At 42.2% G+C, this 52005-nt stretch overlaps 1 protein-coding gene and 1 non-coding gene across 3 annotated transcripts; both read right to left on the bottom strand.

Moving 5' to 3' along the window:
• Window positions 1-5442: 5442 nt before the first annotated feature.
• CD101 (CD101 molecule) lies at window positions 5443-44791 on the bottom strand. Of its 2 annotated transcripts, none has more exons than XM_065927145.1 (9): window positions 44710-44791; window positions 36910-37290; window positions 35164-35394; window positions 31015-31401; window positions 26422-26805; window positions 25295-25699; window positions 21789-22199; window positions 14911-15303; window positions 5443-6057 (listed from the first exon to the last, which is right to left on the bottom strand). In XM_065927145.1, exons 1-9 carry the CDS (start codon window positions 44750-44752, stop codon window positions 5822-5824), a joined length of 2871 nt encoding a protein of 956 aa, XP_065783217.1. In that variant the 5' UTR covers window positions 44753-44791; the 3' UTR covers window positions 5443-5821. The 2 variants fall into 2 exon arrangements, with proteins under 2 accessions (XP_065783217.1, XP_065783211.1); XM_065927139.1 differs by having other exon boundaries at window positions 35164-35580.
• TRNAC-ACA (transfer RNA cysteine (anticodon ACA)) lies at window positions 6686-6757 on the bottom strand. The gene has a single exon. It is a non-coding gene; the product is annotated as a tRNA-Cys (tRNA).
• Window positions 44792-52005: the final 7214 nt, after the last annotated feature.

Below are 52005 nucleotides of genomic sequence, written 5' to 3' on the forward strand. Positions count from 1 at the left end.
CTGCCAATATTGGAGCCATGGGTTCAGTCCCTGGGTCAGGAAGATCCCCTGGAGGAGGAAGTGGCAACCCACTCCAGTATTCTTGCCTAGAGAAATCCCATGGACAGAGGAGCCTGCTGGGCGAAAGTCCATGAAGTTGCAAAGAGCTGGACCAGACTGAGTGACTAAGCACACATATTAGCTACCCCTATGAGCCTGACAGAATACTTGAAACTTTCTGAGAATTTTGTTAAGTTATCAAAACCTTCACAAAATTGGTATTATCTTCATTATATAACTTGGGAAAGCAGAGATAGTTTACTGAGGATGGCTACCTTGCTTTGCCATGGTACAACCGCCGCCCTCACCCCAAACCCTCTCCATCACCCATGCTGCTGCTTTTTCTTAAGCTTATTTATTTTTAATTGAAGGATAATTGCTTACAGTATTGTGTTGGTTTCTGCCATACATCAACATGAATCAGCCCTAGGTATATATACGTCCCCTCCCTCTTGAGCCTCCTTCCCACCTCTCACTCCATCCCACCCTTTAGGTAGTCACAGAGTACCAGTTTGAGTCATGCAGCCAGTCATACATACTGGCTATCTATTTTACATATGGTAGTGTATATGCTTCCACGTCACTCTCTCCATTCATCCTATCCTCTCCTTCCCCCTCCCTCCCTCCACCTTCTGGTCCACAAATCTGTTCTCTATGTCTGCGTCTCCATTAAGCTGTTGCTTTTTCAGTCCTCCTAAAGGACAACTCTTCTTTCCCTACTAAATAGCACCCAAATGACCCACCCTGTCCACCAAATAAGGTCCAAGTTCTTTAAAAAAAGTTATTGGAGTATAGTTGATTTACAATTTGTGTTAATTTCAGGTGTATGGCAAAATGAATCAGTTATACATATACATATATCCACTCTTTTTAAGATTCTTTTCCCATATAAGCCATTGCAGAGTATTGAGTAGAGTTCTTGTGCTAAATGTGTGTGTGTGCTAAGTCGCTTCAGTTCTGTCTGACTCCTTTGTGACCCCATGGACTGTAGCCCACCAGGCTCCTCTGTCCATGGGATTCTCCAGGCAAGAATACTAGAGTGGGTTGCCATGCCCTTCTCCAGGGGATCTTCCCAACCCAGGGATCGAACCCTCATGCCCTATGTCTCCTGCATTGACAGGCAGCTTCTTCACCACTAGTGCCACCTGGGAAGCCCCTTGTGCCATAGAGAAGGTCCTTATTAGTTGTTGTTGTTATTTAGTTGCTAAATTGTGTCTCACTCTTCTGCAATCCCATGGACTGTGTAGCCTACCAGGTTCCTCCATCCATGGGATTTCCCAGGCCAGAATACTGGAGTGGGTTGCCATTTCCTCCTCCGGGGATCTTCCCCCATCCAGGGATCGGACCAAAGTCTCCTGCGTTGTCAGGTGGATTCTTTACCACTGAGCCACCAGGGAAGTCCTTCTTATTAGTTACCTATTTTATATATAGTAGAGTGTGTGTCAATCCCAATCTTCCAGTTTAAGGTCCAAGTTCTTACCCATGTTTGTGACCTCTTTCCTGCCCCTCCCCACCCCTAGTTAGAGTTTGTTACATTTCCATGTTAATCTCTCATTTCTCCCCTTCATAAATCTGACCCTTAAACCAAAGATACTCTATACATTGTGCTCTACATGGAACTGTCTCTGCCCTCAGACGACTGTTTACTCCAACTTCTATCAAAATATTTCCTGACATTCTGAAAGTTTAAATGACACCTCTTTTGTGAAATTGTCTCTGATTTCTCATTGCCCACAGCACTTCATTGCGTTTAGGGGGAGGTAAAAATTGAAAGCTAGCATGAGAGAAGTCTGAACCAAGCCTACCAGGAATACCAATTTCTCCAGACCTGTCTGATGAGTGGGGAGCCTTCCACAATCACAATCTGCATGATGCACCTGCAGGAGAAAGGGGGCCTGTGATGAAGACGTTGCAGGGGTTCCTGGGAGCTGAGAATGGGAAGTGGAGAGTTTAGTGTGAGGTTTGTCTCCCATATTGGTTCCAGATTGGCCAGCGTTTGGACCCTACAGAGAAAAAGGAGACGAAGAGTGAACACCAAGGGAGCAGTGTTCACAAGAGAATCTTTAGAGATATGGGGGCACAAGCAACCTTGAATCTGTTTGCAATCGAAGCAGAGTGTCATGCAAAGGCAGAATGAGGTTGGCCACTCTCCCAGTCTTAGAGTCCAGCTTTGGCATCTCATGGGCTCCAGCATTGCAGGGGGAGCCCATAGATCTGATCAGAGCAGTGGGAAGTCCTGTGGGAAGGGACTTGTCTGTGAGTTCATCTGAATTCCCAGAATCTGAAGGAAGCCTCAGAAAGGTTTTAAGAATGCTTTATAGATGGCCAAGACTCTGTAAGAACTTCCCTGCAGCTCAAATGGTAAAGAATCTGCCTGCGATGCAGGAGACCAGAGTTCAATCTCTGGGTCAGGAAGATCCTCTGGAGAAGGGAATGGCAACCCACTCCAGTATTCATGCCTGGAGAATTCCATGGACAGAGAAGCCTGGTGGGCTACAGTTCATGGGGTCACAAAGAGTTGGACGCGGCTGAGCGACTAACACACACACACACAAGACTCTGTGTAAACCTGGGGCACAAGTCTGTAGAATTTGAATTATTAGTGTTGATTCAATTTCATTTATGTGCACAGACAAGGAAAAACTTGGGTTATGCAGATGTTCACTTATGACTTGAAATGGTTTAAAACTTTTCTTCACATAAGTATCTGATTTGATCACCTCATAACAGCCAGATGAGTGGAAACAATTATCACTAGATTTTTCTGATATTAGTGGATTTGAGCACAGTATTGGTTGTGGAAAGAGTCTAGATTTACTGTCAGCAGGCCTAATATTGAGCCCTTTCTCTCCTACATATGACTGGGTGATCCTGAGCTTTAATTTCTTACCGGCAGGAGAAGAGTAACAATTCATTTCACATGGGGATGCTCTGAGATGATGAACAACTCTTGTGCAATTGTGAGAAATGATCATGGTACATGATTTTCTACCTATGGTATTCACTTTCTGCCATGAGTCAGTTGTTTCCATACATGTCTCCAGAGACTGAAAATACTAAAAGGAATGTATTCATGCCTTATTCCTCTCTACGTCATCTCACCCTGCAACTTAGGATGGTGTGGAGTCCCTCAGGGTGATGTGTTTCTCATCTTCAGTGGGAATGTGCAGGAAAGGATTCATGCTTCAGAACTACTTGGACTAGACACCAATCCAGAGAGCCTAAAATTATTTATTAAAGTCATCAGCTGTATAACAGAGACAGATACAACTGCTCAAATCAAGCTTCCTAGGAACATAATACATGGCTAAGATAAAACATAAGCTACTGAAGGAGAGCAGGGAGTGGCCAGTTTTTTCCATGAAGGGTCAGAGAGTAAACATTTTAGGTTACTGTGGCAACTACTTTATTCAGCCATTATATCATATCAGCAGCCATAGATAATATGTAGGCAAATGAGAGTGTCTGTATTCCAACAAATTGCATTTTAAAAAACAGGTGGTGGGTCTGTTCTTGGCCTGTGGGCTACAGGTAGCCAACTCCTGAGGCAGAGGTTTGTCCTGTTGCCATGGAGGATTTACTGATACAAGAAGCCAAAAGTGGTGACATAAAATAGTTGGAGTCACTGAGTAAAAGTAAAGATCTCTGTGAAGTCTAAAAAACTAAAAAGAACAAGCCCATAATCAGAGAGATTCCATATAAAATGCCTACTGAATTGGATAAAAGCAAATTTTATTCTAAAAAAGTTCAGAAAGGTAAAAAGAAGACACACAGGTTTTAGCTGCCAGAAAACTACTATGGGCCAAACAGCATGATGTGACTTCTTAGAAAATCTAACGTGCTCCAGCCCCCATTAAGGAAAGCAGAGCGTCCAGAACAAAACAAAGTGATCATCCCAGGGGAACGGGGCTATGTCTGCCCAAGTCACAATAGCAACCTTTGCAACCCAAGAAGTGCTCACTGGACAATAAATCTGCTCCAGGTGGAGCAGTTGCATATCTGAGTGTCTGTTCTGTGCAATCTCTGTGCTGAATTCAAATGTGAAGAACTGCTGTTTGAGCTGAGAGCTGAAAGGCAGCATCCAGGTAACGAGGGAGAACAGTGTTTGGGGGAGAGGGTACCCGGGCAGGGGCAGCTCTAGAATCTACTCTGATTCTCTGATGGAGCTCCATTCCACTCTTTTCCTTCAATATCCATTTAAAATAAAGGTTTCTGGGAAAAATGGTGGGGGTATGGAAGGCATCACACTTTCTAAGATATCTTAACATTAGCCTTGTTTTTGCAAAACTTTGTTCCCTTTACCTGAGAAAGAAGAAATAAATGTACTAACCTGTTTAAGAAAACATCTGGAATATTTCAAATAGGGCTACAAAGGAAGATGAATTCAAGGAACCTGTAGGTCTGCAGTGGGAGTTCTCATAGTCACCAATAATCCCCTTGCAAAGGAACTAATTATGTTTGGAGAAGACGTGTGTGCCTGATAAAATAATTAAAAATAAATTGTCCTCCTTGGAAATCCAAATTAATGAGTGCTAGAGCAACCCTGTTGGTCACATAGCTAATAAATAGACGTGTTTTCTCAAGTCTGTAAGGTGGCACTGATTGATTTCCAATTCTGGCTACAACAGGGCCTGTGCAGCTTTTGAAACAAAGGTGAGGGGACCTCAGGCTCAGTGGGGACACTTGATATCTCTTAGGGGGATGGTGGTTGAAAGTCATCAGCCATGACACCCCCATCCCCCAGCCCCTGACTTTTCCTGGCTGAGAAGAGAGGACTCAGAGGAGCCAGCCTGACCCACTGCTCTCCCGGAGCTCCTAGTCCTTGCCAGAGCAGGGCAGGAGAGAGGCCCTGTTAACCCTCTGCCCTCACACAACTACCGACTGCTCAGTGCTGTCAGGTCAAGGAAAATAAGGCCTCTGGCTAAGAAGAGCCAGGAGCCAGATGAACCTTTGGGTGTGGGAGGATATGAGGGAGATATGAGGCCTTGGGGAGCTGACTGGAGCACTGTTGCAAAAAAATTTTTTTTTAATTTTTTCTTACCAATGAGTTACTAAGTCTTATGGAGAAAAAAGAAGAAAGAAAGGCTACAAAATACTTTATCCTTTCATTAAGGAACCCATACTGATTAAGAACCTACTATGCCGAGCTTGCTTGTGAGCAGCTTTTAGAGAAGGGATGGAGATGGGGTGGAGGAGAATGGGTGGTGGATGGATGGGATTTCTGTCTTCAAGGCTGTCACAGTCTGGTTGGGAGGCACATTTGATCTAAATGAAGGGCACATTCCCAACTTCTCTTGCCTTGCTGGCATCAGGTCCTTTCCTATGCCTCTGATCTGGAGGCAAAGATTGCCTAGAGCCAGGGTGGCTGGACCGCCGAGTGTTCTCCAGAGAATCAGTGACCAAAGAGAGCAAGGCGAAAGAAGCATGGCCCTGGAGTCTGTCATGGGATCTCACTTAACCCCCAGCAGCTGAGTGAGGGAGGTACTCTTCTCCTTACAGGTCTTCCAGATGAGGAGCCTAAGCCTTGGGAGGTGTGGCAAATGTAAGACCAGGTTAATGGTGCCACCTAGCTCCTGGGGGGGATGCAAGGGAGTGATTAGATAAAATACTAAGAAACACTTAACTGTTTCTGGAACCACAAACACGCTCAATACATGTTCCCTCTGAGTCCTAGGTACTCTACCCCAGACCACAGACTCAGAGAAGGACAGAACCAGGGGGCGCGCCTATCCCTGGCAGTCCAGTTCCAAAGTCTTTCCTCTTTGTGGGCACCACTCAGGTTTCAATTGTCTTCACCATAGTCTCCCATCCTGTTTGTGGTCCTGCCTCCAGCTCCTTTCAAGTTCACCCAGAGGCTCTGTTCTTTCTGCATGCTTAGACTCAGAGCTGACAACTTCTTGGCCTTCCAGTACAGGCAGAGGAGGGACATGAGCAGAAAGACGAGTATGACGAAGGGGCAGATGAATAGGAAATAGACTAAAGGTGCTGACGAGCAGATCCTGGAAGGAAAGTTGGGCTCTGTACCAAAAAGGAAGAAAATAAAGAGAATCATTAGTCTCCAGCTTATTTGTACTCATCAATTATAAACACTTCTGGGATTTATTGTTACAGGAAAATATATGTAAAAATAATGGGGCCAGATAGCAGGGGGCCCCTTAAATCACACTCGAGGAGCCAAGGAAAGGGAGTTGGGGGAAGAGGGCTCTAGGGCGGCTTCTGCCAGCCCGACTCCCCCTCACCCAGCAATTTCCAACCACCAGAGGTTCCGATGACCTACTTAAAACTAACAGCCAGAAATGAAAACAAAACAAAAAAGAAAACCTCTCCTTTAATCTTCTTTCCTCAGAAAAGATATCTATAATTCAACCCTCGTTCCCAACTCTGTTGCCAATCCTGAATTTTTAACTGAGTTATTCCCACTGCTGCTTCTGAAACACACACACAGGCGCACGCGCACACACACACACACACACACACACACACACACACATTCTACACTGCCCTTATATAACAAGTAAGTAAGTAAAGTCGCTCAGTTGTGTCTGACTCTTTGCAACCCCATGGACTGTAGCCTACCAGGATCCTCCCGTGGGATTTTCCAAGTAAGGGTATTGGTGTGGGTTGCCATTTCCTTCTCCAGAGGATCTTCCCCACCCAGGGATTGAACCTGGGTCTCCCGCATTGTAGGCAGACGCTTTACCGTCTGAGCCACCAGGGAAGTCTAACATAACAAGAGCACCCACAAATGAGAAGCGTCATCCCTTCCTGAATCTCCAAATTGGTCTCTCATCCCCTGGCACCCCCCACTCAACCCCATTCAGCTCCTTCGCCTCTCCTGCTTACTGTTGCCTCTATCTGGTAAGCCCTCTGCTCCCCTATCACATCCTCATCTATCATATCCTACAGCCTCTGGTTCCTGCCGGCCTCACTCTCCATCACATTGGCCTTCCCACCTTGCCTCAGGCACAGTTTTTCTCTTCTTTCTATGCTCTTCTCACACATACCTTTGTTTAGACTTATTTTGTTCCCTTTTAACAGTCTTTGTCATCACAGTTTCTCCAGCAGGTCTCACAGTGTCCTTTGTTTCCATAGCCCCTGCAGTGCCTAGCATGTGTGCCTTGATAATGCTTACTGATCTGAATTAAACTGGCTTGCCTGCAACCTCATGGGCAAAGGCTACTATATAAAGGCAGGCTGAAGCATCTGGCAGCTGCAGCCCATGGGGAAGAGCTATCAGCACACAGACACGCAGAGCACGCACCAGCAGCCCCGAGGGGTTCCTGGCCATGCAACCAAGAAAGCAAAGGCGAGCGGACTGCCAACACCGCAGGCTCTGGGAAGCAGTGCCCTGAGTTACTAGTCAAAGGACGGGGATTTCGTCCCTCAATGCAGATAGACACACGCTTAAAGAGACACCAACTATTAAATGCAGTCTTCCAACTACGTTTATTTACCTGATTTATTCAAAATCAGGGCTGTTCTGAAAAATCTGATGTTAATGGTAGCTGTGCTTTTATTGGAAAATTGCAATGACCTAAGCACTTTCTTCTTCAGAGGTAAAACTATAGGATTCATGGGATTACAGATGCCTAGAGATGAAGACAACAGGTTCTTGTGACATGTCCTTGTGACCAACATCATGCTGCAAGAATTCCATTTTTGGCATTGTTAATAACATTCTGTACCTTGAAGAATGTCTCTTTGTGGGAAGTCAAGAAAGAATCTAAACCTAGGTACAGCTCCTGCATTTGTAAACTTCTGGAGGAGGCCCATGTCTTACGCATTTTTTCCTCCCGAGTAGCACTTTGTTCACAGGTCATCAGTGGAGATTAAAGAATGAAACAATTGCATGAGTGATTTGCACACACAGGAACTCAGGAGTCACTGCTATGATGCTCCCCAGAGTACAGATCATCACTGAACATAAGGCTGGCAGCTTAGAACAGGGCTGGCCAGGAGCTACAAGGGTTTGCTCCCTGGCTTTTCTCTGGCCTCATTTATATTCTCCACCCTAAACCTGGCTTTTGTTTTTGAAAGGGTGGGCAATGATAAAGCTAGATTTTGAATTCTTTCTCACTCCTTTCCACATCCTTCCTGACCCTTCTCTCCAATGCTCTCCTATAATAATTCTCCTAGGTCTTATCTGAATACATCTGAAAGCATATAGTTAAGAAGGTACAGAGTGCAATGTTAAAAAAGATTGGTGCTATAGAGACCAGTGAGCAAGAGTTCTGGCCTTGCTACTTCACACTACTCATGTAGGGAGTAGGGATTGAGTATCTACTTTGTCTCAAAGATAGCTGGGTTCAAATCATGGCTCTACAATTTAGCATTATTGACTTTGCACAAGTTACTTATCCTCTCTTTCTAATCATCAGAAATCTAATCTTGTCGATCAAATGAGGATAATAATTTCCAGAGTTATAATGAGATAAGGCTGAGTAAAGCATTAAACAGTGCTTGGCACATTTGTTGAATCAACAAAGAATAAATATCAGCTAGAAAGCTGCTAACAAAGTTAGGAAAATCACAAGCAAATTTTCCCCAAGAGACCAGGCAGAAAAGAGGGCTGCAGGCTTGATTCTGTCTTTCCACAGCCCAAGCCTCTCCCTTAAATCTCTGATCTCTCTGTCCCCAGGGCAGGAAGACATTCAGTTGAGAGTCAGATGATTACTTGTGAGACTCTGGCTTCCTTTTCCAATCATGGGAAGCAGAGAATTGGGAGGTAAGGGTCCCACGGCACCCATGTGTCACTGCTGCTAGGATGGTGGCATGCTGATGGGGAGACAGGGCCGGCACAGAGAAGGTGGAAAGAAACTTGGCTCCTGGATTTTTCTGCCACTGAGACGCTAACCTTCAGCATGAAGGGACTGCCAGAGGGCCTGACTGTATAAATGGGGAGGAGGCTGCTTGAGTTCAAGCCACCTGTCATCCAAGGACAACAAAACAGACCCCTCACAGTGCTGAATTGGCCCACAGCTAGAAGCTGTCAGCTCCAGTGCCTCTAAATGACCTCTCCTGGGAGGGCAGCACTTGCCCTGGGTCCCACAGTCACTGTTCCCACCATCTGCCTCTCACCCATCTCTGGATGAGCATTAGTGACATTCAGAACCATTAAGGTTTGGCATTTTGAAGCAATCCAAGTAAGTGCCCTGTGCTCCAAGCACAAGGCCTCTAAGGCAGAGCCAAAAGTGTGATGAGAATGCTTCATCACAAGCTTTAGTTTGCAACTTGCTTCTACCTTGCAGCCAAGCACATCATGAGGAGTGTTCTTGTCTGATACTACACCAGATATACCGATTTTTGGGCTTCCCCGGTGGGCTAGCGGCAAAGAACCATCCAACCAATGCAGGAGATGTAAGAGACACAGGTTCTATCCCTGGGTTGGGAAGATCCCCTGGAGGAGGGCATGGCAACCCACTCTAGAATTATTGTCTGAAGAATCCCAAGGACAGAGGAGCCTGGCCGGCTACAGTCCATAGCGTCGCAAAGAGTCGGACACGACTGAAGCAACTTAGCATGCACACAGACTTTGGAGAAGAAAGGTAGAGGATAATGAGGAGGCTATCAACTCCCCCTCAACCCCAACCCACCCTTGGGCAACTGACATGCCAGGTGTGGCCATGTGAGAGAGATGGCTCCTGCCAAGAACTAAGGCAAGGTTAGGTAACGTGATACAAATGCACCCCAGAATAAGTGAGCCCCTGACAGCACTGGTTTCAACTCCATTAAGACTTGCCCATTCTTTCATCAAGCATTTGTTGAACTGAGCGCTGTGTGCCAGGCCTTGTTGAAAGCACCAGGGTAGCATTGATAAATGACACGTCCTCTCCAGAAATGTCAGTGTGATAGGGGCTCAAGTCTCCTATGAGGACTCGCTTTCTAAATATATCCTTACCACCCAAAAGCTGGGAAATAGTCACAAACACCATACTACTACAAATAATCCAGCACCCAGAAAGTCTTATAACCTTGCCTGTTAATTAATCAGAGAACTCTCTAGCATGAGATACAAAACGACTCAGATAGTTGTTAGCCCCTGTGTTGGCTTAATCATAGCTAAGGAAGTAAGATGGAGAGGAAAACACAAGGTGAGAGCCACCAGGGAAACACCTCTCCATTTTCTGCCTTCACAGGAATCGCATGCTTCATAGTTTTATTAAGAAGCCCCAAACTAACCCAAGCCAGAAATGATAAACAGAGATGGTAGAAAACCATTTGATAAGTGAGAACTGGTAGACTATTGTATTTGACCTGAACTTTATTAATATACAGAGCTGGTCCTGACCAGGAGGGCAGCTATATGGATTCAGTAAGTGTATTTGAGCATGTTTTATGTGCCAGGCACTGTGCTGGGGCTGAGAACAAGACACTCAGTCTTTGCCTTCCAAGAAGGTATTGTCTGGCCCTGATTTTGGATGTTAAACAAGTGTGATGACTAAGAGACAAAAGTAAGTCACTGAGAATGAGGCAGTTAAGTTGGTCGGTAAAGGATTAGTGGGTGTTGACCAGGGACAGATAACATGAAGGAGAATTCCAGTCAGGAGGTGGTATAAATTCATTCAAGATGTTGAACTGTCAGTCTTGTCCACTCTCTTCTAACCTTCCTCTTCTGATTCTCCAATGGCTCTTTTCTCTCTAGAATATAAAAGTGCTCAAGTCCCTACTAACTTCAAACCAAAATAGAACAAAGCAAAGCTTCAGCGAACCTCTTGCCTTTTGTCCTTGTCTTCTCTCCTTTTACATCAGAGCTCTTGAAGGACTTCCCTGGTGGTCCCATGGTTAAGAACCCACCTTCCAATGCAGGGGACATGAGTTTGGTCCCTGGTTGGGGAACTAAGATTGAAGGAGTCTTTTGGGCCTAGAAAAGAGAACAACAGTCTCAAAGGCCCCTTGCTGAATCATCTAACTTCGGAGAAAACAAAACAGAACTTTAGTTCCATCCTGATACTCCAGGCCAGTTGCATCTATCTGGGACTTATCAACCCCTGTTCAGAAACCTTCCACCCCCTACAGCTGCCCAGAAGACTTATCACCCCCTGCCCAACTACAAATGTCATCTCAACAAAAGAATACTCAAAATTTCCTGCCTGATTAACGTTTCCCTTATCATTTCCACAAACCTCCCTATAAGTACGAAGCCTCCCTGATCCCTCTGGGATCAGCCTGGTCGTTAGGCTGACTGTCGCCCCTCCTTGCCTGAATAAAGGTAACCTACTTCTATTGAGGTCGTCTTTCCTTTTCTGGCTCGCCCGAACTATGACTTACAAAGATCCCACATGCTGTAGCGCAACTAAGTCCATATACTGCAACAAGAAGTCTTTGCACTGCAACTAGAGAAAGTCCATAAATCACAGTGAAGACCCAGTGCAGCCACACACACACACACAAGCTCTTAAAAGCATGAGCTGGATTTGATGTGCCCACTTTCTCCCTGCAGTCTGATTTTACTACTTTTCTGTGATTGTCCTATGTTGTCAAACCCAATGGATATTTTCCTATGTTTGTCTTAGTTGATCTCTTTGCACTAATTGAATCTGTAGGCTCTCACTTTCTTCTTGATACCCTCGCCACTTTCGGTGTCTGTGATACACTATCAAACCCCAATTCTCCTATCTCTGGCTCCTCCTTCCGTTCTCCTTCACAGGCTTCTGTTCTGCAATCCCCTGAGAAATAGTGGTATCTCAGGGGTCCATCCTTGGGCATCATTATAGGCTATAAGTTGATGATTTCTAATCTATAACTCTGACAGAGATCTCTCTTGGAAATTCCAAAGTTTATTGGATAGATCTCCCTAGATAACTCACTGGTACTCCAAACTCGATTCCAGCCCAACTTATTCAAAACTGAACTAATCTTCCTCTTTAGACCCTTTTCTTATATTACTTCATCAGTGACTGTCCCCACTATACCAGAAACCTGGTATTTATTCTTGATTCTCGTCTTCTGCTCATTCACCCTCTACATACACACATATGCATGCATGCTTGGTCACTTCAGTCATGTCCGACTCTTCGTAACCCCATGCACCATAGCCTGTCAGGCTCCTCTGTCTGCAGGATTCTCCAGGTAAGAATACTGGAGACAGTTGCCATGCCCTCCTCCAAGGGATCTTCCCAACCCAGGATCAAACCCACGTCTCCTGAATCTTCTGCTTTGCAGGCAGGTTCTTTACTGTTGAGCCACTGGGGAAGCCGCATACACATAATCAGTCTCTAAATCTTGAAGATGCCATCTCCTAATATGGAATGCAGAGTGCTGTCCTCTCAGCCCTCATGGGCACTGACTTCATTCGGGCCTGCATCTTATCTCACCTGGGCCCCTACAGTCAATTTCAAATAGTTCTCCCGGCTCTGTGCCTGCCTCCCTTCCAATTCACTTTTAACCTTGCTCCCAGGGGGAGCTTTCTAAAATGCAAATCTGACATGTCACTACCCTGCCTGAATTTGTTCAACGACACTCTGTAACTTCCATGATAAAGCTCACCATTCTTGGCTCTGTACAGAGGACCCACTTGACATCAGTACCCTTTCCATCTCCTGAGCCTCCTCTCTTGCCATCCTACCACAATTTCTCTGATCATCTTGCACATCCTTTCCTTTTCCCAAAATATGTGCTTTCCTTTGTATAGCCCCATATTCTGGCAACATTCCCAGATCCCCTCTCCACCTAGCCCTGCTTTTGATCCTTCCTTAGTATCCTGAGACTACTTCATTCATGACTCCTGTTATGTTGGACTCTCCTTCCCCTACCAGCCTCAGCTCTGTGGGAACAGACTTCATAATATATTTTTTATGTGTCCTTAGAATCTCACATGGTTACTTATTGAACAAATTAAAATATTTTGCCACATAAATAGACACATGCAAATGTAGATGTGTGTGTGTGTAGCATGTCTGGAGGCACAAGGGGAAAGTGGGGTAACATTTGTTGAGCACTTACAACGTGCCAGGGACTGTGCTAGATGCTTCATATGCATTTGTATTATGACCCTCATTTTATGAGAAAGCTGAGTAACCAGGGGATGACTTCAGCTAGTAGGGAGGTAGGCAGAGCAACAATTTGAGCCTAGGCTTCTCTTTTTCCAAATGCTGGAATTTTTTGTTATCCCACACTGTCTCCCTAAATCCCAGAAAGGAATAGTCAGGTAGAGGAAGTGAGGTGCTGTATTATAAAGATTGACTTGGGAACATCTAACTATACTTAACAATGAAAACCCTCAGGTTCTCACGGTACAGGCTTCTAAGCACCTTCACTTGTGAAGAATACAAAGACCATTTGGTTTGTAGTGCTTTCTTTCCAGAGTTCATTTTTTAAAAAAACCTTATACCTGCTTTCTAAGAATTCCACAAAGATGAGCAGTATACACACACACACACACACACACACACACACACACACACACACACACACACATACAGATATGCTGTGAACAATCCCATCTGTCTCAGGAGAGATGTGCTTTTTAGTCATAGAATATATGCTTTTTACAGTTATTATCTATTCATTCTACTACACAAACTTCTGAATCTACAGAGCCCAGGAATTCCATTGGAAAACATGTACAGAATATGCTCAGGGTGTGGGCTTCCTACAACTGTTGGAATGGAAGAAAAGCTGATAGGAAAATCAATTCTGCCTGGAAACTTGGGAGAAGAATCCTGCTGAAGAAGAGTCAGGGGGAGAGAGTGATGGACTCCAGGGAACAGGTTCCACAACCGTGATTTCCACTCCAGAAGCCTTGCTGGTGCTGGGTTGCCACTATTACCACTCTGAGACGGTGCCATTCATTCTCAGTAGCCCTTTTTCCCACCTATGGACTGTCTCCAAAGCTAGCTGGCACTGTAAGGAGGTCATCTTTATTGATCCTTTCTACTCTTCCTGGCGTGGGGCACCAAGACCAAACCCCTGCCTCTCCAGTGATCCTCTCTTGCTGTAAATGCAACCTATAGCTCAGCTCTCGCCTTCTCCTTAAACCCCACCAGAAAGAAGTTGCTCAAAGGATGAGCAGGCTATGACATCCATCTACCAACTCATTGATCACCTTGGAAGATTTAGTGGTCTGGCTGGAGGAATTTTTGCTTAATGAATGCCTGTTAAATGCTTGTCACTGCACTGGCTGGAAGGAACCCCTCTTCTTCTTTACAACCTCTTATTCTGCATGCCTCCTGAAGCTGAGTGCTCAGCAGAATAGATTGACCGTCTACAGACAGAAGACCATTGTGGCCAATGGTCTTCAAGTACCTGCATTTTTGCTAGAGCCTGTAAGCAAGTGTAAACAAGGGCACACTTCCTCCTGTGATGCCTCTCAAGGTGCAGGTAGGAGAGGCACACCCACTGACTATCATGATCAAAGAGGTACTAGTTTGTTGAGCACATCAGTAAGAAGCTTGACACTTATTCATTGAGAAAGACTTTGTTTTGTTTGGTTGGTTTTTGACTCAGGGAGCATTAGATGTAGCTGATTTTGGTTGAACAAGGTTACAGACAAAGTCACCATGTCACACTATTCCTCACCCCGCTCTCACCGCCGGTCAGTATTCTGAGATTGGAGTGTCAGCTAAGAGATAAAGCTGTCTGCTTCAAACATTATTTGGTTACTTAAAGGGATACAATATTGATGGCTTTTTTGTTTATGAGGGGAAGTGGGGGAGGAGGTCAGATGCCCTTGACATTTAAACGCCCATGCCAAAACCTCATGTAACCTTGTCTGTCTGAATGAGTTACTATTGAGAGAAATGGAGAAGTCATTTTCTTTCTGCAAATTGTGTTCAGCCTGAGAAGAAGCAAAACATAGCAGGGCAGGCAAGCATAGGAGCAGAGACAGAGATTCTCCTGACTGCGAGCCGTGGCCGATGAACCTCTGGTTACCTGAAGACAGCACTCTGAGCACCGCAGGCTGTGACTCATCTGATGCGTGGCTGACCCACTTGCTTGGGTTGCCGTGGAGCTGCCACTCCGCCACCTTGCACCAGTATTCTCCAGCATCTTCCATCTCCACCCGATGCAGCGCCAGGACAAAGTCAGTAGCGGATGAGCGGTAAGAGTGCAGGCGCCGCCTGAGCCCCTCTTCACCATATTCCAGCAAGCCATCATGCTGCAGGTGCACCAGCATCTTACTTCTAGAATCTCGGTGCAAGTACCACCTCACAGAGAGCAGGGAGGCAGGGCCGACGGCTCCCTCCAGGCTGCAGCAGATGGTCACCTCACTGTGCTCGGAGGCATTTTCTGTCTGGGACACTTTGGAGACGCGCACTTTACTTCCTAGGAAACAAAATGGCAGTAAATTTGAGAGGAACCCACACTTCAGATTGGACACCTCCTCTGAAAAAAACTACTTCTCGTTGAAGTGATGCTGTCTGATAACCTTTAGATATCAGGTCCTTCATTTTGAACACTTTTCCTTGACCCCTGTCCATCTTCCATATTTGCCAGAACGTTCTCTGCTGTGAATCAAGCCAGCCACTTTCATTCTTCAGCCCGCCTCTTGTCCACTGGCCCTGTCACTGAAAACCACTCAGGTTTGCGGGGAGCTCTGCCCTGATACTTTTATCAATACTTCTGCCAGGTCAACTCTTCTTCTGCTACTTAGAAAGGCCATTTGAAACTTCCAGTCCTCTCCTCAAGTCCTGTATTCCATCACTACTCCATTTTCTTAGCAAACTACCTCTTCCCACATACCTAGGTATCAACCTCAGGTATGGACACAGGAAAAGGGGAGGTCAGGTGAGAGATTGATCATTTTCATATATGTGTTAGAATATCACTCAAGGGACTTCCCTGGTGGTCTAGTGGTTGAGAATTCATCTTGCAATGCAGGGGACACAGGTTCAGTCTCTTGTGGGAGGACTAATATCGCACATACCACAGGGCAGCTAAGCCCAGGAGCTATAACTTCTGAGGCCACAACAAAAGATCTTGTGTGCTGCAACTAAGATACAACAGTCAAATAAATATTTTTTTAAAAAGAATACTATTCAAGGAGACTATTTACATTACTAGATTAGATTAAGTTTTTAACAGATTTTGACATTTGCTTTTTTTTTTTTTTTTTTTAATTTTTCAGTGGGTTTTGTCATACATTGATGTGAATCAGCCATAGAGTTACACGTATTCCCCATCCCGGTCTCCCATCCCACCTCCCTCTCCACCTGATTCCCCTGGATCTTCCCAGCCCAACAGGCCCGAGCACTTGACTCATGCCTCCCACCTGGGCTGGTGGTCTGTTTCACCACAGATAATATACATGCTGTTCTTTCGAAACATCCCACCCTCCCCTTCTCCCACAGAGTTCAAAAGTCTGTTCTGTACTTCTGCGTCTCTTCTTCTGCCCTGCATATAGGGCCATCGTTACCATCTTTCTAAATTCCGTATATATGTGTTAGTATACTGTAATGTTCTTTATCTTTCTGGCTCACCTCACTCTGTATAATGGGCTCCAGTTTCATCCATCTCATTAGAACTGATTCAAATGAATTCTTTTTAACGGCTGAGTAATATTCCATGGTGTATATGTACCACAGCTTCCTTATCCATTCGTCTGCTGATGGGCATCTAGGTTGCTTCCATGTCCTGGCTATTATAAACAGTGCTGCGATGAACATTGGGGTGCACGTGTCTCTTTCAGATCTGGATTCCTCAGTGTGTATGCCCAGAAGTGGTATTGCTGGGTCATATGGTAGTTCTATTTCCAGTTTTTTAAGAAATCTCCACACTGTTTTCCATAGTGGCTGTACTAGTTTGCATTCCCACCAACAGTGTAAGAGGGTTCCCTTTTCTCCACACCCTCTCCAGCATTTATTGCTTGTAGACTTTTGGATAGCAGCCATCCTGACTGGCGTGTAATGGTACCTCATTGTGGTTTTGATTTGCATTTCTCTGATAATGAGCGATGTGGAGCATCTTTTCATGTGTTTGTTAGCCATCTGTATGTCTTCTTTGGAGAAATGTCTGTTTAGTTCTTTGGCCCATTTTTTGATTGGGTCATTTATTTTTCTGGAATTGAGCTTCAGGAGTTGCTTGTATATTTTTGAGATTAATCCTTTGTCTGTTTCCTCATTTGCTATTATTTTCTCCCAGTCTGAGGGCTGTCTTTTCACCTTACTTATAGTTTCCTTTGTTGTGCAAAAGTTTTTAAGTTTCATTAGGTCCCATTTGTTTATCTTTGCTTTTATTTCCAATATTCTGGGAGGTGGGTCATAGAAGATCTTGCTGTGATTTATGTCAGAGAGTGTTTTGCCTATGTTCTCCTCTAGGAGTTTTATAGTTTCTGGTCTTACATTTAGATCTTTAATCCATTTTGAGTTTATTTTTGTGTACGGTGTTAGAAAGTGTTCTAGTTTCATTCTTTTACAGGTGGTTGACCAGTTTTCCCAGCACCACTTGTTAAAGAGATTGTCTTTTTTCCATTGTATATCCTTGCCTCCTTTGTCAAAGATAAGGTGTCCATAGGTTCATGGATTTATCTCTGGGCTTTCTATTCTGTTCCATTGATCTATATTTCTGTCTTTGTGCCAGTACCATACTGTCTTGATGACTGTGGCTTTGTAGTAGAGTCTGAAGTCAGGCAGGTTGATTCCTCCAGTTCCATTCTTCTTTCTCAAGATTACTTTGGCTATTCGAGGTTTTTTGTTTTTCCATACAAATTGTGAAATTATTTGTTCTAGTTCTGTGAAAAATACCGTTGGTAGCTTGATAGGGATTGCATTGAATCTATAGATTGCTTTGGGTAGAATAGCCATTTTGACAATATTGATTCTTCCAATCCATGAACACGGTATGTTTCTCCATCTGTTTGTGTCCTCTTTGATTTCTTTCATCAATGTTTTATAGTTTTCTGTGTATAGGTCTTTTGTTTCTTTAGGTAGATATACTCCTAAGTATTTTATTCTTTTTGTTGCAATGGTGAATGGTATTGTTTCCTTAATTTCTCTTTCTGTTTTTTCATTGTTAGTATATAGGAATGCAAGGGATTTCTGTGTGTTAATTTTATATCCTGCAACTTTACTATATTCATTGATTAGCTCTAGTAATTTTCTGGAAGAGTCTTTAGGGTTTTCTATGTAGAGGATCATGTCATCTGCAAACAGCGAGAGTTTCACTTCTTCTTTTCCTATCTGGATTCCTTTTACGTCTTTTTCTGCTCTGATTGCTGTGGCCAAAACTTCCAACACTATGTTGAATAGTAATGGTGAGAGTGGGCATCCTTGTCTTGTTCCTGATTTCAGAGGAAATGCTTTCAATTTTTCACCATTGAGGGTGATGCTTGCTGTGGGTTTGTCATATATAGCTTTTATTATGTTGAGGTATGTTCCCTCTATTCCTGCTTTCTGGAGAGTTTTAATCATAAATGAGTGTTGAATTTTGTCAAAGGCTTTCTCTGCATCTATTGAGATAATCATATGGTTTTTATCTTCCAATTTGTTAATGTGGTGTATTACGTTGATCGATTTGCGGATATTAAAGAATCCTTGCATTCCTGGGATAAAGTCCACTTGGTCATGGTGTATGATTTTTTTAATATGTTGTTGGATTCTGTTTGCTAGAATTTTGTTAAGGATTTTTGCATCTATGTTCATCAGTGATATTGGCCTGTAGTTTTCTTTTTTTGTGGCATCTTTGTCTGGTTTTGGAATTAGGGTGATGGTGGCCTCATAGAATGAGTTTGGAAGTTTACCTTCATCTGCAATTTTCTGGAAGAGTTTGAGTAAGATAGGTGTTAGCTCTTCTCTAAATTTTTGGTAGAATTCAGCTGTGAAGCCATCTGGTCCTGGGCTTTTGTTTGCTGGAAGATTTTTGATTACAGTTTCGATTTCCTTGCTTGTGATGGCTCTGTTAAGATCTTCTATTTCTTCCTGGTTCAGTTTTGGAAAGTTATACTTTTCTAAGAATTTGTCCATTTCATCCAAGTTGTCCATTTTATTGGCATAGAGCTACTGGTAGTAGTCTCTTATGATCCTTTGGATTTCAGTGTTGTCTGTTGTGATCTCACCCTTTTCATTATTTGCTTTTTTAAAATGTTCCCCTGTTAACCAGCAGGTGAGGAATTGGAAGGAAGGCTAGAGTAGTCACAAACAAAATAAAGAAATTATGTTTTTGTTGTTCAGTCACTAAGTCTTGTCCAACTTTTTGTGACCCCAAAGACTATAGCATGCCCATCTCCTCTGTCCTCCACTATCTCTTGGAGTTTGCTCAAATTCATGTCCACTGAGTCTGTGATACTATCTAACCATATCATCCTCTGCTGCCCCTTCTCTTTTTGCCTTCAATCTTTCCCAGCATCAGAGTCTTTGCCAATGTGCTTGCTAAGTCACTTTAGTCATGTTTGACTCTTTTGCGACCCCATGGACTGTAACCCACCAGGCTTCTCTGTCCATGGGATTCTCCAGGCAAGAATACTAGAGTGGATTCTCCAGAGGATTTTCCTGACCCAGGGATCAAACCTGCATCTCATATGTCTGCCGCATTTGCAGGTGGATTCTTTACCACTAGCGCCACCTGGGAAGCCCCCTTTTCCAATGAGTATGTGCTAAATTTTCAGCCCTACTACAAACATATTTATTAGTCTATCTTTAAAAGATTAACTGTGTCTGCTCCTAGATTCTCTTTTAGTTACATCTTTACTCTCTCCTCTTTGTAGAGAAGCCTGTGAAGTATTAGTTTACATGGTACTGTCTCTGCTTCCTCAACTCAAATTACTCTCTACCTTATTGCCATCAGCTTTCCAATCCCATCACTATGCTCTGGCCAAGGTTCCCTCCCAGTAAAGGTGCAATTTCCCAACTCAAGAGACCCTCCAGGATTTTCTGTTCTCTCTGCAATTTCTGTTACAAAAACCAATTTTCTTCTGAAATCCTCTCCTCCTTTGATTTCAGGGAAAATATCCCCACCCCCTCCTACAGCTCTGACCAATCCTTCTCTGTGTCTTTCCCTGGGGCTTCTTCTTTTTCTCACTTCCTATACCAGGGTAACCAGCTAGCTACCCACAGCCAGCCACACCCAGCCCACAGTTATGTTTTATTTGACATCTTCAGTATTTTAAAAGAATTTGAATTCATTATGGACAGTCTCAAAATGGGTGATGCCACCAAAAAAAAGAGTTCAGGCATTTCTTGATAGGCTAAAAGACTGGACAACACTGGGCCCTCGTTTCTGAACAGGAAGCATTGGCTCGAGCTAAGAAATGGCGTGCAATTTGTTTTTTTTCAAGACTTTTTTGATGTGGGCCACTTTTAAAGTGTTTATTGAATTTGTTATGATATTGCTTCTGTTTTATGTTTTGGTTTTTCGGCCAGGAGGCATATGGGATCTTATTTGCCTGACCAGGGGTGGAACCCACACTCCCTGCATTGGAAGGCAAAGTTTTATTCACTGAACCACCAGGCAAGTCCCTTGGTGTGCACTTTTTAAAGGGGTGGGCACACATGATCAAGATCCAGCTTGGACAATTGGGAGAAAGGGATGCCAGCCGCACAGATGGAGGATTGAGTGGGACTAAGCCTTGCGGGACTGAGCAGCAACAACATAAAGCCTTGTGGGATGGCCAAGATCATAGACAGTATCATGATGATATGGGACATAAGGATAATTTGGAGCAAGTGGAGTGCGAAGGTCTCTGGGGCAGCCAAGTAGAAACGTGCAACAGGCAGTTGAGTGTAAAGGCCTGGAGTTCAGGAGGTGGGGGCAAAGCATAAAAACTTAGAGCTTGTTTCACTGAAGGTGGTAGTTGGAACCAAGGCAGTATTTAAGAGGTTCTGAAGGGAGCAGAGAGTAAGAATAAAAATGGGTTCATGTGTCCCTAAGGAACACTCACATTGAGCAGGGAGAGGAAGAAGGGCCTGAAGGGCATGGAGAAGGGGACCAAAGCAGAAGGAAGAGACCCTTGCACTCAGCTACTATTTTGCCCCTACTGCTCCCAACTGACTGTGAGCTCCTTAAGACTCTGTCTTATTTATCTTTGGATCCCTAATTGCCTAACACAAAGCAATGTTCATTATAATCTTATTTTTTGACGTTACATTGAAAATAGAATTTTAAGTGCCAAACTAGATTAACTTATTTGCATTGTGCTTTTGGATCTCGGCCAGTTCCCGAACCTTAGATGTGACATTCATTTAATTTTAATCAACACTGGAGGTGACCTAACTAATGCTGACAGATCTAATCAACCCTGCCCACATTTAGACCACGGCACTCTTAGACCAATGCAAATGAATGGAACTTCTATTTCATTTTTAAAGATCTCCTGAGGGGGAGGAGATGCCCTCAGTAAGCCATTCCAACAGTTAACTACTCTTATTTGCCTTATGTTGAGGCGGCCGAATGTTGAAAAGCAATCTCTCCACACATCCCTATAGAGCTGTACAGTTTCTGTTCACAGTGGGAGAAATATGCTTTGTATTACTCTTTCTCTGCCAAATTACAGTAGAGCCCCACTGGAATGACACAGCTTGTTATTATAGAGAGCTGGAGATACGATACCCTGGGTAGCTGCCTAGACCAGGCTGCCAGGCTAAGAAGCCAACCATTCAAAGGGATCTTGTTCCCATCTAAGCTTCTCCAAATCTCAGACTGACTCACTGGAAATGACCCCCACTTCCTCTGGTGGGCTATTCCGTCCTGCAGTCACTGTGCTGGTGGCCACTATTCCTGTGACTCTAGGTCATGTTTTCACCTGCATATTATCAGCTGTCCAAGAGAAGGGGGTCATTCTACAGAAAGATGCTAGAGAACACACTTGTAAGGTTTACCTGTGGGCCTGAGCTTCAGTTCTGTGAGACCTGATGTCTGTCCTCCAAGCTTGTGCCAAGTGCTGTTTGCAGACCAGAGCCATTCGTCCACAGCACAGCGGTATTTGCCCTGATCGCTGTCTTCCATGTTCAGAATGTGTAGCTGAAACAAGTCTCGGGAAACTTTCTCAGCGTGGAATTTTTGTTTTCTCCGTGTAGTCTGAAATTCATCCCCATATTTTACTACGTGGTTTTGGTCCACTTCCAGGATCTTTAGCCAGGCTGCATCAGTGGAAATGGGAGAGAAATACCAAGTCACGACCAATTGAAGGTTTCCAGGGGACTGGGACAGGATGCTGCACTCTATGTCCGTGTTGGAGTTGATGGAGATTTCTTGGACTTGACTGCTTGAATTCACCTTCAGGTTGCTCTCTAAATGAGAAGACAGTACAATTACTTTTGTTACTTTGCTAAAAAATAGAACTTGAAGGTAGAAGGGACATTAGAGGTCAACTAAGGCCATAGCTCCTAGATCCATCAGATGTGTGAATTCTCTCTTTAGTAACCCCACTAACTGCTCATTCAGCCTCTGAACAACTCACTGACAAAGCACCCATTCCACCTTTGGACATGCTGCCACTAGAGAATTCTTTCCAATATCAAGTTGAATCTTACTTTTTCATAATTTCTACCCACTGGTCCTAGTTCTACCCTACTCTAAGAGTGGAATGGGGAGGGTAGGGCAGGGAGGAAGTATCAAGCTGAAAAGCTAGTCTCTCCCACATGAAAATGCTTTAATATTAGATAACCAAAAAGGACCTACTGTGTAGCTCAAGGAACTATATTCAACATCCTATAATAAATCATATACATATAAAACTGAATCACTTTGCTGTATAACACAAACTAACACAACATCATTAATCAACTATATTTCAGTATAAAGTAAAATTTAAAAAAAGAAAATTCTTCAATATTTAGGCACAGACATCTTCTCTTTTGTAGCATTTCATAAATCAGATTGAGAGAAAGTGGCCCTTGGATGCTTTGTCTGGGTGTTTGCTATCCAGAATACTCCTTGATCCATAATTTGCCCAAGTCTAGTTGTATCTGTCTGCAGACATGGGTAAACAAGAGGAAGCTCTCTGTTCACTATTAAAACTGAATGTCTCTTTGCAGTCACTCAACTCTGGCAACATTGTATGGATATGGAGTCAACTATCCTTTAATCCTAGAGCTTTTTTGCTTTGTCAGAAAGATGAATGACAAACCCTGGCTTCTAAATCTTCTTCTTGCTGACATCACAGATTATACTTTTGTGACGGCTTACTGATGCTCCCAGTAGGTCCCTTTATTCCTCCTTCAACAAACATTTATTAACACATACTCTTTTATGTGCCAGACTATTCCAGGCTCTGTGGATCCCTCCCCTCAGTTTCTGCCTAGAGGGAGCGACTAGTATAGGGACAGAGGCTGAGGGATTATAGGATTGTGTCACCCAAGCAGGACAGAAGTGTGCAAAAGTGACTATCAGAGCACATAGCAGAACTATATAACCCAAATATGGGAGTGAGGCTTCCTGGAGGAGATAATCTATAAGCTAAGTCTTAAGGGTTAATAGGAATTAAGCTGATAGAGAAGAGGTAAAGGAATTCCATGCAAAAGAAGCAACTTGAACAAGGACTAAAAATGAGAGAGAGCATAGAGTATTGGAGGAACTATAAGTAGTTCAGTGTGGTTGGAGCTCAAATTCAAGATGGAAAGTGGAGAGATGGTTCTGGGAAGACATAATGTACCAGATCATGAAGGACCTTGCCTGATATGTAATGCAAGTTTGAATATGAGTTGGATGTGGAGGAGCAGTGGACGACTCAGGTTTCTTGCTTGGATAACTGATGGATGGTGGAGACATAGAGAATGATGTCAGAGGAGTAGCTTTGGCAGGATGATAATGGTGTATTTATGTTCTGACATACTGAGTGTAGACATGTCTTGAAGGCAATTGCATGAGTCTGGAGATCAGAAGAGAAGTCATTCAAGATAGTGAATTTGGGAGTTGTCAATACATAGCATGAATCCCTGGGTAGGAATAAGCCTACTTTGGGAGACTGTATAGAATGAGAAGAAAGAAAGTTGAGAATGAAGCCCAAAGGGCTGAGTCAATGTGAGGGGAGGACTCTGCAAAAGAGAATGAGAAGGAGCCATGAGAGGGCTAGGAAGGAAACCAAGAAAATTTTGCATCACAAGGCCATGGGAAAAGTTTTAAGAAGAAAGGATTGAACCAATAATTTGAAATATGACAGAAAAGACAAGTAAATTAAGGCATGAGTTAATCAACAAGGAGATGACTACTGTAACCAAAACTAGTGCTCAGTAGCTGTGAGAATGATGGTTACCACGTTTGAGCATCTACTTGGTTCATCAGACACTGCACTAGGAACATGTCACCATCTTTAAATTGCACATCAGCAATTTAACCATGGAGTCAGTAGCCTTGGACAGATTAAGTTCTCATTAGATCTAAGTGATGTCAAAGCCTCTTGAACACGCCACCTTAAGAGGATGGAAATCAGGAAAGAAGATACTGGCACAGCAGCATTTGTGAAGTTGTGTCTTACTTTTCATCTCTATTACCAATTGACAAGGTAAATTATGTTGACTATAATCATAAATTCTCTAATTCTTATACATTAACATATCAAAATGAATGGCTAAGTGTATTGAATGAAATTTTCATTATCCATACCACTAGGAGAGACATTCTAAACATTTAATGACCGGCCAGGCACAGGCAGGGACCAATCTGAAAGAATGCCCCAGCACTGGAGCTGATCCTGGAGGCCCCCTCTGTGCCATGCGGTGTCCAGTTGCTGAGCGGTGGGGACTTACAGGAAATGAGGAAGGGGCAACAGTTATTATTAGTGTGGAAGTATTCCAATGTTTTAAAAACCAGTGTGGTCATTTCATGCATATTAACTCAATGTTAACCTAGATCACTTTGCATGTGTATGTCTGTATGTGTGTGGGGGTAGGGGGTATGTTTTTGTTTTGGGTTAATTTCTTTTTAAATTAAAATATACTTGATTTACAACGTTTCAGGAGTACAGCAAAGTGATTTATATATTCTCATTCAGATTCTTTTCCATTATAGGTTACTTTAAGATATTGAATATAGTTCCCTATGCTATATAGCAGGTCCTTGTTGTTTATCTAGTTTATATATACTAGTGAGCACCTGTTAACGTTGTTGTTCATTCACTAAGTCATGTCCGACTCTCTGTGACCCCACCGACTGCTTCCCTGTCCTTCACCATCTCCCAGAGTTTGTCCAAGTTCATGTCCATTAAATCTATTAATACCAAATTCCTAATTTATCCCTACCCACTTCCTGGATATCACTTATATATTGTGCTTACTTAAAGTGCAAACATGGGGAGAAAGTATTTTATGCTTTAATTCCACAACTTTCCCCAAGTGGGAAGAATGTTTTTTTTTAAAAAGCAAAATTAATTTCAAGTAGTGTTAACCTGGCAAAGTGACAGTGATCCTGAGTGGGTGAGAGGTGGCAGAAGCCCTCACAGGACTGTTTGTGTGCAGAGAATTTCTGTCATAAACGTCTACTTTACACTGATAAACTCCTGCTTCTTCCTCGGTGGCATCATGGATTAGGAGCCGAGAATGAAATGAAGCCTGGGAAATCTTCGTCTTCCTTTGGAACTGGGGTAGGCAGCTCCCCCATTCAATAGTGCCATTGTGGGTGATTTGAAGAAGCAGATCAAAGGTTCGAGATCTGGCTGGCTGGAACTGCCATGTCATGGTGAATGGAACCTTGAAGTCAGAGTAGCCAACCCTCGCTATGCAGGACAGGTCAAAGGTGTTGGTTAATTTCACTTGTGGTTGACGGCTCATCAGACTAACTTGTAAACTTGACTCTGCGGGCATAAACACAAAATAAGATTTCTAACCCGTTTATCAAATCGAGGCACCGTGCTTCTAAGTTTTCCTAGTCATCGCCTCGTCACACTGAACCATGTGTTCATACACTGGGAGTATCAAACATTTGGGGGTAGAAACTGATTCACAGTACAGGCTGTCCTGAATTCTGACCTCAGTTTTCTAAAGCTGACCCTCTTGGAAGAGCGTTCTCAGCGGAGACAACAAACAGGCAGTGTTTCTCCAGTCCACTGCTTAGACAGCTGCTACTGAGGGGGTGGGGCGCTCCCCAGCCCTGCTGGCTGGCCTGCTGCCCTTATCCCCACTGCCGGGCGCACTACCACTGTTTTACACTTGCTACCAGAGATTCCGCTATCCCAGGCTGCAGCTGTCAGAAGCCTGAAGGTATGAGGCTCCGCTTCACTTGGCATATCTCTTTTCTAAGTCTACTTCAAATGATACGATTTTGTTGTTAGCCTTGAATAACAACTTATGTTGCACCCTGAAGATGATCTTTATGAAGATGATCTTTATAAAGTTGAGTAAACTTTGGAGATCAGTTGGCAGACTTGGTAACCAGAGACTCTGCTCTGTGCTCTGGGGTATACGTACTGTAACTGGAGGATTCGGGATGACGTGCAATCAAATTCCATGGCATCCCACTGCAGAAGGAAGATGCTGATGATATGCAAGTTCAGCAAAGGCTTTCCCTGACACTTACCGAGGGGCTTTACAGTGATCGACACCTTCTGAGTCCAACTCTGATCTCTGGCCTGGCTCCGGGTCCTCTCAGACACTCTGCACTCATACATGCCACTGTCTGCGATGGTGGTGGAGGCGATCTCAAGTTGGAAGGTGGCCCAGTCCATTTTCTCCAGCCTTGCATTTCTGAGGTTATCAAGTTCCCCGTAGGAAGCACCCAGCTTCACAGTGCCATCCTGCTCCATGCCAGCCACAAACACCGGCTGTGTCTGGTTTTGTGGGACATGCCACCAGGCCACAGTCAGGAGATTCTCAGCTCCATCTGCCTTGCAGAGAAGGGTTAACGCCTCTCCTTCCCACACTGCTTGCTGCCTGTTCTTGGTAGACACGGCCACATTTCTTGCTGTGGATTACAGATTTTAGAAGAAAAAGATATTTCGAGTAAATGAAAAGTTTTCTAAAAAACAGTGAACTCTCATTAATTAAGACTTGACTACTTTGTGACAAATCCAATCAAATTGTTTACTCTTGCACCATCCCCCAGAATAAAAGATTTAATCAGCACTTAAATAGTAGAAATGACAGAAAGGACACCAGGAGAACTAATTTACATGTAAACAATTTACAGTTTGCCCTGCGTTTTACTGATTTGGTCCTTAGGAACATCTAGTTGGGAAAACACATGGTAATATTTCGTTAAATTAATTAGAGTTGGTGTATGAGACTGAAAGTAATGAAACTGTGTTTATTTCAATGTTTAGTTTTCTAGAATTCAGACTTTCACAGTTCAAAATGACCTTCCTCCCCTTACTTATCTTTCCCTAATTAGTATGTATCTGAACAGTGAAGAAGTACTGTTAATTATATTTCTGTTCAAAATACTGCCATTAAAAAACAATTACTTGAAGAGGGTGTGGAGAAAAGAGGATCCTCTTACACTGTTGGTAGGAATATAAATTGATACACACCCTATGGAGAACAGTATGGAGGTTCCTTAAAAAAATGAAAATAGAACTACTGAGTGACTCAGATATCCCACTCCTGGGCACAGACCCAGAGAAAACCATAATTACAAAAGATACACACACCCCAATGCTCATTGCAGTACCATTTACAACAGGCAAGACATGGAAGCAACCTAAATGTCCATTAACAGAGAAATGGGTAAAGAACATGTGGCACATGTATGCAACGTAATATCACTCAGCCATAAAAAGGAATGAAATTGTGCCTCTTGCAGAGACTTGGATGGACCTAGAGCCGTCATTCAGAATGAAGAAAGTCAGAAGTTGAAAAACAAATACTGTGTATTAATGCCTATATGTGGAACCTAGAAAAATGGTACAGATGAACCTATTTGCAGAGCAGAAATAAACACACAGATATAGAGAACAAACATATGGACATCAAGGGAGGAAGCAAGGGGTGGGATGAATTGGGAGATTGGGATTGACATATATACACTATATGTATAAAATAGATAACTAATAAGAACCTCTGTTGGAGCACAGAGAACTCTATTCAATGCTCTGTGGTGACAAAGAGGGGATATATGTATATGTATAGCTGATTAGCTTTTCTGTATAGCAGAAACTAGCACAAAATTGTAAAGCAACTAAACGCCAAGAAAAAAAATTTTAATTAAAAAAAAATTAAATTTTTTAGTTAAAAATTTAAATTATATAGTATATATATAAATACAGATATACTTTTCCCTCAAGTATTTAAAAAAATATATATATATATATACATACACCTATACACACACACACACACATAAATGTATATATTTCTCCTTTTCAAATCATATATTCATTCATATATATTGTTGGTTGAAGAGAGATTCTTAGTATATCTGAACTACAGTGTAAAACAGTAAATGTAAGTCTGGCTCCCAGATGGAAAATTCAAGATGATCAGAAATGTGGACATTCTTTCAACAGATACTTCCTGTGTGAGGCCTTGTCCTGGGTGCTTTGCGGGCAATGTAAAGGTCCCTCAAGCTCATGCATCCTAGGCAGTCCAGCCTCATGCTTAAGGCCAAGGTCCCTGGAGTTATTATAGAATTACCCTGGACAACAAGTGAACCTCTTTGAGCCTCAGTTTCCTTTCCTATAAAGGAAAGGGGGTAATAATAGCACCTCACTTTTGCACTGTGAGAAAACTAAGTGAATGGCACGTGCAAAGGGCCTACACTCTCTGGCAAGGAAAAGTGCCCAGCAAAGGTGAGCTACTAGCATTAGTGTGTAATGATAGGTCCTTCGTGAAAGCAGAGGTGTTCAAAGTCAGAGAAGGAAAATAAAAAGATTTTTAAAAAATTTATATTTTCTAGACTTGTGGGATCTTAGTTTCCTGACCAGGGATTGAAACTGGGCCCTCAACAGTGAGAGCATGGAGTCCTAATCATTGAACCACCAGGGAATTTCCAGCAAAATAAAACAGAACTGGCATTTGAAATCTTAATAAGATCTAAATGAATTTGCAAATTGATCTTCTCTGCTGAGGAAGAGTTCTGTCTTTAACAGCTTTATGAATGAACATACATTACCAAGACAGAAAGAAGGCTAATGTTCACAAATAGATTAATATATATCTATATCTACCATTACATATATATGTATATAACATAACATATATATACATATACAAAACTTGCTTCCAAATTTGGGGTATTAGAGGCATTATTACACTTAATTTTTTCGAGGTTAAAAATAGACTCATAACTAAAGTTTCGAAATTAGAGGGGAAATTATTAGTCATAATCTTACTACTCAAGTATAACCATTATGATAGGTTTCAAGCAGTTTCAGTTTTTTAAAAAAACTGTGGTTTCCTTACTTTTTTGTGGTCATTGCTGTCTCTGGGTTAGAAGCGATACACTCACCAGGCATGTGTAAGGTGCGCATGCATAGTGGTAGGGAAGTACTCTCTTCTGTTTAAAACATTCATCGGATGATAAAACTGCTCATACTTGAAGTAATGGTTTGAGTTTCCAAACCAAATACTCAATAGGATCTTTAATAAATCTGCTACTAACTTTTTCTGTTTCTCCGTAAAAAGAAACAGGTTGGACTCCAGGCTGCACAAAGTATTATTTTTAGCTTGGGCAGACCTACTTGATAGGCTTGTGATCTGTGTGCCCCAAAGCACACCTTTTTGTCCCTTTGGCACAGATTCCTCTGTCCTGAGTTTATGAAAGGTTTACAGTTCTGTTCCAGTGGAGACAGATACACGAGGTTGAGATTTAGCTCTGTGTAAATATGTAAACACGCCTACATAGTTTTTTCTGAATCCTAGCAAGAAAGACCAAATGTTTAGTGTAAAAACTAACACCAACACACTTCCTGGCTTGCCAATCTAGGCCAAAGCTGTGCATCTTCACTCCAAGCAAATGGGGTGATGGAGAAGAGCATGGAAGTGTTTGTGTCTATGGAGATGCCTCCAATAAGCGAGTACAAAAAGGGCATCTTCATTTTGGGTTTGTTATTTGTTTATTTTTTGGTTTTTCCTTTGGGGCAATTCATCTTTCTAGACTTTGAATTTAATACTCAGCCCAGAAAATCATAGTATTGCTTGTGGATTTATCAGTTTTCTCTCCACACAAAAAGCACTGATTATGCAAACATGCTTAATATCACCCATCCTTCAGAAACTTAACAGGAGCTGAATGGCCTTCCAGATAATCAGACCCAGCCTATCTGGGTCAGATAGGCATCTCGCCACATCACAGCAACTTGCAGGCAATAGAGTCTGCCCACTGTCACTTCTTCTTTACTTACTCTGAGTCATGGTTTGATGCAGAATTAAGACTGAGTATCATTCCCTGTATTAGGTTAAGAACACAGAGAACTGACAAAAGACACCCTTTGTCAGTTGAAAGATGTTGAAAAAGTAGAAGGGGTAATGTGGGTGTTTATTTCTCAGGAAAGAGACAAGTATAAGCTCTTTTCTCTTAATCTACTCAAAATACACACATACACACAAGGAGACAGGGGGCTTCATGAATGCAGATATTCTTGGCTGAAAGAAAACCCAATACAACAATTAGAAATAATGCCAAATAGAATCAAGAATCTAAGATGGCAAGAAGGGACTTAAAGACAGTCAGATTATCTTACAACTGAGGAAGCTGAGAATTAGCGAAGTGAAGTACGCACGCAGAGTGCTCATGTCACAGGCCATTTATTGGCTCAGGAGTAGGACTCAGGTCTTCAGCTATATGGGTGCATGCTCAATCACGTCAGTTGTGTCCAACTCTTTGTGACCTCATGGACTGTAGCCCACCAGGCTCCTCTGTCCATGGGATTTTCAGAGAAGAATACTAGAGTGGCTTGCCATTTCCTCCTATAGGGGATCTTCCCAACCCGGGGAGCGAACCTGAGTCTCCTGGGTTTCCTGCACTGCAGACGGATTCTTTACCCACTAAACCACCTGGGAAGTCCCCAGGTCTTCAGCTAGTTTGGGTGCTTCCCTTTACTCCACTCCACCTCAAAGTGACCTGACTGCTACCCGACTTCAGGAGACCTCCCCTTGTGTCCGTGAAGTTATCCAGTACTCACAAAGGAGGACATCGAAATGCAGCCCAGCCATATCTGGCCCCAACTTCACATACCTGCTTGCTTCCAAAGGCGCACAAAGCTGTCTGGTGATTGTTTTTTCTGAAGCACCTGCCAGGAGCCCATCTGAGCTCTTGTCACCTCTGCCACTACACATCTGTATGCACCTTCATCCTCTGGGCCCACAGAGAAGATCTTGAGAAAGAAAGACTTGGGGCTTAACTTTGAAACCTGGAGCTGTCCTTGACTTGCTCTTTCTTGGTAATTTTTCTTCAGATCCAGAACTCCGCCAGCATCAATGTGGGCCATTTCAACATCATTGAAGAACCAAGTGCCCTGAAGGTGTGGGTTCTGGCCACCACCCATGACCAGGCAAACGAGTTCTAAGGATTTTCCTTCAGGAACTGTGTTCTCAGCTCTAATGTTGACTTGAAAATCTCTCACTAGGAAACAAAAGCAAGGCAGATATTTAGAGAGGCCACTGCACCTATGCCTTTAATACCAGAGAGAGATGCTATCCCCTATCAGGATAGTACAAGGACTGAATTTAATGCGGGAGATCAGAGATGGGCCAAAGAAATGCCTAGAATCAAAAATGCCCTTGACTATTTTTTAAATCATCTAGAAAGAACAACACATGCGATTTTTTTAATGCAATACAATTAAGCAAGATGAATGTATGGATGTGTACATAGCAATGTATCTTTTAAAATAAAATATTTTATACTATGTTGAACTGACGTAAATTGTGATTTCTTGCTCTCGTTTTTGACTGAGAATATCCAGTGGAACTTTCCTAAGTTAAAAGCATATGTGATATATGGCAAATCCACAGCTAACATCACACTCAACAGTGGAAAACTGAAAGCTTTTCGTCTAATGTCAAGAATAAGACAAGGATGATCATTCTCACCACTTCTATTCAACATGGTATTGGAAGTCCTAGCTAGAGCAATTAGACAGAAAAAAAAATTAAAAGAATCTACATTGGGAAAAAGAAGAAAGACTCACTGTTGGCAGATGGCATGTTCTTACACATAGGAACCAAAAGAAAAAAGAAAAAAACCCCACCAAACTCCACCAAGAAGCTGTTAAAACTAATAAAGAATTTCAGTAAAGTTGCAGCATACAAAATCAACACACACAAAAAATCAGTTGCATCTCTATACATTAACAGTAAACTATCAAAAAAACTTGGAAAAAATCCCATTTACAATAGTATCATAAAGAAGAAATTACTTAAGGATAAATTTAACCAAAGAGGTGAAAGAGATGAAAACTGTAAAACACTGACGAAAGAAACTGAAGATGAAACAAAAAAAATGGAAAGATATCCCATGTTCATGGTTTGGAAAAATTAATATTATTAAAATGCTCATATCACCCAAAGCAATCTACAGATTCATTGCAATCCCTATCAAAATTCTAAACAGCATCTTGAAATAGATAAAAACAATTATGAAATTCATATGGAACCACAAAAGACCCTGACTGGCCAAAGAATTTTGAGCAAGAGCTGTAGGTATCACATTGCCTGTTTTCAAAATGCATTACAAAGCTACAGTAATCAAAACTATGATACCGGCATAAAGACATGTAAACCAATGAAACAGGATAGAGAACCCAGAAATAAATTCATGAATCTTAGTCAATTAATCTTCAATAAGGGTGTCAAGAACACACAACAGGGAAAAGATAGTCTCTTCAATAAATGGTGTTGAACCAACTGGATATCCATATGCAGAGGAAAAAAGTTGGACCCCGTCTCAGAGCATATTAAAAAAAAATAAACTCAAAATGAATTGCAGATTTAAACCTAAGACCTGAAATTGAAAAACTACTAGAAGAAAATAAAAGGGGGACTTCCTTGATGGTCCAGTGGTTAAGGCTCTGTGCTTCTATGGCAGGGGGCATGGGTTCGACCCCTGGTCAGGGAACTAAGATCCCACATGTCATGCAGCATGGTCAAAGAAAAAAAGAAAAGAAAATAGAAGGAAAACATTTCTGACACTAGTTTGGGCCATGAGTTTCTGGATATAATCCCACAAGCACAGGCAACAAAAGCAAAAATGGACAAGTAGAACTGCATCAAACCAAAAAAGATTCTGTACACAAAAGAAATGATCAGCAGAGTGAAGAGACAGTCTAAAAAATGGGAGAAAATACTCAAAAAGAGGTTCCCATTCAAAATGTATAAGAAACTCATACAAATTAATAGCAAAAAATTCCAAATAAGTTGACATAAAAATGAAAAAGGATCTGACTACATATTCTCAAAAGAAGACATACAAATGGCTAAAATTCTGGAAAGGAAGATGCTTATCACTAATCACCAGGGAAATGCAAATTGAAGCCACAGGATATCATGTCACATCTGTTAGAATGGCTGTCATCAAGAGACAAAAGATAGCAAGTGTTGGTGAGGATGGAGAAGAAAAAAGAACCTTTGTATACTGTTAGTAGAAATGTAAATTGGTATGATTGTTATAGAAAATGGTATGGAGGTTCCTCAAAAACTAAAAGTAGAACTACCACATAACCCAGCAATCCCCACTTGAGGGTACATAGCCAAAGGAAATGACACAGTGTCTCAAAGAGATACCTGCACTATGTCCATTACTCATAATATCCAAGATATGAAAACAACATAAGTGACTACCAAAGGATAAACGGATGAAGAAAATGTATATATACACAATGGACTATTATTAAGCCATGAGAGAAAAGGAAATCTTACTGTTTTCGAAAACATGGACCAACCTGGAGGACATTTTGCTATGTGAAATAAGCCAGACACAGAAAGATAAATACTGTGGAAACTAAAAATGTTGAACACATGGAAGCAGAGAGTAGGGCTTTTGGGAGTGAGGTAAATGGGGAGACGTTGGTCAAAGAGTACAAAGTTTCAGTTATGCAGGATGAATAAGTTCTGGAGATCTAATGATTACAGTTAGTCATACTGTGTGGTGTTACCTGAAATTTGCTAAGAAAGTAGATCTTAAGTGTTACCACATACATGACACAACCATGTGAGGCGATGGATATGCTAACGAACTTGATCATAGTCATTTCACAATGCATACAGATATCAAAACACAATACTGTACACCTTAAACATAAACAATTTTTATTGATTTAAATAAATAAATTTAAAAAATAAAGACATACATTAAAATTTTTTTTTTCAAAGAAAGGGGAAAAAAAGCATATGTCTCCACAGGACTCCCAGTGCATAATTTGGATGTATAACGCCATCAGGACAGTTTTTAATGGAACAGAATAATACTCCTCTTTAAGAGAAAAAAAGAAAGAAAACTTCAATCAACCACCACTGGATCATTGCTGTTAGCAAGAATGTTTATGGTTTTAGATCTCCTCCTAATGGACCAAAGCTCATGTGGAGAGACCAGGAATTACGATGGAGGCTTCCTGCTTGCTCTAGTGAAAGTGCCAATGGATCCCGAAGAGTGACGTTATTGCAAGGCAAAGGAGCCAGGCGGAGGGAGCGCTGCCAAGGCTTCACACTGGAAACTGGGGCTATTCTGAGGCCCAGGTGATCGTGGAGAGAGGGCCTTGGAGAGACACACCTGTCTTCAAACACCAGCTCCACTTCTCAGCAGCTGAGCAAGCTTAGACAGACCATTAGCTGGGGCTCCGGGACGTGTTTTGAAAAACGGAATTTGAAAACTTGCTCCGAGGCTGGTTGTTAGGATTATGTTAGATAATGCAGCTGAAGTGCTTACACAGAGCCTGGTAAAAATGGCAACAAAACTACTTCCATGTATGGTTTGTGGGATCTACCTAACAGTCAACAGATTTTATCCCATATAAGACCTTCCATGGACATAACCTGCGGACAGAGCCCGCAGAAGATCTTTCTTATTTATGCTTCAAAAAAGCAAAATTTACCCAAACCTTCTAAATGATCTTGTTTTATATTCAACCAAAGATTTAAAAATAAAAATCAAGAGTTCCCTAGAGGTTCTGTGGTTAAAACTCCATCCCTGGTGGTCCTGTGGTTAAGACTCCATGCTTTCACTGCCGAGGGCATTGATTCAGTCCCTTGTTAGGAAGCTAAGATCCCACAAGACATGTGGCACAGCCAAAAAAAGGAAAAAAAAACAAAAACAAAAAACCAACCAGAAAGATATCTTCCCAAATACCCACCACTAGCATATTAATGAATTTCCTGAGAAGATAATTACCTGCCGGCTGGACCCTGAGAGTTGTTTGATCCGTCTGCTTTTTCGTGATGGAAGTCCAGGTTTCATCAGGATCCTGAATCCATTCAGTTGCCTCACAGAACAGCTGACCTTGATCTGAGGGCTGGAGCCTCCCCATGGATAGCCTGAAGGTAGTGACCCCAAGCTTGTCTAGTCGCACATCACCAGCTGCAAACCTCTTTGTAAACAAGGGCCCAGGGAGCAATGTAAAATCTTTGGAGAGGGAAATAATCTTGCTGGCTTGGCTTCCTTCTCCATCCTTCATCAGGTACCAGGTGATGGAGAGGTGGGTATGTTGAGCTGTGGCTTTGGACACCTCACAGGTAAGTTCCAACGGCTCACCTTCCTCCTTATTTAGAGTCTGGGGAGCCATGGCCGCCGAGAGGGTATCTGGAATGACTGGACACAGAGGAATGATGGTAATTGACTTAGTATCAATTATAGGCTTAGTTAGACTAGCCTCTCTAGAAGAAGGTGGTGACCTGATCCACTATCTGTAAAGTACATTCTTTGAGTTGGCTTCCCATCAGCCGTATGCTTTACCTATTACCAATAGGAACATTGGCATCTATGTATATACAGTCTATGGAACCTGGCAAGGCTCTTGGTTCACTGTTACATTTTTAGCATAGTCTGTAACCCATTTTGCTACTCAGACACAGAAGTTTTAAATGGGAAAAGCACTAGGAGCTAGAAGACCTATATTCTGATCCTATATTTGTCCCTATTTGACTCCATGAACTGGAACAAGTCACTTCACTTGTTTGGGCCTTCACCTGCTCCTTTATAAAATAAAGTTCTGAAATAATCTGTTATAATTTATCTTTCAGAGCCAAAATGCAACCCTTACCGAAGTTTTGATAACCATGCTATACCCTAACATTCTCTTCCTCCTCAAAGGAGATCATACAGCCTAAGTTTATGTGAAAGCGACATTTAGATTCAACAATGAATGTTTATTCAGCTTCTACTCAGTGCTAACCACTGTGCTAGGGAGTAAAGTAAATGTTATCTTACAGTGCTTGGGGCAAAATCAGAGAGGGTCATATAAGCAGCCAATTACCACATAAACTGGGTAAGTGCTAATAACAGTGGTGTGAAGAGAACAAGAAGGAACAAAGATGGGAATATTGTCTGCAACAGTCAGAACAGGTTTCACAGGAGAGGAAATAGCTAAACTGGGTTTGAAAGTATATGTAGGAGTTTGCTAGGCTGAAAAGGAAGTGATAAGATATTCTAGGCAAAGGGACAAAATGGTAATTTCAAATATGACCCTTGCCACATAGGAAAATACACTAGAGAATGGTAGTTTGAGAATAACTATTTCCACATTAATGACTTACTTCCTATGATATTAATTATATATAAATGTGTTATATCAATACCAGCTCTTCTATCAAGTTAATATTCTGCTTCCAAGAAGAGACATGAGAACTCTCAAAGCTTTGTCTGTGTTATTATCAACTTATGGATAGCTTTGGGCAAGGCCTCGGAATACCACATCATATCTAACTCTTCATGACAAAGTCAATTGGGAAAATGAATTGAGAGTTTTAGAGAATATGAGATACCTATCTGTGACAAACTCCAAAATATTCAGAGGGGTTCATGGGCTCTTTTGCTAAAACAAACAGCACACTATAAAGCCATGTCACAGTGCAAGGCATTGTGGTGATGGAGATTGTGGTTTGTCAGGGGCTGGCTAACAAAGAAGGGCACGCAGCTTACCAATAAGATTAGTCTTCGCATTGTAAGTCCCGTAGTATTTTTCATCAGTGTTGGGTGTGAAACACTCATATTCGCCAGTATCCTTCATCTGGAGCTTGGAAATGTGCAAAAAGACTGAGTTACCCTGGACCCTCTCCACGTAGATTTCCCTACTTTTTACCCGCTTTGCATACAGTACATAAGAGAAGGTGTCATCCTTGGTGCTAATGATCTGGATTTCTTGGGTCGGGGCTGTTGGCAGGTAAACAGACCATTGGAAATGCTGCTCAGAAGGTCCTTGGTGGCCAGTTACATTGCAGCCGATGCTGATGGGGTAACCTTCAGCTCTGAATAGCGGTCCTTTCTGAACTGTTACTTCTCGCTGGCCAATGCTGAGCTTAGCTTGCAAGTAGGAGGAAGAAAAGGGAATAAAAATAGATTAGTGTTCCTGTTCCCAATGTGCCACATTATGTAGCTCCCTGTATTACAATTCTAGAAAATGAGATCACAGGTTATTAGCTATAATCCACTCAAATGTTCAATACCTTCTTCAGGCTGAGGAGCAGTGGAATGGCTTGATGAGTTAATTGTTCTTTTATAATTCTAACTTCTAGAGTAATCTCTAGTCTCTTAAGAAAGGATAGCTTCATCAGGGTAACATGACCACTTCTATAAAATGCACCTACTTACCTAAGTGCACCTGAAGTAAATATGATGTATGATAATTCACCTTTTATATAATTTTATGGAAAAATTCTCAGTATTACTTCCTCAACCCTCCACTTCTTAGGTACCTGTCACTGAGCTGTCCTAACAGAAATAATTGCTGGAGAGACCGAGTCCATGGCACTGCCCCTGGTGCTATGCCTTTCCCTGCTGGTTGGTTGGAACTATTTGTAGCTCCTGGCCAGGTCTGGTGCAAGATTAGCTAAACTTAGCATCTGAAGAAGCAGCAGTACTTCCTTTCTATACCATAGAGGGTTTTTCATTTTGTAATTTTTTAAAGAGCCACTACAACTTTATTGACAAGCTTCCTAAAAGATGACTGTCAAGTCCAACAGGATCCAGGATCAGACTTAGTTTAGTTGCTCTCTTATTTAAAGATTTCAGCTGGGATCACAGTGGAATGCTTCATGTTAGGACAAATCTCAAGTATTAGGTTTAAAGGAGAAAATATTATTTAGTGATAATTTTTCCTTTAACATACACATTTTCAAAATCAAGACTTTTTTAGAAATTAAAGTGCATGTGTTTATTTCTTATGTTAATATTAAAGGCTGGTTCATTTTGTGTTACAGAAAGAACAATGAACAAGTGATAGAGATGCTACAAAGGTGAGCTAAGTCTTTTAGTCGGGGCCTAGGGCCCAGGGGAAAGGCATCGTAAGAGGCCATCAGGGAACAATTACTGGCATTACGGAATTACAGAGCAGAGTTCATAAGCAGGAATGGAAGAAGCAGAGCATCTGCTGAATTTTGTGAATCCACAAGGACAAAGAGTAAGGGAGACAGATTGGAAAAAAAGGTGAGAGAAAGGAAAAATGACATTACAGAAACCATGGTAAGGTTAAATATAGAAATTTTAGAACAAAAACAATTCTGATAGGAGGGGACCTGCAAAAACAGGGAGAAAGGGTAATTGGTCAGGATGTAGTCAACTAAAAATTGCATATGGATACAATCAATGCAAAACTGGCAAACAAACATCCAATCAACCAACCAACTGTATACATTTCCAGTAATGATTTAAAATATACTAATTTATTCATAAATCCCAGTTAAATGTGATATATATACATTAGGCTTTTTTCATAATAAGCACTTAGGAAGAGAAGTTAGAAAATATGAGAAAAAATTTTGTTACTTTAATTTATTGAAGTATAGTTGATTTACAATGTTGTGTTAGTTTTAGGTGTACAGCAAAGTGATTCAGTTATACATACTTATATATCTATTCTTCTTTGAATTCTTTTCCATTATAGGTTATTACAGGGTATTGAGTATAGTTCCCTATGCCATACAATAGTAAATTTTTAAAATATTATTTACCAAAAAACTATTCTACAGAGGCAATTTAAAACATTGTCAGCAATGCTAGCCAGTCTTAGATATACATCTTAAAGAAATGTGAGCACTGCCCCAGGCTACACATGAAAAAATATCCACAGCTGCATTGTTCACTGCAGCCCCCAAACTAGAGACAACCTATATGTCCATCAACAGTAGAACAGGCAGGCTGTGGTACATTCATAAAGTGGAATCTTATACAGAAATAAAAGTGAGTGAACTGCTGCTGGTTGCAAAAACATGGATCACTGTGTTTAAGGAAAGATGCTGAACACTTAGAATCTTTTTGATATACACAAAATGAATATAAAAGTTAAAGAAAGGCAAAAAACCCCACACTGTATTGTTTAGTGATGCAAACAGAAGAAGTTAAACCTTAAAAAAAAAAAAAAAAAAAAAGCGAAGAAGTAGTTATCATGGAAGTCAGGAAAGTGATTGTATGTGTATCTGGTGGGGCATGCAGCAAGGTAGATGGGTGAGCCTAGGGTCCTAGCAATGTTCTATTTCTTCTCCTGCATAGTGATTACATGGTTTTTACTTTTTCCTTATTTATTCAACTTCATCGCTGTGTTTTATTAACTTTCCTTTTTAAATAATTAAGTTTTGGCTGTGTTGGGGCTTGTTGCTACAAGCAGACTTTCTCCACTTGCAGTGAGCGGGGGCTAATCTTTAACTGGTATGTGAGCTCCTCACTGCGGCGGCTTCTCTTGTTGCCAAGCAGGGGCTCTAGAACACGGGTTCAGTCGTTGTGGCACGCGGGCTTAGTTGCGCTTGCAGCATGTGGAAACTTCCCCAAGAGATCGAACCCGTGTCCCCTGCCTTGGCAGGTAGATTCTTAACCACTGGACTACCAGGGAAGTCGCCTTTCTTATGTGTTATATTTGCACAGTACAAATGTTTTTAAAAATGTGATTTCTGGGGTACCACTAATATGTTTATGTCAGGGAATGTTTCCACGATATTATTTTTTATGCCTAGGCAGCATTTACTCCACATTTTTTATGACTTATCAGAGAGATGGGTACATTCAAAACATTTTATTGTGCAAAGTAGTACTTTATTTTCTTCTGCTTCAGTTGCTAATTCAATTAATATTTATTTAACCACTTGTAGTATTTCTGATGCTTCAAGGACTAAGATATGAAGGTGAGTTTAGGATAGTCTTTGACTTCTTGATTTTACAATTCAGTCAAGTAGGGTGGTCGTCATCTCTCCTGGAAAGATATATGATAAAAGTTCTTTGAGGAATTTGAAGGAAGGAAAGATTACATTTTAGGGAAAGAAAATAGGTAAGGTATATGGAAGAGATAGTATTAAAAATGGACCTTGGAGAAGGTTATGGCAATTTAAGTGGAGAGAAAGGGTATTTTTCAGTGAAGGAAACTTCATGAAAAGACTGTATAAGTAGTAATCAAAAGAATTGTTCAGGAAATAGGGAGTAATCAGTTGGATTCGGGGGTGGGTTACACAAAGATTAATAGAAAGAGGTAAGATTGGGCAGGAATTTTGAGTCCAAAGCATGAAGAGCTTAACTGGCATATTTAAAAGTTTGGGCTTGATTGATAGGCAATGGGGAATCCACTGAAAATGTTTTAAAATTCTTAGTAAAATTAACTTGATGGTGTGTAGGATGATGGAGTTAGAAGTAGATATCAGATAATTATAGTAGCTCAGGAGATAAGTGATGAAGGCAGTAGAAATGGAAAGAAAGGGGCTATAATCTGAGAGCCACTGTGGAGATAAATCTATAGAGTTTTTCAGCATCTTAGATGCTTGGAGGTTAAAGGGGTGGATGGAAGATAAGAGGAAAGATGATACCAGGTTTTGTAAGGGTGACTGGGAGTAACAGTACTGTTAACAGGAATAAGGCTATCAGGAAGAGGAACTGTTGTGTGTTCAAGGGTGAAGGAGAAGATAAAGAACTTAATTTTGGAAACACTAAATTAGAGTGCTATGGAATAAACAAGAAGGAAATCCAGCAAATACTTAGAGATATTGTTGAAATATATGTCAATATCTGTATCTCTTTCTATACTTTAAAATCTACTCAACTCTTTGAAAATATTTGTCATCTAGTTATCTTAAGAACTCTGTGATATTCCCATATTTAGCAATGTCAAAGTTGTAAATGGTGGAGCCAGACTTGAATTTGGATTTACAAATGTCAAATTCCTGACTGTCTCCATTGCTTCCTCACTGCTTCCTGTAAATGCTTGTCTGTAACTAGGGAGAGTTCTGGGCTGTAGATGCTGACTTAGTCATTTACATGTTAAGTAGTGGAAAATGTTAGGGCATATAAGAAGAGAGCTAAAGAGAGATTATTAAAGGTTCTCTCTATTTAGGAAATAAGATGAGAAATGCATACTACAGAAAGAAGAAGGGGAGGTGGGAGGGTAGCCAGGACACTGCAGCTTGAAAACCAAAGGAGCAAAATGTTCCAAGAAGAAAGAGCTTGTCAGCATTGCTGAATGCTACTGAGGGGTAAGGATTCGAAAAGCAGAGAAGTGTCCTTTTAGTTTGATGATGAGGATGTCAGTGGTGATCTTTGTAAAAGAGTTTTCAACAGAGCAGAAGCAGAGCATTTCAAGGGTAAGAAACAACTGCAAGAAGCTTAAACTACTTCAAGAAGTTTCATGGAGAAGGGAAAGAGAAAAATAGGGTGGTAGTTAGAAAGAGCAGTTCAATGGGACAGAGCAGTGAGGGCAGATGGACAGGGGTGCCTCTGCATGTTTATGGGCAGAGGAGCTGCACAGGGGAGAGATGGATGAAGCCAGAGAGATGATGATGAATGCAGTAAGGTCTTAGTGGAAGCATGAGGTCAAGAACTTGATTGGGAGGGTACCACTTTCTCAGAAAAGTGAAAGAGACCATGTGAAGGATTAATAGGTATTATGGAGGTACAAAGAAATGACAGACAGAGGCCAGTTCAAATGGTCATGCATGGGGAATCATACACTTGAAGCATCTTATTATAAATCTATTTTCTGTGGGATGTTGCACATATCTCTCCTCCAAAAGAGGAAAATACCTTAGGGGACTGGCCTGTTGCTTTCTCTTTTGATGCACAGAGGGTTAGGCACCTCTGGACAGCAGATTCTTGCTGACTGATGCACACACAGCTTAACAATGACATACTGCATCAGAGTCACACTTTTGATGCATGAAGAATTTCCTGATGGTATTGGCTTTTTTCAAAAACATCACTGGCATTGCCAAATTTTCTATTTCAGTGTTATTTGAATTGAAGTTATTTGATTGAACTATATAAAATGGTCAACACCTGATCATTTTTGATATACAAAAACAGCAACTTCAAATACTTCCACCTTATACAAAACCTAGCTGGAGAACATCAAATACAACAAACAACTTCTCTTTCTTTACCCATACAAAATCTCTGTATGCTTAGAGGCTGAAAGCATTTTCATCCATAATTTAATGGATTTCTTTCTTTTTTTTTTCATGAATACAGTCTTAGTAGGACAAACAGTATGCCCTCCCCAGGACCGTCCCAAGTTAATGACGTTTATTCGTAGGGCAGCTAGTTAGGGTGAGGGGTGACAGACCAAGAGGACAAAGCTAAGTCCAAGAATTCATTTATCCATGACTTTAATCTCATCTGGCCCCATATTCTAACAGGATTCATCAGTCTTTACAAATTTTTTTTGAACTTTTAATTTTACATATAAATTTATATTAAATTTATTTTATATATTTATAGCCAATTAAACAATGTTGTGATAGTTTCAGATGAATAGTGAAGGGACTCAGCCAAACATACATTTACATATTTATTTTTAAAACTAATTAGGACAAGGTAAACATTTGCTAAACAATGCAAGTGCTCAACTGATCATCCATCATTTAGTTTATTTCCTTAATTTCTCCTTCTGTATTTGTAATGATAAATAGCAGGCTTGCAACATCTTTTTCAAGTTACTCTCTGATTTAGGTGTTTTTCACATAAAAACTGGGGCTCTACACAAAATAAGTATTTATGGGATCTAAATTTAGAAGAAATAAATATATAACCCAGTTTAGGTAATGGTTTAAATGAACTAGGAAAAGCCTGGCTGCTTCCCCTTTCTGAACCTTGGTTACTTTCCTTTCTGGACTACTCACCACCCCCATCCCCCCCACCAAAAAAAAAAAAGACAGAATTTGCAAACGTCTGACTTGTTGCTCAATGTAAGCCCAGTTTCCCCATACACAAGCCAAACACACAGTTCAGAGACACAAGGCAGACCCTTGAGAGTCACACTCAGACACCTGAATAGGACAAGTAAGAACATGCCAGGCAACAGTTCCCAAAGGACCCCACCAGTCCTCCTAGTCATCAGTGCCTGCCAAGCCAGTCTGGTGGGCATCAACTAACCAGCACCTGGTCCCAATAACTTCCCCTGCAGGCTATCCATCACCCCCATCAGGCCCCATATCTGATCTTCACCTCTCACTACCCAGTGTCCTATGAGACATGAGCCCAGTGCAGTTCAAGCCAAGGGTTTGTTAAGCGCCCCTTTGAGCTGAACGCTGCACCCTTTTTGTCTATTAGCCACAGCCTTAGTTACTCTGATCCTAAGCTCTTTTAGTTCCCCTATTGTCCAAATCCCTTCACTAATTCCATCTAGTCACTCTAAAGCAGAAGTTTTAAACCTGACTCCACATGGGGGAATAAAGGGTTCGTAAACTTGGGTGGAAAAACACCCTACATCTTTATTTTCACTAACCTTAATGGAAATTCAGTATTTTCTTCAGCTATAAAGGTAGACAACAAACCATAGATATTTTCACATCACATCTATTGCAGAGTCTTGAAATATTGTTCACACTCATTACTACATTGAAATTTGGTGGTTAATAGACCACTTCTAGATCTTATCATATAATGAATACATAAAGAAGAAAATAAATGACTACATCATGATTTATTTTAAAATATTTTTGATAACTGCATTTCAACATGAGTATTTTCCCCTATAATCTTATATGTTTTAATTTATGTATTTAAAAATTATTCTGAGAGAGGGTGAAGATGAGCTTCACCAGATGCTAAATGAATCCACAGCACTGAAAAGTACCTGCTCCCTGCTCTGTCTGCTCTGAAGCTATTTCATGCCCTTCCCAGTTCATCTGTTCTCCATCCACCGCCAAATTTCTACTTCCTCCACCCTGTTCAACCATGTACAAGTGCCCCTAGGCTCATGGAGGCCCTTCCACATGGCCCTCAGCAGAGGCATGTGACTCTTCCTGCCACCTTCTCAGTTTCACAGTAGTCAACGTCCACTTCAGCTCACAGGTGAACTCAGAACCTTCTTTTAAGTTAGCCTAAAACTATTACGTGCTCTCATAAGCTTTTCATCCAGCCACATCCCCGAGGTACATTACTCTAGACAAGCTCTCATCAGGCATCCCCTGTCAGTCTGAAGAGTTAAACCTCATCCTATCTCCAGGAATGGGTTAGCCCAAGAAAATAAGGGAAGGCAAGGACCAGCAAAACTGGCAGATCTAGTAGCACACACAAGTATAAAAACCTCTGGGATCAGGTTCATGGGACTCAACCAAACATTGCACCACCTGGAACTCAAGGTTGTTCAGGTAGCCAAGAGCATCATCAAAAGTCAAGAATGATTGCCATCACCAGAGATGTGGGCCATTGTTTTCCCCATAGAGACCAAACTGTCCCATCTTATCACCCAACAGTCTCTGTTTGACTAGTTCCTGTGACAACAGTAACATACAGAATTATGACACTTACTCAGAAAGAGAAAAAATGATGCCACATGTGGGAAGCGTGCCATTTGGACCAGTGTAGACCTTTCCTGGTGGTGTCACTGAAGTTGCTCAGACGCCGAGTGACAAAGGCTGCGCTCTCACTACAAAGATAAAGAGGAAGCAATTGTGCGGTTTCCAGCCCACTGAGAAGCAGAGATGGCCTGCAAAGGGCAATGCAGTTTGCTTTACATGGCTCTTTGAAAATCATTCCAATTCAGTGTGAAAAGTTATCTTCATGGGCAGGTAACGATATATAGATACAAATAAGAACAGATGGCCTCCTTCTGGCTAACTATGTATCAATTTAGGTAATGATGAGGGCATTTAAGCAAACAGAATAAATAAAACAATCAAGCAGAAATTTTCTCTTCTTAGCCCTCACCTTGCCTCCCATCTTGGGAGAGGGAAGGGGTTGAGAAAAGAGCCCCTGGAAGACAGGAACCTGGGCAACATGAGGTGGCGGTGATGCTGGCATGCTCTAGAATCAGGCTGCCTGGGTGTGCACACAGACTCTGTTTTTAGTAGCTGATCTTAGAAAAGTTACTTAACATTTTCTAACTCTCATCTACAAAACAGAGATACTAACTCTGTACGTCCCATAAGATTGCTGTGAGAATTGAATGGACTAATTCACTGAAAGCGCTCAGAGCAACATCTAGTACATAGGAAGTGCCCAGTGGATATCAAGGAACATTTAAAGGAATCTTCAGCTGCTCAGCGTGGGCCTGGCCGCTAAGGATGGCCCTGAATCCAGGCCAAATTAATCCTAGTACCCAAAGACAAGACTGCACAAGGGACAAGCTCACTCAGGATGTTAGTTCTCCAGATCAAGCCTCTATTTAGATACGTCAGGGATGGTCTGGTCTGCTTCAGGCCACAGTTACAGCAGATTCCTGCTCCAACCATCCACTGATTTATCCAACGATTTTCTTCTTCTTTTTTTTTTTTTTTAATCTTCTGGGTGTGTTAGGGGCTGCACATACTGGGTTGGACAAAATGTTTCTTTTTGACCAACTCAATACAAAGTCTTTGTTCTCAGGAAGCTTCCACTTACTCAGGCAACCACAGGGTAATTTTGCAAGCACAACGATCAATGCGGCACCTCAAGGGAGTCCAGGGAAGTGAGTGGGTGGGAGGGAGGGTCAGGATCGGCTGGGTCACGTGAGGCAACCAGGGAGGAAGGGGGGGCCGAGGTGGGTTGGGGAGATCCAGCATGGACCGTGATGCATCAGCTGTGCCCTCTTGTTGGAGTAAAGTTAAAGGCTGGTGTGAAGGGAGAGGGTCTATAGAGGTGGGCTGGAACAGACCTGAGTTGGTCATGCACGCCAGGCCTAAGAAATTGGTCTTAACCTTACAGAAAAGGGAAGCTATTAAGAGGTTGTTTGTTGGTTGGTTTTTTAAGTAGGAAAATGGCCTGGTCATGTTTTTCTTTTAAGCTGAGTACCAAGATGAGGAAGGGAGGCGAGGGAGGAAGCAGGAAGGCCAGATACGGCCTTTTGCAATTTTCTGCAGGAGCAATGCTAAGGGCCTGAATTAGGGCATTTAACATAAAGACAGAGCTAGGAGAGATGATGAGGTCATGAAATACTTCACGGAGCATCTGCTTTAGGATAAGCACCTTACCAGGTGCCAGAGACACATATGGAAAAGTGTAGCCTCTGATCTTAGGAAGTTGTGCTGGTGGAGCCTGGTGCAGGTGGACAGGAAAGAACAGGACTGGCTATCACATAAGGTAAATTCTGGGAGGTCCACTAGGAGAAATATAGGCGGCAAGAGACATGGAGAGCTGAAGGAGAGAAAGAATGTATCTAATTTGAGGAGAATGGGAAGTCAGGAATCTTCAGGGAAAAGGTAGCATTGTATGATTTATTTTTCCAGGGGGAATTAGAGTAGAGTAGGGTAAGATTTGATGCTTTTGAACTGTGGTGTTGGAGAAGACTCTTGAGTCCCTTGGACTGCAAGGAGATCCAACCAGTCCATCCTAAAGGAAATCAGTCCTGGGTGTTCATTGGAAGGACTGATGCTGAAGGTGAAACTCCAATACTTTGGTCACTTCATGTGAAGAGTTGACTCATTGGAAAAGACCCTGATGCTGGGAGGGATTGGGAGCAGAAGGAGAAGGGGACGACAGAGGATGAGATGGCTGGATGGCATCACCAACTCGATGGGCATGAGTTTGAGTAAACTCCAGGAGTTGGTGAAGGACAGGGAGGCCTGGCGTGCTGCGATTCATGGGGTCACAAAGAGTCGGACATGACTGAGCAAATGAACTGAACTGAGGGTAAGATCCTATAGCTTTTCATCTGGAAGCCTATAGCTTTAAAAAATTATTTATTTATTGGCCAGGCCACACAGCACGTGGGATCCTAGTTCCCTGAAAAGGGATCGAACCCCTGCCCCTTGTAGTGGAAGCATGGAATCTTAACTACTGGGCCATTGGGGAAGTCCTTGAAGCCTCTAACTTCTTTTTTAATTTTAATTTTTTCCTTTTTTTCAAGTTTTTAAAAATTGAGATATAATTGACACACAACATTGTATTTGTTGAGCTTCCTTGGTGGCTCAGTCAGTAAACAATCTGCCTACAGTGCAGAAGACCTAGGTTCAATCCCTGGGTCAGGAAGATCCCCTGGAGAAGAAAACAGTAACTCACTTTAGTATTCTTGCCTAAGCAATCCCATGGACAGAGGAGCCATGGAGTTGCAAGAGTCGGACACAACTTGGCAACTAAACCACCGACCACCACCACCACCACTGTGCTAGTTTTAGGTGTACAACATAGTGATCTCCCCTTGGTTTTATTCATTAGCAGTAACACCAAACAATAGCAACCCTCCTCCATGTCAACCTACAAATATTAACATCTTCAGTTAAAAGGCCCTGTGCGTTCCTTTTAAAGGTATTATGCAGTGCTTAGGGGATAAAAGAAGTAAAAAAAATGGGCCCTGCCCTCCAGGAAGTTGGAATCTAGTTTGATAAAGGGCTGTAGATAAGAAATGGTAGCCATGGAAGGCAGCCTGTGCTGGGTATTCATTTTATGACTGCAGACAGGGGGCAGCTAGAGGTCATTCAGAAAAGGCTGGTTTATGTGGTTTATGTTAGGTCTTTGGAGATCTGGAATGATTCAAATAGAGAAAAGAGAAGAAAGGACATTCCCTAGGGAGAAATGAAATGTACAAAGATACTGAGGCAGGGATATACAGGTTGAATTCAGGGAACAATTAAAGCGCATCTTACCTGGAATGGTGATTTCAAACTACCTCTCCAGGCAGTTAACTATAGTATCAGTAGGGCTTGCAGTACAAGAATTTTTTCACCATTTCAGTTGTAGAAGTGATGGGTTAGGCCCTAGGCTCCAAAATTTACTGTATCAGTTAGCTATTGCTGCATAACAAATAGCAAGCTTTGGTGGCATACAGTAATAGTACAGATTTTTGTTCACAAGCCTATGGATGAGCTGATGGGAGCTAGATGATCTAGGATGGCCTTAGCTTGGATCCCTCTCATAGTCCTTGAATAGGCTTAGCCTGGGTACATTTTCACAGTAATGTCAGGGGTCCAAAAGGACTAGGAGAAACACATCAGTACTTTTAAAAGCTTCTACTTGCATCATGACTGCTAACATACTCAGATCAAAGCAAGTCTCATGGCCAAGTCCAAAAGCAAGAGATGGGTTAATAGACTCCATCTCTTGCGGGAAGGAAACAGTAAAGTGGCAGGGCAAAAGCAGTGGAAGGGAACTGGAGCCATCGATGCAATCAATCTGCTACATGCACTGAAAAGAGAATTATGTTAGAAATAAGCATTGACCACAGAGACAATCATTGCCAATAATGCAGAGGGCCCTGTATTCCTGAAATACACACAACTAAGTAGTGAAGTGAAAGTCGCTCAGTCGTGTCTGACTCTTTGAGATCTCATGGACTATATAGTCCATGGAATTCTCTAGGCTAGAATACTGGAGTGGGTAGCCTTTTCCCTTCTCCAGGGGATCTTCCCAACCCAAGGATTGAACCCAGGTCTCCCGCATTGCGTGCAGATTCTTTACCAGCTGAGCCACAAGGGAAGCCCAAGAATACTGGACTGAGTAGCCTATCCCTTCTCCAGGGGATCTTCCTGACCCAGGAATTGAACCAGGGTCTCCTGCATTGCAGGCAGATTCTTTACCAACTGAGCTATCAGGGAAGCCCAACTAAGTAATGCTCTAGCAATTTTTCACTCCTGGCTGTTGCCAAATTTTTTTTCTTTCCTTGTTAGCGGCTCCGTTTCTGCCAGAATTTAACATTGACAGGGTGATGCCGCTTCTTTTCTGGAAGGAAAAAAAGAAGCTTTATGTTATTAAGGGGAAAAGAAAAAAGGAGAAGAAAGAAAAAATAGAGCCAGTGAGAGAGACAGTTATTCTATTACCTTGGGAATCACTGTAGTGCATGGCAATTGTATCAGTTGAAAGGAATGTAAAAATGGAATCCCTGATTCAGATGGAGGGACAAGGCCAGTGATAGTCAAAGCAACACAAGGATGTACTAAAGAAAAAAGTCCTTTCTTAAGTTCCTAGAAGATTAATGAAAAGTGATGTTTTTTTTTTAGGTTTAACATTTCAAATATTAATTCCACAAAATGACAAAAATTGCAAGTATCAGGCTAAATTTCTAGGCTAAGCATTCAGGACTAAGATATATTTAAATGCAGACCTTTTACATGTCAAGTTCTGTGTGAGGCATTTTCACTTATGCAGGGTTACAGAATAGCTCACATCATTAATCGCATTTTATAGATGAGAAAACTGAGGCTCAGAAGAATCCATTAACTTGGCTAAGATTGTATGGCTAGGAATGGGTGCATTCTATGGCTGCCATCTCACTTTTGGCTCAGTGCCCTTTCTATTACACTTTCTAGCTTGCCATTCAAAATTTTCAGAAGGCAGAGTATGTGGGACAGTGAGTGACAGGAGGACAGAAAAGAAAATCCTGAAGGGGTGAGCAGAAAGCTGATCAGGATTTTGCCCATTTTCCCTACTTGAGCTCCTGCAATTTAGGTCAGTGATTGCTACCTGCATGGGTGTAGGTCTTACCCAGGTACAGGGCAGCCCCAGGTTCTGAGCCTTGCTCCTCCACGCATGGAACGCCACAATGAGCTCAATCAATCTGTCCCTCATACAAAAGTGGGAGAAACAGGCCTAGAGCGGACCCAAGTACAGCTTGGGTCCTATGACGGAGAACTCCCAGGTCCTTTACTTCTCACCAGCTTGACTTCACCAGGAGCTGACAATTGGCTAACTGAGGCTGTTTTTCAACGTGGGTGGCAACTCCTATCTGTGGGGAAAACCTTAAGTAGATTCCTGTGGGCAGAGGCAAAGGCCAGGGCACAAGAAGAGCGTTTCCTAGCCATACAATCTAGGCAGGTTAGTTGATTCCTCTGAGCCTCAGTTTTCTCATCTGTAAAATGGGATTAGTTACTACCTATCACACAGTGACGTGAGTTATTCTACAATACTGCATATGTGAACGAAAAGGGGGTGAAGGAGGAGACAGGGATTAGGGGCTGGTAGCAGCAGAGCAAGAGCAACAGATGGGATTCCCAGGCCATCTTCTGGTTTCAGACATACCCTTGGCAAGAGCTACATCTTCAGTTCCCTGTCAGGGAGTAACTGACAACGAGCTCTGATTTTAAAACAAGAAGGGGGTGTGGGGGAGTGCTCAAAATAGGCCCCAAAGGGAAGAAGAAAGGGGGCGACGGGACAGGAAGTTTGCTTTACCTGGGCTTTAGGTACAGGTGTACCCCTGACACAGACGCCCCTTCATGGTCTCCTTGGCCCATAAAGCAGCCCAGGTGCCTACTCCCTTACTAAATAGTCACCTTTTCACCCTGGTTTCCAGCTGCCTCCTCTTCCCTCCCCTCTTCAGATCTGTGAGTTTCCCCATATTCTGTATTCTGCTTGATTTCCTAACTAGACAGCACTTGAGCCCACCATGTTCTGGGCTTGACTTCACCCAAACATCCAAGGTCACAGCCATGGACAGTGTTCGGCTCTCCCTTGACTCGGTCCTTCTGTGGCATGAGGTATGACCGACCACTGGCATATCTGCTCGGAATTCTGTCCTTCCTTCTCTGATACCACGGTCTTGCCGGGATTTTTCCTCCCCTCTTCGGAAGTTCCTTCTCAGTGAAGCTCTTCTCAGGGTTCTGTCACCAGTCCTTTCTCCTCATGCTGTTTCCACATCTCATGCCCTGTCTGTATACTGACAATCACAAATCTGCCTCCACCCCCAACTTCTCCCTTAAGCTCCAGGCCAATTATCTAACTGCTGAACATTTCCACCTGAAGGTCCTGCAGAAAACGCAAACTTGCGTCCAAAGCTAAAATCGTTGTTTTCTCCTTCACTGGTACTGTCCATCGTTGTTGAGTGCACCAACATCCATCTAGACCCATGGCTGGCCTCCACATTCCACATTTAGTTGTAAAATCCTGTCAGTTCTTCCTAAAACTTTTAATGAATTCACTGTAGCTGCTGCTGTCACAACTGAGAGCTCTGATTTTTCACCTGGATTAATGCAGTTCAGTTCATCTTCCAGCTTTGCCTGCACCCTACACCCCCTCTGCCAGAGTAATCTAAAATGCAAACATAGCCACACACTCTCCTGAATAAAGACTTTCAGAGCTTCCCCCGTGGTCTAGTGGCTAAGAATCTGCCTTGCAATGCATGGGACACAGGTTCAATCTCTGATCTGGGAAGATCCTGCATGCTGCGGAGCAGCTAAGCTCATATGCCAGTTATTGAAGCCCGAGCATCCGAGAGCCTGTGCTCCACAAGCAGAGAAGCCACGGCAGTGAGAAGCCCACACACAGGAACAAAGAGTGAGACCCTGTTCACCACAACTAGAGAAAGCCTGCGTGCAGCAACGGAGACCCGCCACAGCCAAAAAACAAAATAAATCCTATGCCTCCCCCTGCCACAAACTTCTAGACGACCAAGTCCCAACTCCTTGACTGGATCTTCAGGAGCTGGTGCTTGAGAACTCTCCCATCACCTCACCTTTCAGACACAGAACCACCGTGTTTCTTTGAATGGGTCTTACCATCCCCTCTAACTTTGAATATACTGTCCCCTCTGCTAAGAGCCCTCCCCACTGATATATGCCTGTTTATTTAAACCGTTTAAAATTTGGGTTTGCATCTCCTATGCAAAACCTTTCTTGACATCTTAGAAGGTTCACCACTCCCTCCTCTATCTCTGTCATGAACTGCTATAATTTTACTTATTACATGTAATAAAATGAATTA

The sequence above is a fragment of the Muntiacus reevesi genome, chromosome 1, assembly GCF_963930625.1.
Source record: "Muntiacus reevesi chromosome 1, mMunRee1.1, whole genome shotgun sequence".
In the NCBI taxonomy this organism is placed as follows: Eukaryota; Metazoa; Chordata; class Mammalia; order Artiodactyla; family Cervidae; genus Muntiacus; species Muntiacus reevesi.

Coding starts and splice junctions, on each gene's coding strand:
- CD101 (XM_065927139.1), bottom strand. CDS start 44,752: ATGGCACGCTTCCCACATGTGGCATCATTTTTTCTCTTTCTGA. Junction 37,291..44,709: donor ATCATTTTTTCTCTTTCTGA/GTAAGTGTCATA, acceptor CCTACTTGCAAG/CTAAGCTCAGCATTGGCCAG. Junction 26,806..31,014: donor GCGCCTTTGGAAGCAAGCAG/GTATGTGAAGTT, acceptor TGTAATCCACAG/CAAGAAATGTGGCCGTGTCT.